This window comes from Oncorhynchus tshawytscha, linkage group LG16 (genome assembly GCF_018296145.1).
Source record: "Oncorhynchus tshawytscha isolate Ot180627B linkage group LG16, Otsh_v2.0, whole genome shotgun sequence".
In the NCBI taxonomy this organism is placed as follows: Eukaryota; Metazoa; Chordata; class Actinopteri; order Salmoniformes; family Salmonidae; genus Oncorhynchus; species Oncorhynchus tshawytscha.
In genome coordinates this window covers 3963822-4035910 of record NC_056444.1, presented here as the reverse complement: position 1 = coordinate 4035910, position 72089 = coordinate 3963822, and the positions used below count along the sequence as shown (strand labels likewise).

At 45.6% G+C, this 72089-nt stretch overlaps 2 protein-coding genes across 4 annotated transcripts in view; both read right to left on the bottom strand.

The window, feature by feature from the left end:
• The window catches only part of stau2 (staufen double-stranded RNA binding protein 2), a 307502-nt gene extending 283159 nt beyond the window's left edge, over positions 1 to 24343 (bottom strand). The window contains exons 1-5 of one of the 2 annotated variants that reach the window (XM_042298686.1): positions 24197 to 24343; positions 19648 to 19852; positions 18806 to 18936; positions 16845 to 17015; positions 15074 to 15207 (exon numbers count right to left, since the gene is read on the bottom strand). In XM_042298686.1, coding sequence (XP_042154620.1) covers positions 15074 to 15207; positions 16845 to 17015; positions 18806 to 18936; positions 19648 to 19843 — 632 coding nt within the window. In that variant the 5' untranslated portion in view covers positions 19844 to 19852; positions 24197 to 24343. Of the gene's footprint in view, positions 1 to 15073; positions 15208 to 16844; positions 17016 to 18805; positions 18937 to 19647; positions 19853 to 24196 lie in introns of those variants that run through there. The other variant, XM_042298685.1, reaches the window with a different exon arrangement.
• Positions 24344 to 32739: 8396 nt separating this feature from the next.
• ube2wb (ubiquitin conjugating enzyme E2 Wb) lies at positions 32740 to 63879 on the bottom strand. 2 transcript variants are annotated; one of them, XR_006079016.1, is made up of 7 exons: positions 63775 to 63879; positions 57156 to 57247; positions 45916 to 46018; positions 38555 to 38710; positions 35835 to 35910; positions 33966 to 35535; positions 32740 to 33929 (listed from the first exon to the last, which is right to left on the bottom strand). XR_006079016.1 is itself a non-coding variant. In XM_024404969.2 (6 exons), exons 1-6 carry the CDS (start codon positions 63787 to 63789, stop codon positions 35522 to 35524), a joined length of 456 nt encoding a protein of 151 aa, XP_024260737.1. In that variant the 5' UTR covers positions 63790 to 63879; the 3' UTR covers positions 32740 to 35521. The 2 variants fall into 2 exon arrangements, 1 of the variants encoding a protein (XP_024260737.1); XM_024404969.2 differs by having other exon boundaries at positions 32740 to 35535.
• Between the last annotated feature and the right edge of the window lie 8210 nt (positions 63880 to 72089).

The window sequence follows — 72089 nt, the reverse complement described above, 5'->3', positions numbered from 1 at the left end:
GACGATAATGAAGTTAATGATAGATCATGTCTTACAGAAAAGTGGAGAGGCGTCTCACATGAATTTATATTCTATGACGTCTGACAGTCGACCAACGAGAGGGCTAAGCAGACTAATAACATGACACAGGAAAGGTATTTTAAGAGGAATTAGTTGCTCTGATTCTGACAAAGACAGCTCCAAGGACACTATAGAGACAGCTGGACACACAAACCCATACTCAGAGACACACACGATAGGCCAAGATGTGGTAGGATGGAACATTCATCTCTTTCACTGTTCCTTAACCATAACCCCCATTGGCACTGCTCTAAAGTAGAGACTGTACCTAGACCATCCTCCTATTGGCTACACTAAACCTAGACCATCCTCCTATTGGCTACACTTTACCTAGACCCTCCTCCTATTGGCTACACTAAACCTAGACCATCCTCCTATTGGCTACACTATACCTAGACCATCCTCCTATTGGCTACACTAAACCTAGACTATAACTAGACCCTCCTCCTATTGGCTACACTATACCTAGACCATCCTCCTATTGGCTACACTATACCAAGACCATCCTCCTATTGGCTACACTATACCTAGACCATCCTCCTATTGGCTACACTAAACCTAGACCCTCCTCCTATTGGCTACACTAAACCTAGACCCTCCTCCTATTGGCTACACTATACCTAGACCCTCTTCCTATTGGCTACACTATACCTAGACCCTCTTCCTATTGGCTACACTATACCTAGACCCTCTTCCCATTGGCTACACTATACCTAGACCCTCTTCCCATTGGCTACACTATACCTAGACCCTCATCCTATTGGCTACACTATACCTAGACCCTCCTCCTATTGGCTACACTATACCTAGACTAAACCTAGACCCTCCTCCTAATGGCTACACTATACCTAGACTAAACCTAGACCCTCCTCCTATTGGCTACACTATACCTAGACCCTCCTCCTATTGGCTACACTATACCTAGACCCTCCTCTTATTGGCTACACTATACCTAGACCCTCCTCATATTGGCTACACTATACCTAGACTAAACCAATACCCTCCTCCAATTGGCTACACTAAACCTAGAACCTCCTCCTATTGGCTACACTAAACCTTGACCCATCACCTATTGGCTACACTATACCTAGACCCTCCTCCTATTGGCTACACTATACCTAGACCCTCCTCCAATTGGCTACACTATCCCGAGACTAAACCTAGACCCTCCTCCTAATGGCTACACTATACCTAGACTAAACCTAGACCCTCCTCCTATTGGCTACACTACACCTAGTCTAAACCTAGACCCTCCTCCTATTGGCTACACTATAACTAGACCCTCTTCCTATTGGCTACACTATACCTAGACCCTCCTCCTATTGGCTACACTATACCTAGACCCTCTTCCTATTGGCTACACTATACCTAGACCCTCCTCCTATTGGTTACACTAAACCTAGACCCTCCTCCAATTGGTTACACTAAACCTAGACCCTCCTCCTATTGGTTACACTAAACCTAGACCCTCCTCCTATTGGCTACACTAGATCTAGACCCTCTTCCTATTGGCTACACTACACCTAGACTAAACCTCGACCCTCCTCCAATTGGCTACACTATACCTAGACCCTCCTCCTATTGGCTACACTATACGCAGACTAAACCTAGACCCTCATCCTATTGGCTACACTAAACCTAGAGCCTCCTCCTATTGGCTACACTATACCTAGACTAAACCTAGACCCTCCTCCTATTGGCTACACTATATCTAGACTAAACCTAGACCCTCCTTCTATTGGCTACACTATACCTAGACCCTCCTCCTATTGGCTACACTAAACCTAGACCCTCCTCCTATTGGCTACACTATACCTAGACCCTCCTCCTATTGGCTACACTATACCTAGACCCTCCTCCTATTGGCTACACTATACCTAGACCCTCCTCTTATTGGCTACACTATACCTAGACCCTCCTCCGATTGGCTACACTATACCTAGACCGTCCAACGTATAGGTCCAGAGTCAGACCCAACCATAGGCCTGTACACCAACCAGGACAGAAAACACCCTTACCAGAGGAGAGTGCTGAGCGATTCATCAGATTTCAAAAACAACTCATTGACCAACATCTGTTACTTGAGTTCCAATTAGTTATTGTTTTCTTTCTGATAGCTCACTGCTCAGTTCCTCTAGAGATACATCAGATCCAGACTGAACTGTGTGACGTGGTAGGGAGTTGTAGTTCCTCTAGAGATAAATCAGATCCAGACTGAACTGTGTGACGTGGTAGGGAGTTGTAGTTCCTCTAGAGATACATCAGATCCAGACTGAACTGTGTGACGTGGTAGGGAGTTGTAGTTCCTCTAGAGATAAATCAGATCCAGACTGAACTGTGTGACGTGGTAGGGAGTTGTAGTTCCTCTAGAGATAAATCAGATCCAGACTGAACTGTGTGACGTGGTAGGGAGTTGTAGTTCCTCTAGAGATACATCAGATCCAGACTGAACTGTGTGACGTGGTAGGGAGTTGTAGTTCCTCTAGAGATACATCAGATCCAGACTGAACTGTGTGACGTGGTAGGGAGTTGTAGTTCCTCTAGAGATACATCAGATCCAGACTGAACTGTGTGACGTGGTAGGGAGTTGTAGTTCCTCTAGAGATAAATCAGATCCAGACTGAACTGTGTGACGTGGTAGGGAGTTGTAGTTCCTCTAGAGATACATCAGATCCAGACTGAACTGTGTGACGTGGTAGGGAGTTGTAGTTCCTCTAGAGATAAATCAGATCCAGACTGAACTGTGTGACGTGGTAGGGAGTTGTAGTTCCTCTAGAGATAAATCAGATCCAGACTGAACTGTGTGACGTGGTAGGGAGTTGTAGTTCCTCTAGAGATACATCAGATCCAGACTGAACTGTGTGACGTGGTAGGGAGTTGTAGTTCCTCTAGATGTAAATCAGATCCAGACTGAACTGATTGATGTAGTAGGGAGTTGTAGTTTCCAACAGACCAATATTCAACATAGTTTACTGCAGAAAATGTGGTAATTAACTACAATGACCATAATTAACTGTACCGACTTCTGGTCGGTGTGTTTCTATAGACCAGCTATGGTAGCATTGTGTGGGGAACACACAGAGAGTAGGGGAAACTGAGGGAAACACACAGAGAGTAGGGGAAACTGAGGAGGGAAACACACAGAGAGTAGGGGAAACTGAGGGAAACACACAGAGAGTAGGGGAAACTGAGGAGGGAAACACACAGAGAGTAGGGGAAACTGAGGAGGGAAACACACAGAGAGTAAGGGAAACTGAGGAGGGAAACACACAGAGAGTAGGGGAAACTGAGGAGGGAAACACACAGAGAGTAGGGGAAACTGAGGAGGGAAACACACAGAGAGTAGGGGAAACTGAGAGGGAAACACACAGAGAGTATGGGAAACTGAGGAGGGAAACACACAGAGAGTAGGGGAAACTGAGGAGGGAAACACACAGAGAGTAGATATCTAATATCCATGATGACACAATCAGGGGAGGGGACTCTGATTCTCTTCTCATTGGTCAAGATGAGATGACGCTTAATACAATGCAACCTTTAATAAAGTATAAAGGTTTATGAAGGATTAATCTACAAGGCTTTTTCCCTTAGAGAAGGGCTTCAGTGGTCATGTGACCTGCTGGGTAAACTTCATTACAGAGGGACGAGGAATCATTTCTGGCGATCTCAAGCGGCTGAGCGAAAGATTACAGTAAATAAAAACATTGTTGTCGAGTCAAAAGTTGAAGAAAGGAACTAAACTAAAACAGCCAGGTGGCTGGAAACTACTTTTATGTCTTTCATATCAACAACCATCTCCAGGCACAAAGACAACAACATCATGCTCATTTTACCTGCAACAGAATAAATCAAACACAGAGATTATTTACATTTAGTTTAACATGTCTGTTATCTGTCTGAAACAATACCGTCTCCGCCACGTGGAAATGGAAAGGTCAGCAACGTTAAAATAAACATCCAACATGATGAATAGTGGAATACCATAACGGAACTGTCTGTGAGACCGGGGCCATTTAGATCCCACTATCTGGGCCCGTGTTCTCCTCAGTTCCTCTGTGATCACTGAGATCTAATGACGCACGCGGTCCGGGCGGCGTCACGGGTCCTCCGTAGAGGAGGCTATCCCTATTCCTCCACCGTTACGCTACGTTTTTCACCGGAAAAGACGGAATAACCCGCGCGCCGCAACGACAGTCCCAAAATGGCACCCTATTCCCTATACAGTGCACTACTTTTAACCATGGTCTATAGGGAATAGGATGGACTACTTTTAACCATGGTCTATAGGGAATAGGGTACACTACCTTTAACCAAGGTCTATAGGGAATAGGGTACACTACCTTTAACCAGAGCCTCTAGGGAATAGGGTACACTACCTTTAACCAGGGTCTATAGGGAATAGGGTGCACTACCTTTAACCAGAGCCGATAGGGAATAGGGTGCACTACCTTTAACCAGGGTCTATAGGGAATAGGGTACACTACTTTAAACCAGGGTCTATAGGGAATAGGGTGCACTACTTTAGACCAGGGTCTAAAGGGAATAGGGTGCACTACCTTTAACCAGAGCCTACAGGGAATAGGGTGCACTACTTTAGACCAGGGTCTAAAGGGAATAGGGTGCACTACCTTTAACCAGAGTCTATAGGGAATAGGGTGCACTACTTTTAACCAGGGTCTATAGGGAATAGGGTGCACTACCTTTAACCAGGGTCTATAGGGAATAGGGTACACTACCTTTAACCAGGGTCTATAGGGAATAGTGTACACTACCTTTAACCAGAGCCTATAGGGAATAGGGTGCACTACCTTTAACCAGAGCCTATAGGGAATAGGTTGCACTACTTTAAACCAGGGTCTATAGGGAATAGGGTGCACTACCTTTAACCAGAGCCTATAGGGAATAGGGTGCACTACTTTAGACCAGGGTCTAAAGGGAATAGGGTGCACTACCTTTAACCAGAGCCTATAGGGAATAGGGTGCACTACCTTTAACCAGAGTCTATAGGGAATAGGGTGCACTACTTTTGACCAGAGCCCATAGGGAATAGGGTGCACTACTTTTGACCAGAGCCCATAGGGAATAGGGTGTCAATTTGGAAGCAGTCCCAGTTTGTATCAGAAGGATCAGCCTCAGTTTGTATCAGAAGGATCAGCCTCAGTTTGTATCAGAAGGATCAGCCTCAGTTTGTATCAGAAGGATCAGCCTCAGTTTGTATCAGAAGGATCAGCCTCAGTTTGTATCAGAAGGATCAGCCTCAGTTTGTATCAGAAGGATCAGCCTCAGTTTGTATCAGAAGGATCAGCCTCAGTTTGTATCAGAAGGATCAGCCTCAGTTTGTATCAGAAGGATCAGATATGAGCAGGAAATGTCATGGGACTGGAGAGAGCACCTGTAGGACCATTACACAGGATGTTATTCCAGCTGACATAATGTTACGGTCATAACCAAATCACGGAGGGGTGGAGGGATGGAGGGGTGGAGAGATAGAGGGGTAGAGGGATGGAAGGATGGAGGGATGGAAGGAGGGGTAGAGGGGTGGAGAGATTGAGGGGTGGAGGGATGGAGAGATAGAGGGGTAGAGCGATGGAAGGATGGAGGGATGGAAGGAGGGGTAGAGGGGTGGAGGGATTGAGGGGTGGAGGGATGGAGAGATAGAGGGGTAGAGGGATGGAAGGATGGAGGGATGGAAGGAGGGGTAGAGGGGTGGAGGGATTGAGGGGTGGAGGGATGGAGAGATAGAGGGGTAGAGAGATGGAAGGAGGGGTGGAGGGATTGAGGGGTGGAGGGATGAAGGGGTGGAAGGAAGGATGGAGGGATGGAGAGATAGAGAGGTAGAGGGATGGAGAGATAGAGGGGTAGAGAGATAGAGTGATAGAGGGATGGAGAGATAGAGGGGTAGAGGGATAGAGAGATGGATTTGCTCCACTCTACTGCGTTCCACCAGGGAAAAGACATACAAATTCTGACCCAGATGGAATGCAGGAAGCAGGTGTGGTGGCTCCCAGAGGGGGAGAGGAACGCTGGAAACACCAGAGGGAACGCTGGTGGGTGGGGGTTGGGGGCGGGGGCGGGGGGTGCTGTGGAAGTTCCGGAATAACTCATCAGAATCAGTTGACAGAGGAGACACCGGGATAGGATGACACGACAGTACAACAATAAAACAATGTTTCTTTATGATGTCATCGCAGGCGGCTGTAATAGAGATATTAAATACCCAGCCTGCTACTACTGACAGCTGAAGAGGGAAAACCTTCTGAATTAACATGATCATTTCCCACGTGGATCACAACATTTTTCTTTATCCAACAAAGTCCTATTATATTTGATCAATAAATCATGTTTCTGCATCTGGTCTCGATACGCTTGGGAACCATGAATACTCTCTCTGAGTGTTAGGACTTGACCCGTTGATTAAGAGGGTGAAAATAGCAGATGAGAAATGATGCCCATTCGCAGCTACATTAAGCATATAGAAGATTCATTACGACCACTGTGAATTACCAGCTTCACTTAATTAGTACCCCCCCCAACCCCCCACCAGGGTCCTTTCTGTATTAATCAATACTGTTCTCTATGGTGTTGATGAACATGATGGATCAGGGTATGACTGGTCTCTCAATGATACCGTGTTCCATCAACAAGCTCTTACCCTCTGCCGACCTTACCCTCCACCCTCCGCCGACGCGGCTCTTACCCTCCACCCTCCGTCGACACGGCTCTTACCCTCCACCCTCCGACGACACGGCTCTTACCCTCCTCCGCCCTCCGTCGACACGGCTCTTACCCTCCACCCTCCGTCGACACGGCTCTTACCCTCCACCCTCCGTCGACACGGCTCTTACCCTCCACCCTCCACCGACGCGGCTCTTACCCTCCACCCTCCGTCAACACGGCTCTTACCCTCCACCCTCCGCCGACGCGGCTCTTACCCTCCACCCTCCGACGACACGGCTCTTACCCTCCTCCGCCCTCCGTCGACACGGCTCTTACCCCCCGCCCTCCGTCGACACGGCTCTTACCCCCCCGCCCTCCGTCGACACGGCTCTTACCCATCACGTTAGAATATGACTGTAGGATTTACAGAACATCACCCCCTGTCTGACATCACCCCCTCCCTGTCTGACATCACCCCCCTCTCCCCTGTCTGACATCACCCCCCCCCCACCTCCCCCTGTCTGCATCAGTGACCTGTGATGCATCTGACCGTCACGTTAGTGTGTCGTCCATTAAAGGGAACTAAGTGATTCAGTGGGGGTCACTCTCGCTCTCTGTTTCTCTAACCGTCCCCCTCTCCTTCTCCTTCTCCTTCTCCATTCAATCCAATTTATTGGCATGGGAAACACGTGTTAACATTGCCAAAGCAAGTGAAGTAGATAATATACAAAAGTGAAATAAATAATACAAATTAACAGTAAACAACTCCAAAATAATAAAGACATTTTAAATGTCAAACGTCATATTAAAGGTTAAAGGTCAAATAACAAAGGTTAAAAAAATACTATAAAAATGTGCAAATAGTTAAAGTACAAAAGGGAAGATTAATAAACATAAATATGGGTTGTATTTACAATGGTGTTTGTTCTTCACTGGTTGCCCTTTTCTCGTGGCAACAGGTCACACATCTTGCTGCTGTGATGGAACACTGTGGTATTTCACCCAATAGATATGGGAGTTTATCAAAATTGGGTTTGTCTCCTCTCCCTGTATCCCCTCTCCTCCTCTCCCTGTATCCCCTCTCCTCCTCTCCCTGTATCCCCTCTCCTCCTCTCCCTGTATCCCCTCTCCTCCTCTCCCTGTATCCCCTCTCCCTCCTCTCCCTGTATCCTCTCTCCTCCTCTCCCTGTATCCCCTCTCCTCCTCTCCCTGTATCCCCTCTCCTCCTCTCCCTGTATCCCCTCTCCTCCTCTCCCTGTATCCCCTCTCCTCCTCTCCCTGTATCCCCTCTCCCTGTATCCCCTCTCCTCCTCTCCCTGTATCCCCTCTCCTCCTCTCCCTGTATCCTCTCTCCTCCTCTCCCTGTATCCCCTCTCCTCCTCTCCCTGTATCCCCTCTCCTCCTCTCCCTGTATCCCCTCTCCCCCTCTCCCTGTATCCCCTCTCCTCCTCTCCGTGTATCCCCTCTCCTCCTCTCCCTGTATCCCCTCTCCTCCTCTCCCTGTATCCCCTCTCCTCCTCTCCCTGTATCCCCTCTCCCCCTCTCCTTGTATCCCCTCTCCTCCTCTCCCTGTATCCCCTCTCCTCCTCTCACTGTATCCCCTATCCCACTCTCCCTGTATCCCCTCTCCTCCTCTCCCTGTATCCCCTCTCCTCCTCTCCCTGTATCCCCTCTCCCCCTCTCCCTGTATCCCCTCTCCTCCTCTCCCTGTATCCCCTCTCCTCCTCTCCCTGTATCCCCTCTCCCTGTATCCCCTCTCCTCCTCTCCCTGTATCCCCTCTCCTCCTCTCCCTGTATCCCCTCTCCTCCTCCTCTCCCTGTATCCCCTCTCCCTGTATCCCCTCTCCTCCTCTCCCTGTATCCCCTCTCCTCCTCTCCCTGTATCCCCTCTCCTCCTCTCCCTGTATCCTCTCTCCTCCTCTCCCTGTATCCCCTCTCCTCCTCTCCCTGTATCCCCTCTCCTCCTCTCCCTGTATCCCCTCTCCTCCTCTCCCTGTATCCCCTCTCCTCCTCTCCCTGTATCCCCTCTCCCTGTATCCCCTCTCCTCCTCTCCCTGTATCCCCTCTCCTCCTCTCCCTGTATCCTCTCTCCTCCTCTCCCTGTATCCCCTCTCCTCCTCTCCCTGTATCCCCTCTCCTCCTCTCCCTGTATCCCCTCTCCCCCTCTCCCTGTATCCCCTCTCCTCCTCTCCGTGTATCCCCTCTCCTCCTCTCCCTGTATCCCCTCTCCTCCTCTCCCTGTATCCCCTCTCCTCCTCTCCCTGTATCCCCTCTCCCCCTCCTTGTATCCCCTCTCCTCCTCTCCCTGTATCCCCTCTCCCTCCTCACTGTATCCCCTATCCCACTCTCCCTGTATCCCCTCTCCTCCTCTCCCTGTATCCCCTCTCCTCCTCTCCCTGTATCCCCTCTCCCCCTCTCCCTGTATCCCCTCTCCTCCTCTCCCTGTATCCCCTCTCCTCCTCTCCCTGTATCCCCTCTCCCTGTATCCCCTCTCCTCCTCTCCCTGTATCCCCTCTCCTCCTCTCCCTGTATCCCTCTCCTCCTCCTCTCCCTGTATCCCCTCTCCCTGTATCCCCTCTCCTCCTCTCCCTGTATCCCTCTCCTCCTCTCCCTGTATCCCCTCTCCTCCTCTCCCTGTATCCCCTCTCCTCCTCTCCCTGTATCCTCTCTCCTCCTCTCCCTGTATCTCCTCTCCTTCTCTCCCCCTCTCCTCTCCTCCTCTCTCCTCCTCTCCCCCCTCTCCCTGTATCCCCTCCTTCTCTCCCCCTCTCCCTCTCCTCCTCTCCCCCCTCTCCCTGTATCCCCTCTCCTTCTCTCCCCCTCTCCCTCTCCTCCTCTCTCCTCCTCTCCCCCCTCTCCCTGTATCCCCTCTCCTTCTCTCCCCCTCTCCCTCTCCTCCTCTCTCCTTCTCTCCCCCTCTCCCTGTATCCCCTCTCCTTCTCTCCCCCTCTCCTCCTCTCTCTCTCTCTCTCTCTCTCTCTCTCTCTCTCTCTCTCTCTCTCTAAAGCAGTATAACCAGGATAAGCAGTATCAGCAGTATAACCAGGATAAGCAGTATCAGCAGTATAACCAGGATAAGCAGTATAACAATGACAACCAGGATAACCAGGATAAGCAGGATAAGCAGTATAACAATGACAACCAGGATAACCAGGATAACCAGGATAAGCAGGATAAGCAGGATAAGCAGTATAACAATGACAACCAGGATAAGCAGTATCAGCAGGATAAGCAGTATAACAATGACAACCAGGATAACCAGTATCAGCAGGATAAGCAGTATAACCATGACAACCAGGATAAGCAGTATAACAATGACAACCAGGATAAGCAGTATCAGCAGGATAAGCAGTATAACCATGACAACCAGGATAAGCAGTATCAGCAGTATAACCAGGATAAGCAGTATCCAGTGTCAGTGGTTGTTCGTGTTGCGAGTTAGTTACTTTCAGTGGTTGTTCGTGTTGCGCGTTAGTTACTCACAACTGTAGGGACCAATACTTTACACGCAGTCAGACAGAAGACAATCTGTAGCCGACCACCTGTATCACTATTCATTACAAAATGGCCGCCCAATCCCCTTCCTTACACAAGCACCTTGAATGGTTTCACATTAGGCAGCAGTGCCATCTAGTGTTAACATTATTGTTTCTGGGGAACAATTGTTACCACACAAGGGGTGATGAGAACGTCTCAACAACAATGATTGTTAGATACGTTACTTTTAAAACAATGAACAAATATGACCCAGAAATACTGAAAAAGGACTTCAACTTCCTGTTGATTCTCATTAAGATGATCGCTTCAACATGTCAAAAGAGAATTTCATCCTCGTATCACATTCCTCCCACACTTCCTCCAGTCCTCCCACACTTCCTACATTCCTCCCACTCCTCCCACTCTTCCTCCACTCCTCCCACACTTCCTCCACTCCTCCCACACTTCCTCCACTCCTCCCACTCTTCCTCCACTCCTCCCACACTTCCTCCACTCCTCCCACACTTCCTCCACTCCTCCCATTCCTCCCACACTTCCTCCACTCCTCCTCCACTCCTCCCACACTTCCTCCACTCCTCCCACACTTCCTCCACTCCTCCCACACTTCCTCCACTCCTCCCACTCCTCCCACACTTCCTCCACTCCTCCCACACTTCCTCCACTCCTCCCACTCCTCCCACACTTCCTCCACTCCTCCCACTCCTCCCACACTTCATCCACTCCTCCCACACTTCCTCCCACTCCTCCCACACTTCCTCCACTCCTCCCACACTTCATCCACTCCTCCCACACTTCCTCCCACTCCTCCCACACTTCCTCCACTCCTCCCACACTTCATCCACTCAGATAAAAGACGAGAAAATATAAGAGGAACGATAAAAACAGAAAGACCTCCAGAGAGACAGAGACAGGACAGAGAGACAGACTATCTACCTGGAAGTGACCAGGGCAGAGGAGCAGAAACATATCATCTGTGTCTGAACTAAATAAGGTAAGACGGACTCTCTACCCTCTCTGCATTCCAGCACGGGGAGGGGGACCATTAATCCACAACCTCTGACGCTTTTATGGTGGTTTGGAAATACTGGAGAAGAACTCTGCTGAAGGAGAAGGGGAGTTGACAGAGACAGAGAGCAAGGCTTTAATCTGTTTAGAAGAACAACAGCTAACGTCCTGAAGATAAGAATACCCCGGACCTAAACACATCTGGGTCACAAGGATGAAAAGGAGAATCCTGGTTTACTACCCATCAGACACACAGCAACATGGGCCTGAACAGGGACACTATAGTTACACGCTTGTTGGAAGTGGAAGAAAGTAATAACAACATAAAAGATTCAGCACCATGTTGGACAGTAAGGAGGGTAGCCTAGTGGTTAGAGTGTAGAGGAGGTAGGGTATCCTAGTGGTTAGAGTGTAGAGGAGGTAGGGTAGCCTAGTGGTTAGAGTGTAGAGGAGGTAGGTACACTAGTGGTTAGAGTGTAGAGGAGGCAGGTAGCCTAGTGGTTAGAGTGTAGAGGTGGTAGGTAGCCTAGTGGTTAGAGTGTAGAGGTGGTAGGTACACTAGTGGTTAGAGTGTAGAGGTGGCAGGTAGCCTAGTGGTTAGAGTGTAGAGGTGGTAGGTAGCCTAGTGGTTAGAGTGTAGAGGTGGTAGGTAGCCTAGTGGTTAGAGTGTAGAGGTGGCAGGTAGCCTAGTGGTTAGAGTGTAGAGGAGGTAGGTAGCCTAGTGGTTAGAGTGTAGAGGAGGCAGGTAGCCTAGTGGTTAGAGTGTAGAGGTGGTAGGTAGCCTAGTGGTTAGAGTGTAGAGGTGGTAGGTAGCCTAGTGGTTAGAGTGTAGAGGTGGCAGGTAGCCTAGTGGTTAGAGTGTAGAGGTGGCAGGTAGTCTAGTGGTTAGAGCATTGGTACTAGTAACCGGAAGGTTGCAAGTTCAAACCCCTGAGCTGACATGGTACAAAATCTGTTGTTCTGCCTCTGAACAAGCCACTGTTCCCAGGCCGTCATTGAAAATAATAATTTGTTCTTAACTGACTTGCCTAGTAAAATAAAAAGGATGAGGATTGTTCCTTCGAAGGTCAAACCCACAGGTGGGTTTGAATGAACCTGCAGGTAGCTAACCAACCAATGTTATATAGCTAACATTAGGCTATAGCTAGCTAACATTAGGCTATAGCTAGCTAACATTAGGCTATAGCTAGCTAACATTAGGCTATAGCTAGCTAACATTAGGCTATAGCTAGCTAACATTAGGCTATAGCTAGCTAACATTAGGCTATAACTAGCAATGCAAATGAGATGTGAATAATATTACTACACAGATCATACACGTAACACTTTAACATCAGCTAGGAAACAGCACACTTTAACTTGAAATGACCTGCCAGCTAGCTAACATTAGCTAGCTAGGAAACAGCACGCTTTAACTTGAAATGACCTGCCAGCTAGCTAACATTAGCTAGCTAGGAAACAGCACACTTTAACTTGAAATGACCTGCCAGCTAGCTAACATTAGCTAGCTAGGAAACAGCACGCTTTAACTTGAAATGACCTGCCAGCTAGCTAACATTAGCTAGCTAGGTAACAGTACACAGTAATCGGGGCGGCAGAGTAGCCTAGTGGTTAGAGCGTTGGACTAGTAACCGGAAGGACTAGTAACGTTCTGCCCCTGAACAGGCAGTTAACCCACTGTTCCCAGGCCGTCATTGTAAATAAGAATTTGTTCTTAACTGACTTGCCTGGTTAAATAAAGGTAAAATATAATCCTAATAATAAACTTGAAATGACCTGCCGAGGCAGTATGCTTTGACGAAGAACAATAAATGTAATAAAAATGGCACTTGTCTTTTCCTACTTACTCTTCTCTTTGCTGGTTTGAGGTCAAATGTACTGCTGTGGTCGCCTCATCTAGTCATCTAAAGACACTAACTATTAAGTCGCTCTGGCATCTGCTAAATGACTCAAATATAATTAATGAATGCATCCCCAGCCGCGCCCTCAGAGCATGCGCAGACCAGCTGGCCGGTGTGTTTACGGACATATTCAATCAATCCCTATACCAGTCTGCTGTTCCCACCTGCTTCAAGAGGGCCACCATTGTTCCTGTTCCCAAGAAAGCTAAGGTAACTGAGCTAAACGACTACCGCCCCGTAGCACTGACATCCGTCATCATGAAGTGCTTTGAGAGACTAGTCAAGGACCATATCACCTCCACCCTACCTGACACCCTTGACCCACTCCAATTTGCTTACCGCCCAAATAGGTCCACAGACGATGCAATCTCAACCACACTGCACACTGCCCTAACCCATCTGGACAAGAGGAATACCTATGTGAGAATGCTGTTCATCGACTACAGCTCGGCATTCAACACCATAGTACCCTCCAAGCTCGTCATCAAGCTCGAGACCCTGGGTCTCGACCCCGCCCTGTGCAACTGGGTACTGGACTTCCTGACGGGCCGCCCCAGGTGGTGAGGGTAGGCAACAACATCTCCTCCCCGCTGATCCTCAACACTGGGGCCCCACAAGGGTGCGTTCTGAGCCCTCTCCTGTACTCCCTGTTCACCCACGACTGCGTGGCCACGCACGCCTCCAACTCAATCATCAAGTTTGCGGACGACACAACAGTGGTAGGCTTGATTACCAACAACGACGAGACGGCCTACAGGGAGGAGGTGAGGGCCCTCGGAGTGTGGTGTCAGGAAAATAACCTCACACTCAACGTCAACAAAACTAAGGAGATGATTGTGGACTTCAGGAAACAGCAGAACACCCCCATCCACATCGATGGAACAGTAGTGGAGAGGGTAGCAAGTTTTAAGTTCCTCGGCATACACATCACAGACAAACTGAATTGGTCCACTCACACAGACAGCATCGTGAGGAAGGCGCAGCAGCGCCTCTTCAACCTCAGGAGGCTGAAGAAATTCGGCTTGTCACCAAAAGCACTCACAAACTTCTACAGATGCACAATCGAGAGCATCCTGGCGGACTGTATCACCGCCTGGTACGGCAACTGCTCCGCCCTCAACCGTAAGGCTCTCCAGAGGGTAGTGAGGTCTAGACAACGCATCACCGGGGGCAAACTACCTGCCCTCCAGGACACCTACACCACCCGATGTTACAGGAAGGCCATAAAGATCATCAAGGACATCAACCACCCGAGCCACTGCCTGTTCACCCCGCTATCATCCAGAAGGCGAGGTCAGTGCAGGTGCATCAAAGCTGGGACCGAGAGACTGAAAACAGCTTCTATCTCAAGGCCATCAGACTGTTAAACAGCCACCACTAACATTGAGTGGCTACTGCCAACACACTGACACTGACACTGACTCAACTCCAGCCACTTTAATAATGGGAATTGATGGGAAATGATGTAAATATATCACTAGCCACTTTAAACAATGCTACCTTATATAATGTTACTTACCCTACATTATTCATCTCATATGCATACGTAGATACTGTACTCTATATCATCGACTGCATCCTTATGTAATACATGTATCACTAGCCACTTTAACTATGCCACTTGGTTTACATACTCATCTCATATGTATATACTGTACTCGATACCATCTACTGTATCTTGCCTATGCTGCTCTGTACCATCACTCATTCATATATCCTTATGTACATATTCTTTATCCCCTTACACTGTGTATAAGACAGTAGTTTTGGAATTGTTAGCTAGATTACTTGTTGGTTATTACTGCATTGTCGGAACTAGAAGCACAAGCATTTTGCTACACTCGCATTAACATCTGCTAACCATGTGTATGTGACAAATAAAATTTGATTTGATTTGATTTGATTTGTAGAAACAAACAAATGGTTTGGTTGTGCGAGGTGGTCGGACTCACCTTTGGTTGAACATGCCTCTGAAGTTATAGTTGGCTCTGTAGTTGGGCATGGGCTTGGGGTCCAGGGGACGGTAGATGGCTGGCTCACCTCTCTTCATAGCCAGACCATTCAGCTCCACCGTAGGTGATACTACCTACAGGAGGAGAGAGGGAGGCAGAGTGGGGGGGGGTAGACAGAGAGTTAGAGAGAGAGGGAGAGAGAGAGAGGTAGAGAGAGGGGGTAGAGAGAGGTAGAGAGAGGGAGAGAGAGAGAGAGGTAGAGAGAGAGAGGGGTAGAGAGAGGTAGAGAGAGAGGGGGTAGAGAGAGAGGGGTAGAGAGAGGTAGAGAGAGGGAGAGAGAGAGGGGTAGAGAGAGAGAGGTAGAGAGAGAGAGGTAGAGGGAGAGGGGTAGAGAGAGGTGTAGAGAGAGGTAGAGAGAGAGAGAGAGGTAGAGAGAGAGAGGTAGAGAGAGAGGGGTAGAGAGAGAGGTAGAGGGAGAGGGGTAGAGAGAGGTAGAGAGAGAGGGGTAGAGAGAGAGGGGTAGAGAGAGGTAGAGAGAGGGGTAGAGAGAGGTAGAGAGAGAGAGGTAGGTAGAGAGAGAGAGGTAGAGAGAGAGGGGGTAGAGAGAGAGGTAGAGGGGTAGAGAGAGGTAGAGGGAGAGGGGTACAGAGAAGTAGAGAGAGAGGGGTAGAGAGAGAGGGGTAGAGAGAGGTAGAGAGAGAGGGGTAGAGAGAGGTAGAGAGAGAGAGGGGGTAGAGAGAGGTAGAGAGAGAGAGGTAGAGGGAGAGGGGTAGAGAGAGGTAGAGGGAGAGGGGTAGAGAGGGGAGAGAGAGAGAGGTAGAGAGAGAGGGGTAGAGAGAGGTAGAGAGAGGGGTAGAGAGAGGTAGAGAGAGAGAGGTAGAGGGAGAGGGGTAGAGAGAGGTAGAGAGAGAGGGGTAGAGAGAGAGGGGTAGAGAGAGGTAGAGAGAGAGGTAGAGAGAGGTAGAGGGAGAGAGAGAGGTAGAGAGAGAGGTAGAGAGAGGTAGAGAGAGAGAGAGGAAGAGAGAGGGGTAGAGAGAGAGAGAGAGAGAGGTAGAGAGAGAGAGAGGAAGAGAGGTAGAGAGAGAGAGAGGTAGAGAGGTAGAGAGAGAGAGGTAGAGAGAGAGAGAGGAAGAGAGAGGGGTAGAGAGGTAGAGAGAGAGAGGTAGAGAGAGAGGTAGAGAGAGAGAGGTAGAGAGAGAGGTAGAGAGAGAGAGAGAGAGAGAGAGAGGTAGAGAGAGGTAGAGAGAGAGAGAGAGAGAGAGAGGTAGAGAGAGAGAGAGAGAGAGAGGTAGAGAGAGAGAGGGAGAGAGAGAGAGAGCGAGAGAGAGAGCGAGAGAGATAGAGAGAGGTAGAGAGAGAGCGAGAGAGGTAGAGAGAGGTAGAGAGAGAGAGAGAGGTAGAGAGAGGTAGAGAGAGAGAGAGAGGTAGAGAGAGAGAGAGAGAGAGGTAGAGAGAGGTAGAGAGAGGGGTAGAGAGGTAGAGAGAGACCAGAGTGATTGTACTGTAAAATATAGAGAGTGATTGTACTGTAAAATATAGAGTGTAAAATATAGAGAGTGATTGTACTGTCAAATGTTTTGGAACACAGTTATTGAACTTTCGTTTTAGTTTTCTCTCTCAAAATGTTTTCTCTCATGTGTTGCCATTGACCAGGACCCTGGTGTTGAGAGCCTTCCATCTGCAGATCAACTGGAGGTTAAATCTGTTGCAACGCAGAATTTCTCAGTACAACATCCCTATAAAAATACAAAAAAACCATCACAAATAAGACATCTAAATGACCTGGGTTGCTGTTGACGTCCATTGTAGGAGAGCGAGGAGCGGGCCTGGGCAGAAGGCTCTCAGTGAGGGCAAGGCAGGCGGTGGAGTGCTGAGCCTTCTTGATGCTGGTGCCCTCCGCCTCCCACACCTGCTCCTCCAGACACAGCTGCACTGTAAAGATCTGTCCACAGCGCCACCCAGTGGACAGGAGGGAAAACACCACATTTAACATTACATCAAGTCATTTAGCTGAGCAGACACGAAGCCAGACAATTAACTGTGACAGGGATCCATGGCATACAAATCTGATTTTGCAATCACACGTGTCTTACGTCAACGAAAGACATTGGGTCGGCTGTGTCTTTAGGAGAAGACAGACCAACACAGGGTCGGCTGTGTCTTTAGGAGAAGACAGACCAACACAGAGTTGGCTGTGTCTTTAGGAGAAGACAGACCAACACAGGGTCGGCTGTGTCTTTAGGAGAAGACAGACCAACACAGAGTTGGCTGTGTCTTTAGGAGAAGACAGACCAACACAGAGTTGGCTGTGTCTTTAGGAGAAGACAGTCCAACACAGAGTTGGCTGTGTCTTTAGGAGAAGACAGACCAACACAGAGTTGGCTGTGTCTTTAGGAGAAGACAGTCCAACACAGAGTTGGCTGTGTCTTTAGGAGAAGACAGTCCAACACAGAGTTGGCTGTGTCTTTAGGAGAAGACAGTCCAACACAGAGTTGGCTGTGTCTTTAGGAGAAGACAGACCAACACAGAGTTGGCTGTGTCTTTAGGAGAAGACAGACCAACACAGAGTTGGCTGTGTCTTTAGGAGAAGACAGACCAACACAGGGTCGGCTGTGTCTTTAGGAGAAGACAGACCAACACAGGGTCGGCTGTGTCTTTAGGAGAAGACAGACCAACACAGGGTCGGCTGTGTCTTTAGGAGAAGACAGTCCAACACAGAGTTGGCTGTGTCTTTAGGAGAAGACAGTCCAACACAGAGTTGGCTGTGTCTTTAGGAGAAGACAGTCCAACACAGAGTTGGCTGTGTCTTTAGGAGAAGACAGTCCAACACAGAGTTGGCTGTGTCTTTAGGAGAAGACAGACCAACACAGAGTTGGCTGTGTCTTTAGGAGAAGACAGACCAACACAGGGTCGGCTGTGTCGTTAGGAGAAGACAGTCCAACACAGCTGTGCGTAGTTGATGTAAATCAGTGATGGTGTAAATCAGTGATGTGTAAATCAGTGATGGTGTAAATCAGTGATGGTGTAAATCAGTGTCAGTGTAAATCAGTGATGGTGTAAATCAGTGATGGTGTAAATCAGTGATGGTGGTAAATCAGTGATGGTGTAAATCAGTGTCAGTGTAAATCAGTGATGGTGTAAATCAGTGATGGTGTAAATCAGTGATGGTGTAAATCAGTGTCAGTGTAAATCTGTGATGTGTAAATCAGTGATGGTGTAAATCAGTGTCAGTGTAAATCAGTGATGTGTAAATCAGTGATGGTGTAAATCAGTGATGGTGTAAATCAGTGTCAGTGTAAATCTGTGATGTGTAAATCAGTGATGGTGTAAATCAGTGATGGTGTAAATCAGTGATGGTGTAAATCAGTGATGTGTAAATCAGTGATGGTGTAAATCAGTGATGGTGTAAATCAGTGATGGTGAAAATCAGTGATGTGTAAATCAGTGATGGTGTAAATCAGTGATGGTGTAAATCAGTGATGTGTAAATCAGTGATGGTGTAAATCAGTGATGGTGTAAATCAGTGATGTGTAAATCAGTGATGTGTAAATCAGTGATGGTGTAAATCAGTGATGGTGTAAATCAGTGATGGTGTAAATCAGTGATGGTGTAAATCAGTGATGGTGTAAATCAGTGATGGTGTAAATCAGTGATGGTGTAAATCGGTGACGGTGTAAACCCAGTAGTCGTGTCACTTTGAGCAGGGAAGTCGTGCTCCGTGAGGCTGTGTACCTTAGCGTGTGCAGGGCCTCTCTCGTTGAGCAGCTTGTACTGCGGTTGGATCCTGTTGAAACGGGCTAACTCATTCACCAGACACATGGGAGTTTTCTCTTTAGGGTTTGCCATGTTCTCCTGGGGTGGGCCTGGACCAGAGGCGTTATTACATCGTTATGAGAAGACAAAAGAAAAACAATAACATGTTAATCACCAACAATCATCAATAATAGTCATTATTGTCATTGACGATACGAAAACTGATTTTGGGCTGAGATGAGATGTCTGTTTATTTCAACTCCTGGTCTGTGTGTTAGAACCGTACCACGACGCTAATAACTAGTACTAAACTATACCATAGAAGAGGTACAGGTCACTTCTCTTTTCCCACTGACACTTTCCTTGATAGCTACTTTAGCTGAGAGAAGATTTACTCAATACGACTGTGACGTGTTGTCGTCTCCTCTAGCTATCTTCGGATGAATTGTAAGTCGCTATGGACAAGAACAAAAATATAAATGCCGTACCGTGTTGCGTGTCAGGTTAGGTTGTGACAGCAACAACAACAACAGAAGGATTACTGGACCAATAAAACACGTATTGTATAGGTCTATATAGGCAGACACAGGGGCAGTAACTAGTACTAGCCTATAGACAAGGGTTATTCAAATCTGACCCTACGAGGTCACGAGTGCTGCTGGTTTTGTTCTACCTGATCTTTAACTGCACCCAGGTATAAACCAGTCCCTGATTAGAGGGGAATCACCCACCTGGTGTCCCAGGTCTAAACCAGTCCCTGATTAGAGGGGAATCCCCCACCTGGTGTCCCAGGTCTAAATCAGAATTAGAATTTGACCTACCTGGTGAGTTGGCAGACACAGGGGTGTCGGGCCCATACCCGGCTGAGGGAGCGGGGCAGCCGGGGGTGGGCCCAGGGCCATTGACTGAGGGCTGTAGACCCAAGGGTCCTGGACTGGGCATGGCCCCGAGGGGAGACAGGGGGGAGAAGCCAGGGCCAGCCAGGGGCGTTGAGGTCTGCACTTTCACTTGAGCCATGCTCTATACCTGGCAGAGGAGCAAATATATATTAAACACACAAAACGAATGACGTGTGTGAGCTGTGACACAGTAGCATGTATCCTCTAGCCAAATAATGTATGGCTATATAACAAGAGTATAGTACAGAAGTCCCCATGAAAGCCCTGTTCATTGTTTGTCCAGCGACCTTCCTCGCATCCCAAACAACACCCTATTCCCCACATAATAGTGCACTACTTTTCAAGAGAAGTGCACTACACGAGGAATAGGGGAGGAGCCATTTGGGACGCAGTCCTTTCGGCCTATGACGGCACTGGACTGAGGTAAGTCGGCCAGGAGATGACATCACCAGAACCCAAACAGAGTAGCCTAGCTCACATTCTGATCCATTGGTGGTTAGTTAATGCGACCACACAATGATCCTTTATGCTCATGTCCCTGCTGCTAAGCTCAACATCGAGGAAGCAAGTGGTACCCTATTCCATATTAGTGGTACCCTATTCCATATTAGTGGTACCCTATTCCATATTAGTGGTACCCTATTCCATATTAGTGGTACCCTATTCCATATTAGTGGTACCCTATTCCATATTAGTGGTACCCTATTCCATATTAGTGGTACCCTATTCCATATTAGTGGTACCCTATTCCATATTAGTGGTACCCTATTCCATATTAGTGGTACCCTATTCCATATTAGTGGTACCCTATTCCATATTAGTGGTACCCTATTCCATATTAGTGGTACCCTATTCCATATTAGTGGTACCCTATTCCATATTATAAATCTCACTACTTTGGATGCCATTTTGGAAGAACACAGAGTCATTGCAGCCAGAGAGAGACAACACAGGGACATTCAACACAGGGACATTCAACACAGGGACATTCAACACAGGGATATTCAACACAGGGCCATTCAACACAGGGCCATTCAACACAGGGCCATTCAACACAGGGACATTCAACACAGGGACATTCAACACAGGGCCATTCAACACAGGGACATTCAACACAGGGCCATTCAACACAGGGACATTCAACACAGGGATATTCAACACAGGGACATTCAACACAGGGACATTCAACACAGGGATATTCAACACAGGGACATTCAACACAGGGATATTCAACACAGGGACATTCAACACAGGGCCATTCAACACAGGGCCATTCAACACAGGGACATTCAACACAGGGACATTCAACACAGGGACATTCAACACAGGGACATTCAACACAGGGCCATTCAACACAGGGACATTCAACACAGGGATATTCAACACAGGGACATTCAACACAGGGACATTCAACACAGGGATATTCAACACAGGGACATTCAACACAGGGCCATTCAACACAGGGCCATTCAACACAGGGACATTCAACACAGGGCCATTCAACACAGGGCCATTCAACACAGGGCCATTCAACACAGGGACATTCAACACAGGGACATTCAACACAGGGACATTCAACACAGGGCCATTCAACACAGGGACATTCAACACAGGGACATTCAACACAGGGACATTCAACACAGGGACATTCAACACAGGGCCATTGGTGGACATGTTAGCTAGCAAAACACAGTACTTATGGGTCTCTCCCAATAGGTTTGAACATTTATGGAATAGGTAGTATTGTGCTAGCTGTGACGGCCCTGTAACTGCAGGAAGAGTCATAGACTGTTCTCTCTGCGACCGCATGGCAAGCAGAACCGGAGAGCCAAGTCTCGGTCCAAAAGTCTCCTTAACTGCTTCTACCCCCAAGCCATAAGACTGCTGAAGAATTAATCAAAATGGCTACCCAGACTATTTACATTGCCCCCCCCCCTTTTCACAATGCTGCTACTCGCTGTTTATCATCTATGCATAATCACTTCACCCCTACCTACATGTACAAATTATCTCGACTAACCTGTATCCCCGCACACTGACTCTGTACTGATACCCCTTATATTTAGCCTCATTAATGTTATTTTATGAATTGTTACTTTTTATTAAATTGTTTACTTTATTTAGTAAATATTTTCTTAAACTCTATTTCTTGAACTACATTGTTGGCTATGGGCTTGTAAAGTAAGCATTTCACCTGTCATAGTCAGCGCATGTGACAACAACAAAAATGTATTTAATTACCCAATATAGTGGCCCTTATCCTTGTGCAGCCTACAGGATGAGGCCCTGGAGGTCCCTGAGGGCCACAGAGTCTTCGCAGTAGAATCAGCTTTGTGGATCTATATTACAGTACTTCTATGTGTGTTTGATGCTATGACCTTAAGTGTAAATGAAACCCTTTATCAAATGAGACCTGGGTAGAAACCTTCAAATGAGACCTGGTTATATATAAACCTTCAAATGAGACCTGGTTATATATAAACCTTCAAATGAGACCTGGTTATATATAAACCTTCAAATGAGACCTGGTTATAAACCTTCAAATGAGACCTGGTTATAAACCTTCAGATGAGACCGGGTTATAAACCTTCAACTGAGACCTGGTTATAAACCTTCAAATGAGACCTGGTTATATATAAACCTTCAAATGAGACCTGGTTATAAACCTTCAAATGAGACCGGGTTATAAACCTTCAAATGAGACCTGGTTATATATAAACCTTCAAATGAGACCTGGTTATAAACCTTCAAATGAGACCTGGTTATAAACCTTCAAATGAGACCTGGTTATAAACCTTCAGATGAGACCTGGTTATAAACCTTCAGATGAGACCTGGTTATAAACCTTCAAATGAGACCTGGTTATAAACCTTCAGATGAGACCTGGTTATAAACCTTCAGATGAGACCTGGTTATAAACCTTCAGATGAGACCTGGTTATAAACCTTCAGATGAGACCTGGTTATAAACCTTCAGATGAGACCTGGTTATATATAAACCTTCAGATGAGACCTGGTTATAAACCTTCAGATGAGACCTGGTTATAAACCTTCAAATGAGACCTGGTTATAAACCTTCAAATGAGACCTGGTTATAAACCTTCAAATGAGACCTGGTTATAAACCTTCAAATGAGACCTGGTTATAAACCTTCAAATGAGACCTGGTTATAAACCTTCCAATGAGACCTGGTTATAAACCTTCAGATGAGACCTGGTTATAAACCTTCAGATGAGACCTGGTTATAAACCTTCAAATGAGACCTGGTTATAAACCTTCAGATGAGACCTGGTTATAAACCTTCAGATGAGACCTGGTTATAAACCTTCAAATGAGACCTGGTTATAAACCTTCAAATGAGACCTGGTTATAAACCTTCAAATGAGACCTGGTTATAAACCTTCAAATGAGACCTGGTTATAAACCTTCAGATGAGACCTGGTTATATATAAACCTTCAGATGAGACCTGGTTATAAACCTTCAGATGAGACCGGGTTATAAACCTTCAGATGAGACCTGGTTATAAACCTTCAGATGAGACCGGGTTATAAACCTTCAGATGAGACCTGGTTATAAACCTTCAGATGAGACCTGGTTATATATAAACCTTCAGATGAGCCCTGGGTAGAAACCATCAGATAATCTTTGGATGGGAATAACACGTTTTCAAAGTGAGTTGTAATAAGCAGAATAACCAATGCATCAGTAGTTGGGCCTACCACATGATCCAGTAATTAGTTTTATCAGAACAAATGGTTTATTTTGGCTGACCTATATTGAGCATAACATGTCACATTACAATATAACTTCTTTTCTCCATGCATGGCTAGTAGTTAGCTGTCCGGACAAGAGGCGAAAAGATACAAGTAGTAAGTTAGCATGTGTGTTATTATTAGCCAGTTGAAGTAACTAGCGAGCTATAATAACAGAGCCAGCTGCCAACCACAACCAGTAGCCAGCTGGCCCGCTGTCTAAAATCATCGGGAATTATATTCTATCAATATACTCTTGATATTATTGCATGACATGACATGCTAACCAGCTAAACTAACTGTAGCTGCTCCTGCTGTGCTAACAGCAATAACCATCCCATGAAAAATGGATACCAAAATGTGCCGTAAACGTTTAGCTATATATATATATATATATATATATATAAAAGACACGTTGCAGATGTAACCGTGCATGGGTTAAATGAATGCATATTTGTTCTGCATTAGGTTAAATGAATGCATATTTGTTCTGCATTAGGTTAGATAATTAGCCAGCTAGCTAACCGGTTGTGAACTCTTCCAGTGCGCTCGGGAACATCATGGCCGAACAGCCCTTTAGTTTGCATTTCGCTGCAGAAACCAGCCCGGTATAATTCACCAAGACAACACACACGTATTCAGAGGTGACACAGGTCGAACAACAACCCCAAGGGCTATCTGAACACGAATACGTCGCTAATAAATAGACTATTCTTTACCTTTGTCCAGGGCCAGACCCCAGTTACACCTCCAACATTGGCAAACACTAAAGAGAACTGATGGATTTAGGAACAGACCACATCACAATTCCAGGAAAAAAAAAACGGATTATATTCGACACCGAAAATGTGATTTATGCACACAGTAAGTACACCTGCAGATTGCAAGTTTAGTTGTCGCCATTGCAATAGGTCGTACGGGCTACATAGGCAGTGCTACAAGTGTTGTGATATTTTGATGACACCCGTTTCTCCGGTGAGAATGGTTCAGTCTTTCCTCCAGAGGGGAACACTGCCGAGCTGAGACCACCACAATCAATGTAGTCATCAAGTTCATTTAGCCGTGAATGTTATGGAATTATCATGTTTATAGCAATGGCAGCTGAATAATTCGAATTGAATTGTGTTGTGATTTATTAATGATTGGACAAATGTTATTCATTTTAAAGTTAGACATTTTCAACTTTGAGTGACTAGTGATTTAGCAAGAAAGCAATGTTTCGGTTTTCATGAAACTCGTATACCCAGTAGAAAGCATACTTGGAAATGTCAAATTTGGTGATTTGGAATATGTCACAATAACCTGATGCAGTCTGTTGTTGTGCATAATGATTACTAAGAAATGGGATAAGCTTCCTCCTTGGAAATTGAAGACTAGAGGAGAAGGTAAACTCTTCATTGGAGCCTGTGCTTGTAAAGGCTATATGGAGCCTATATATATATATATATATATATATATATATATATATATATATATATATATAAAAAAAGTATATATATACATTTAAAAAAAATATATATATATATATATATATATATATATATATATATATATATATATACACAAATTTGTGGATTCTGCCATTTCAGTAACACTCGTTGCTGACACGAGCACACAGCCATGCAATCTCCATAGACCCACCTTTTCAACAAGTCAGTTCGTCAAATTTCTGCCCGGCTTGAGCTGCCCCACTCAACTGTAAGTGATGTTATTTTGAAGTGGAAACGCCTTGGAGCAACAACGGCTTAGCCACTAAGTGGTAGCCACACAATCTCCCAGAAAAGGATTGGCAAGCGCTGAAGCGCGTAAAAATCATCTGTCCTTGACTGCAACTCACTACCGAGTTCCAAACTGCCTCTGGAAACAACGTCAGCACAAGAACTGTTTGTCGGGAGCTTCATGAAATGGTTTTCCCATGGCCGAGCAGCCTCGCACAAGCCTAAGATCACCATGTGCAATGCCAAGCGTCAGCTGGAGTGAGGTAAAGTTCACCGCCATTGGACTCTGGAGCAGTGGAACCGTGTTCTCTGGAGTGATGAATCACGCTTCACTATCTGGCAGTCAGAGTGTAGAATCTGGGTTTGGCGGATGCCAGGAGAACTCTACCTGTCACAATGCATAGTGACAACTGTAAAGTTTGGTGGAGGAGGAATAATGGTTTGGGGCTGTTTTTCATGGTTCGGGGTAGGCCCCTTAGTTCCAGTGAAGGGAAATCTTAACGCTACAGCATACAATGACATTCTAGACAATTCGGTGCTTCCATCTTTGTGGCAACATTTTGGGGAAGGCCCTTTCCTGTTTCCGCATGACAATGCCCCCATGCACAAAGCGAGGTTCATACAGAAATGGTTTGTCGAGATCGGTGTGGAAGAACTTGACTGGCCTGCACAGAGCCCTGACCTCAACCCCATTGAACATCTTTGGGATGAATTGGAATGCCTACTGCGAGCCAGGCCTAATCTCACAACATCAGTACCCGACCTCACTAATGCTCTTCTGGCTGAATGGAAGCACATCCCTGCAGCATCGTTCCAACATCTAGTGGAAATCCTTCCCAGAAGAGTGGAGGCTGTTATAGCAGCAATGTTCCAACATCTAATGGAAATCCTTCCCAGAAGAGTGGAGGCTGTTATAGCAGCAATGTTCCAACATCTAATGGAAATCCTTCCCAGAAGAGTGGAGGCTGTTATAGCAGCAATGTTCCATCATCTAGTGGAAGGCCTTCCCAGAAGAGTGGAGGCTGTTATAGCAGCAATGTTCCAACATCTAATGGAAATCCTTCCCAGAAGAGTGGAGGCTGTTATAGCAGCAATGTTCCATCATCTAGTGGAAGGCCTTCCCAGAAGAGTGGAGGCTGTTATAGCAGCAATGTTCCAACATCTAATGGAAATCCTTCCCAGAAGAGTGGAGGCTGTTATAGCAGCAATGTTCCATCATCTAGTGGAAGGCCTTCCCAGAAGAGTGGAGGCTGTTATAGCAGCAATGTTCCAACATCTAGTGGAAAGCCTTCCCAGAAGAGTGGAGGCTGTTATAGCAGCAATGTTCCAACATCTAGTGGAAAGCCTTCCCAGAAGAGTGGAGGCTGTTATAGCAGCAATGTTCCAACATCTAGTGGAAAGCCTTCCCAGAAGAGTGGAGGATGTAATATCAGCAAAGGGGGGACCAACTCCATATTAATGCCCATGACTTTGGTCATGTAGCGTATTTAAAGAAACTTGTTTTTTATACAGTATCAGTCAAAAGTTTGGAAACACCTACTCATTTCAGGGTTTTTCTTTATTTTTACGATTTTACTCATGATAGAATAATAGTGTAGACATCACAACTATGAAATAACATATAGAATAATGTAGTAACCAAAAAAGCGTTAGAAAATATATTTTGATTTGTTTATTTGCAATTCTTCAAAATAGCCACACTTTTCCTTGATGACAGCTTTGCATACTCTTGGCATTTTCACAAACAACTTCACCTGGAATGCTTTTCCAACAGTCTTGAAGGAGTTCCCACATATGCTGAGCACTTGTTGGCTGCTTTTCCTGCACTCTGCCATTCAACTCATCCCAAACCATCTCAATTGGGTTGAGGTCAGGTGATTGTGTAGACCAGGTCATCTGATGCAGCACTCCATCACTCTCCTTCTTAGTCAAATAGCCCTTACACAGCCTGGAGTTGTTTGGTAATTTTCCTGTTGAAAAGCAAATGATAGTGTAACTAAGCTCAAACCTGATGGGATAGCGTATCGCTGCAGAATGCTGTGGTAGCCATGCTGGTTAAGTGTGCCTTGAATTCTAAGTAAATCAGTGTCACCAGCAAAGCACCCCCTCACCATAACACCACCTCCTCCATGCTTCACGGTGGGAACCACACATGCAGAGATCATCCGTTCACCTACTATGCCTCTCACAAAGACACGGAGGTTGGAAAAAAAATCTCACGTTTGGACTCATCAGACCAAAGCACAGATTTCCACCGGTCTAAAGTCCATTGCTCGTGTTTCTTGACCAAAGCAAGTCTCTTCTTATTGGTGTCCTTTGGTTGTGGTTTCTTTGCAGCATTTCGACCATGAAGGTCTGATTCACAGAGTCTCCTCTGAACAGTTGATGTTGAGATGTGTCTGTTACTTGAACTCTGTGAAGCATTTATTTGGGCTGCAATCTGAGGTACGGTTAACTCTAATGAACTGATCCTCCACAGCAGAGGTAACTCTGGGTCTTCCTTTCCTGTGGCGGTCCTCATGATAGCCAGTTTCATCATAGGACTTGCTGGTTTTTGCGACTGCACTAAGAAACTTTCAAAGTTCTTGACATTTTTCGTATTGACTCACCTTCATGTCTTAAAGTAATGACTGTCATTTCTCTTTGCTTATTTGAGCTGTTCTTGCCATGATATGGACATGGTCTTTTACCAAGTAGGGCTATCTTCTGTGTCACAACACAACTAATTAACTCAAATATATTAGGAAATAAATACATTCTACAAATTAACAAGTGACACCTGTTAATTAAAATGCATTCCAGGTGACTACCTCATGAAGCTGGTTGAGAGAATGCCAAGAGTGTGCAAAGCTGTCATCAAGGTAAAGGGTGGCTACTTTGAAGAATCTCAAATATAAAATATATTTGGATTTGTTTAACACTTTTACTACGTGATTCCATATGTGTTATTTCATAGTTTTGATGTCTTCACTATTATTTCCCAATGTAGAAAATTGTAAAAAATAAATAAATAAATTCAGACAAATCCTTGAATGTGTAGGTGGTCTAAAACATTTGACCGGTAGTGTAAGTTTAAAAGGAAAATGGATCAATAAAATATTTTATTCAAAACACACTGCAGAATATTTCAATTAAAAATTATGTAAGTATCTGGACGGATGGGTGAAAAAAATGGATGAAAAACAGCTGACAATAATGTCATGATAATGAACTGAATGGTGGGACTTTCTAAACATGACCAGCAGATGGTGCCAAAGCGTTTCCTTCATCGGGCCTCTAGCGCCTTTAGTCACACCACTAAACATCGTTATAGCCTGAATTTTAAATGGATTAAATGGAGAGTTTCTGTCACTGGCTACACAATATTCCATAATGTCAAAGTAGAATTATGTTTTTCAAAATGTTACAAATGATTTTATGCTGAAGTGTCTTGAGTCAATAAGTATTCAACCCCTTTGTTAAGGCAAAGCCTAAATACGGTCAGCAGTGTGGATGTGCTTTACAAGTTACACAATAAGTTGCATGGACTCGCTGTGTGCATTAGTCTTTAACATCGTTTTTGAATGACCACCTCGGGGAGGCAGGAAGCCTAGTGGTTAGAGTGTAGAGGAGGTAGGGTAGTCTAGTGGTTAGAGTGTAGAGGAGGCAGGGTAGCCTAGTGGTTAGAGTGTAGAGGAGGCAGGTAGCCTAGTGGTTAGAGTGTAGAGGTGGCAGGTAGCCTAGTGGTTAGAGTGTAGAGGTGGCAGGTAGCCTAGTGGTTAGAGTGTAGAGGTGGCAGGTAGCCTAGTGGTTAGAGTGTAGAGGAGGCAGGAAGCCTAGTGGTTAGAGTGTAGAGGTGGCAGGTAGCCTAGTGGTTAGAGTGTAGAGGTGGCAGGTAGCCTAGTGGTTAGAGTGTAGAGGTGGCAGGTAGCCTAGTGGTTAGAGTGTAGAGGAGGTAGGTAGTCTAGTGGTTAGAGTGTAGAGGAGGCAGGAAGCCTAGTGGTTAGAGTGTAGAGGTGGCAGGTAGCCTAGTGGTTAGAGTGTAGAGGAGGCAGGTAGCCTAGTGGTTAGAGTGTAGAGGAGGTAGGTAGCCTAGTGGTTAGAGTGTAGAGGAGGTAGGTAGCCTAGTGGTTAGAGTGTAGAGGAGGTAGGTAGCCTAGTGGTTAGAGTGTAGAGGAGGTAGGTAGCCTAGTGGTTAGAGTGTAGAGGTGGCAGGTAGCCTAGTGGTTAGAGGAGGCAGGAAGCCTAGTGGTTAGAGTATAGAGGTGGCAGGTAGCCTAGTGGTTAGAGTGTAGAGGTGGCAGGTAGCCTAGTGGTTAGAGTGTAGAGGTGACAGGTAGCCTAGTGGTTAGAGTGTAGAGGTGACAGGTAGCCTAGTGGTTAGAGTGTAGAGGTGGCAGGTAGCCTAGTGGTTAGAGTGTAGAGGTGGCAGGTAGCCTAGTGGTTAGAGTGTAGAGGTGGCAGGTAGCCTAGTGGTTAGAGTGTAGAGGTGGCAGGTAGCCTAGTGGTTAGAGTGTAGAGGTGACAGGTAGCCTAGTGGTTAGAGTGTAGAGGTGACAGGTAGCCTAGTGGTTAGAGTGTAGAGGTGGCAGGTAGCCTAGTGGTTAGAGTGTAGAGGTGACAGGTAGCCTAGTGGTTAGAGTGTAGAGGTGACAGGTAGCCTAGTGGTTAGAGTGTAGAGGTGGCAGGTAGCCTAGTGGTTAGAGTGTAGAGGTGACAGGTAGCCTAGTGGTTAGAGTGTAGAGGTGGCAGGTAGCCTAGTGGTTAGAGTGTAGAGGTGGCAGGTAGCCTAGTGGTTAGAGTGTAGAGGTGGCAGGTAGCCTAGTGGTTAGAGTGTAGAGGAGGTAGGTAGTCTAGTGGTTAGAGTGTAGAGGAGGCAGGTAGCCTAGTGGTTAGATTGTAGAGGTGGGAGGTAAACCTGGTTCAGTCTGCTTACCACCAGACACTGGGAGATGAATTCACCTTTCAGCAGGACAACAATCTAAAACACAACGCCAAATGTACACTGGAGTTGCTTACCAAGATGACGTTGAATGTTCCTGAGTGGCCGAGTTACAGTTTTGACCTAAAATCGGCTTGAGAATCTTACGTCAAGACTTGAAAATCGCAGTCTAGCAATGATCAACAACCAACTTGAGAGGTTGAAGAACTTAAAAAAAAAAGAATAATTTATAATCCAGGTGTGCAATATTGTACAATCCAGGTGTGCAAAAGCTCTTAAGAGAGACTCACAGCTGTAAACACTGCCTAAGGTGATTCTAACATGTATCAGGAGGTTGAATACTTATCTAATCAAGATATTATTTTTGTATCTATTTACAAAAACAAACAAAAATTATTCTACTTTTGAGTATGTGGCCTGCATGGCTTCCACAACATTCTGTACCATAATAACTAAACAAAAGAATGTCTCCTCTTATTCCCTAACGGAATCAAATCAGATCAGCAAAGTGTGTGTGAGACGAGGATGAATTAAAAGAATGTCTCCTCTTATTCCCTAACGGAATCAAATCAGATCAGCAAAGTGTGTGTGAGACGAGGATGAAATAAAAGAATGTCTCCTCTTATTCCCTAACGGAATCAAATCAGATCAGCAAAGTGTGTGTGAGACGAGGATGAATTAAAAGAATGTCTCCTCTTATTCCCTAACGGAATCAAATCAGATCAGCAAAGTGTGTGTGAGACGAGGATGAATTAAAATAATGTCTCCTCTTATTCCCTAACGGAATCAAATCAGATCAGCAAAGTGTGTGTGAGACGAGGATGAATTAAAAGAATGTCTCCTCTTATTCCCTAACGGAATCAAATCAGATCAGCAAAGTGTGTGTGAGACGAGGATGAAATAAAAGAGAACCTCCACATTTTTATTCTTGGTTATTAAAATGAACAGGCATCTCTGACATGGAGCTTGTATATCTCAAAATATATTAGAAATATAACAATATTACCAATAATCAATATTGATCAATCACAACAATCTGCAGGCCAAGAATCCAAACCACATTAAAATGGGAAAATATATATATAACTAAATAAAAATCAGGAAAATTAAAGTAGAAAACAAAAAGAGAGCCATCCGAATCCTGTTGACAGATCCACTCCTGGTTTTAACATGTCTGCTGGTCTGTGGATGAAGGCTTTTTTGTCCCTGCACCAAATGTCATAATGTGACAGACTGTGGTTTACTTTCCCAAATAGAACCCTATTCCCTATATAGTGCACTACTTTGACCAGAGCCCTATGGAACCCTATTCCCTATGTAGTGCACTACTTTAGACCAGGACCCATATTCTGGTTTAAAGTAGTGCACTATGTAGGAAGATAGGGTTTTGTCAACACCAGGCAGCAGATAACCCTTCTACAGTGTCATACAAAATCATTTGTTTTAAATAGACAGACTCCTTTATATAGTCATAAATACGCTTCCTAGACACCAGTGTGCCACGGTCATATCTATAACAAACACATTCACTGAGTCAAGAGGGTTAATATTGTGACAGAAATACATCTTCTCTTATAGAGAACCAGATTACAATACAAAAAAACAACCCCAATGATGGAAATAAATATTTCTGAATGGAAGGAGACAACTATAGGAATGGAGTGAGAGCTGCTGCAAGACACTGGCTGGGCGCATCCCAAGACGGATCCCTATTCTCTTTATAGTGCACTGTTTTTGACCACCGTACATAGGGCCTCTGGTCTAATGTAGTGCACTATATAGGGAATAGGGTTCCATAGGGCCTCTGGTCTAAAGTAGTGCACTATATAGGGAATAGGGTTCCATAGGGCCTCTGGTCTAAAGTAGTGCACTATATAGGGAATAGGGTTCCATAGGGCTCTGGTCTAAAGTAGTGCACTATATAGGGAATAGGGTTCCATAGGGCCTCTGGTCAAAGTAGTGCACTATATAGGGAATTGGGTTCCATAGGGCTCTGGTCAAAGTAGTGCACTATATAGGGAATAGGGTGCCATCGGGCTCTGGTCTAAAGTAGTGCACTATATAGGGAATAGGGTGGAACCCTACAGCCTTGGGAGTCACAGTTGAGGGCTGCTGATTCAATCTCACAGTAAAGTTGTAGTAGATACAGAAATAACAAGTTTAAATTTACAGAGTTCATTTTGTGCCATTAATATCAAGCAAAACTTCTGAAGTCGGAGAACCAAATCGAAAACAAAATAAACCCAAAAGTATTGAGTGCAATAATATTCAAGGAAATCATTTTGAAATGCGTGAACAAATGAATTTAAATAAAAAAAGAAGTTTTCAGTGAAACACTGTGTTCAAACGCCTCCCTCTTTGCCTGCTGCCCCCCGACTAACCCTCCATCACCACCTCCAGCTGGTCTCCCATCCAGGGACGAACCAGGACCCTGCTTAGCTTCAGAGGAAAACACGCAGGGTGCTTTGTTGCTGGAATGAAGGTGCCAAAACCTGCACTTATTATTTTGTATTATAATAATGCAAGCAAAGGAGAAGGCGTTTAATCACTATAGTTATAATTGAAAATAATAATTCTTAATTAAGTGATTCACACACACTTTAAAAAATATATATACTGCAAGGAAATAATTTCTCTCAATACTTTTGGGTTTTTGTTTTTTTTTGTGGCAAAACTAAAGACATTTATTTTAGACTTCATTAGTTTCGCTTGATAATATAAAATGGCACAAAAGTCCATATAAACTCAGCAAGCATATATACCAACCTCGTCAGACCAACAGTAGAGGCGTTGTTGAAAACTATGTAGCTGTACACATCCTATTGACCAGAAACATTGCAGAGAAACTCAAAAACACTCCTATTAATCACTCTAATTAGAAAAAGAAAAAAAAATGAACGCACCCATATCCAACTTCCGTAATACCGTCATTTCTACAATTTAAGACTTATATATATAATAGTTTCATACGCTGTAATTTCACAACATAAGTCTCTTTTTTTGGTGAAAATATAGTTAAAATGCAAAATATCTGACAGGAGGATATCTTTTTCAAAGGTGAGCTCGTATTGAAAAAAAAAGTACCTGAGCCAATCTCTGACCAGGGAATCAGTCGAGCCAATCTCTGACCAGGGAATCAGTCGAGCCAATCTCTGACCAGGGAATCAGTCGAGCCAATCTCTGACCAGGGAATCAGTCGAGCCAATCTCTGACCAGGGAATCAGTCGAGCCAATCTCTGACCAGGGAATCAGTCGAGCCAATCTCTGACCAGGGAATCAGTCGAGCCAATCTCTGACCAGGGAATCAGTCGAGCCAATCTCTGACCAGGGAATCAGTCGAGCCAATCTCTGACCAGGGAATCAGTCGAGCCAATCTCTGACCAGGGAATCAGTCGAGCCAATCTCTGACCAGGGAATCAGTCGAGCCAATCTCTGACCAGGGAATCAGTCGAGCCAATCTCTGACCAGGGAATCAGTCGAGCCAATCTCTGACCAGGGAATCAGTCGAGCCAATCTCTGACCAGGGAATCAGTCTAAACAACAGTTCTGATTCCTTTCACTGTTACTACCACTCTGGAGATCAAATAAAACATGTTCGTTAAATACACAACTCCCCCTTTAAAAAAAAAGTGTCAGCTAGCTGAAAAACAGTACAAAAAACCAACAAGACAAACATCGTAAAATATGTTTTTAGGAGATTAAAGCATTCATCTCATCAAAAACAAACCAAACCAACGTATCATACAAATGGATCACAACAACAGTTTTCACACAACTCTGGGCTTTACACGGAGGTGATGTTTTCACACACAACTCTGGGCTTTACACAGAGGTGATGTTTTCACACACCACTGGGCTTTACCGAATGGACTAGCAAACACCACTATGTGTGCAGCCTATATTATTCTAGAGAGGTACGTAACAGTCTCAGCAAATTAAAGAGTTCCAACTGTCGTTCTTGTCTCAACCTGGTCAGTACCAACATTCTAGCCAACACATAGACCAGACAAATTTACAACTTCTGAAATCAAGTCTGTCCTTGGAAGATGGAAGGCAGAAAGGAAGTACTGCACTTGATTAAATGGTTAAAAGTAAAGCAATGTAAAACCGTATCATCCCTGAAAACAGGAAGTGGTGATGTTTGTGTTTTTACAGTAGAAGTTAACTGCATGTCTGGAATAACTAAACATTGAGTTAGTTGTACCCCTAGATTTTTTTTTTCACAGTGCATTTAATTTCAGTAAAAGCAAAAATATTTTAGTTTTTTGGGGTTAAGATGCTCAGATCCTCTTCCTGGTATAAGATGCTCAGATCCTCTTCCTGGTATAAGATGCTCAGATCCTCTTCCTGGTATAAGATGCTCAGATCCTCTTCCTGGTATAAGATGCTCAGACGCTCTTCCTGGTATAAGATGCTCAGACGCTCTTCCTGGTATAAGATGCTCAGATCCTCTTCCTGGTATAAGATGCTCAGACGCTCTTCCTGGTATAAGATGCTCAGACGCTCTTCCTGGTATAAGATGCTCAGATCCTCTTCCTGGTATAAGATGCTCAGACGCTCTTCCTGGTATAAGATGCTCAGATCCTCTTCCTGGTATAAGATGCTCAGATCCTCTTCCTGGTATTAGATGTTCAGATCCTCTTCCTGGTATAAGATGCTCTGATCCTCTTCCTGGTATAAGATGTTCAGATCCTCTTCCTGGTATAAGATGCTCAGATCCTCTTCCTGGTATAAGATGCTCAAATCCTCTTCCTGGTATAAGATGCTCAGATCCTCTTCCTGGTATAAGATGCTCTGATCCTCTTCCTGGTATAAGATGTTCAGATCCTCTTCCTGGTATAAGATGCTCAGATCCTCTTCCTGGTATAAGATGCTCAAATCCTCTTCCCGGTATAAGATGCTCAGATCCTCTTCCTGGTATAAGATGCTCAGATCCTCTTCCTGGTATTAGATGCTCAGATCCTCTTCCTGGTATTAGATGCTCAGATCCTCTTCCTGGTATGCATCCACTGTTGTTATTGTTATTATTATTACACAACACATGATGACGACCTTTTAAATGTACTCAAACAAACACAAAAGGAAACAAGAATCATCTTAAAACAATAATAATATAATAATCTTCACTTCAAAATCATTTCTTTTTGCTGGCTGCATAACGACCTTTTGGCCAAAACAATCCATTGTTGGGACATATAACTTTCCTTTATTTTCTCATTTAGTATATCACAACCGGCAAAAACATGCACCCAACTGCCCTCTGGGAAATGCAGTTAAAAAAAAATAAAAAAGAAAGAGTCTCCGGCGCATCACGGTGTCCATTGTTCCAGTCAAAAGGTCAGAGTTCAGTGACTGTATGATTCAAAAGTGCTTTATGTGGGACAGTAGGACTTTTAGAAAGTGAATTAGCATGTATCATCTGGGAAAGAAAAACAAGCACGTACGTGAGTGCACACACACACACACACACACACACACACACACACACACACAATTTCACCATTAAAACACACCGATGTGATGATATGAACGCTAACGTCCATAAATACTGATTCTTCCTAATCTAATCTGTAGTCAAGTGTTGGACTTCTGTTCACATTCCCATTAACTAGAGCAGATGACCGTTCCGGTAGGTGAACGTAACATCTGTGTGAGGATGGAAAGGTTTAACCCTTTACGTATTCACATCGTCACATCTCAGAGGACGTAACCACTCACCGTGATACCACCATTTTGTCTTCTTCGGATTCTTGTTACACGTTTTTACGTAAAAGGAGTTATCAGGGGGCCGTCTCTGCAGAGAGAGACAACCGTCATGATCAGAGAAGTGCTGGTATAAATATGGCATGTAGAGGCAACCTCGCTCAGAGTGGAGGTGAAGTTACCTCTAGACAGTCATTTAGATTGAGGTCCAATAGTGTAGAGGCAATCTCACTCAGAGTGGAGGTGAAGTTACCTCTAGACAGTCATTTAGATTGAGGTTCAATAGTGTAGAGACAACCTCACTCAGAGTGGAGGTGAAGTTACCTCTAGACAGTCATTTAGATTGAGGTTCAATAGTGTAGAGACAACCTCACTCAGAGTGGAGGTGAAGTTACCTCTAGACAGTCATTTAGATTGAGGTTCAATAGCAACCTCACTCAGAGTGGAGGTGAAGTTACCTCTAGACAGTCATTTAGATTGAGGTTCAATAGCAACCTCATTCAGAGTGGAGGTGAAGTTACCTCTAGACAGTCATTTAGAATGAGGTTCAATAGCAACCTCATTCAGAGTGGAGGTGAAGTTACCTCTAGACAGTCATTTAGATTGAGGTTCAATAGTGTAGAGGCAACCTCGCTCAGAGTGGAGGTGAAGTTACCTCTAGACAGTCATTTAGATTGAGGTTCAATAGCAACCTCATTCAGAGTGGAGGTGAAGTTACCTCAAGACAGTCATTTAGAATGAGGTTCAATAGCAACCTCATTCAGAGTGGAGGTGAAGTTACCTCTAGACAGTCATTTAGATTGAGGTTCAATAGTGTAGAGGCAACCTCGCTCAGAGTGGAGGTGAAGTTACCTCTAGACAGTCATTTAGATTGAGGTTCAATAGTGTAGAGGCAACCTCGCTCAGAGTGGAGGTGAAGTTACCTCTAGACAGTCATTTAGATTGAGGTCCAATAGTGCAAAGAGCTTTATTCTGATTCCCCCTCTACCTCACGTGTCAAAGTCATTCCAGAGGGCCATGTGTCTGCAGGTTCTCTCTCATCCCTTGTACATGATTGATGAACTAAAGGTCATTGAGTAGTTAAGACCTCCCCTCACCTGGTTCTAAAGGTCATTAGGTGGTTAGGACCTCCCCTCACCTGGTTCTAAAGGTCATTGAGTAGTTAGGACCTCCCCTCACCTGGTTCTAAAGGTCATTAGGTGGTTAGGACCTCCCCTCACCTGGTTCTAAAGGTCATTGAGTAGTTAGGACCTCCCCTCACCTGGTTCTACAGGTCATTGAGTAGTTAGGACCTCCCCTCACCTGGTTCTAAAGGTCATTAGGTGGTTAGGACATCCCCTCACCTGGTTCTAAAGGTCAAAAACTACCGATTGAAAGGCGAAATCTAAAACCAGCAGACACGGGATCCTCCATGGCGTGACAGTGACAAGTCTTCTGTATTATAGTGTCAATGGGGCGTGTTTAAAATGCTGTCTACTGAACAAAAATATAAAACGCAACATGCAAAAATTAAAGATTTTGACTGAGTTTACATTTCATAAGGAAATCAGTCAATTGAAATAAATTCATTAGGTCCCCTCATCTATGGATTTCACATGACTGGGAATACAGATATGCAGGTGTATCTGTTGGTCTGTCACATACACTGGCGAAAAAGGAAAGTAGGGGAGTGGATCAGAAAACCAGTCAGCATCTGGTGGGACCATTTGCCTCATGCAGCGCGACACATCTCCTTCACATAGAGTTGATCAGGCTTGTTAATTGTGGCCTGTGGAATGTTGTCCCACTCCTCTTCAATGGCTGTGAGAAGTTGCTGGATATTGGCGGGAACTGGAACACACTGTCATATACGTCGATCCAGAGCATCCCAAACATGCTCAATGGGTGACATGTCTAGTGAATATGCAGGCCATGGAAGAACTGGGACCTTTTCAGCTTCCAGGAATTGTGTACAGATCCTTGTGACATGTTGCTGTGCATTATCATGCTGAAACATGAGGTGATGAAGGCGGATGAATGGCACGACAATGGGCCTCAGGATCTCCTCACGTTATCTCGGTGCATTCAAATTGCCATCGATAAAATGCAATTATGTTTGTTGTCCGTAGCTTATGCCTGCCCATACCATAACCCCACTGCCACCATGGGGCATGGTGTTTACGTCAGGTTTGCGGTGGTGAGGCCGGTTGGACGTACTGCCAAAATCTCTAAAACGATGTTGGAGGTGGCTTATGGTAGATAAATTAACATTCAATTCTATGGCAACAGCTCTGGTGGACATTCCTGCAGTCAGCATGCCAATTACACGCTCCCTCAAAACTTGAGACATCTGTGGCATTGTGTTGTGTGACAAAACTACACATTTTAGAGTGGCCTTTTATTGTCCCCAGCACAAGGTGCACCTGTGTAATGATCATGCTGTTTAAATCAGCTTCTTGATATGCCACAAGTGTCACGTGGATGGATTATCTTGGAAAAGGAGAAATGCTCACTAACAGGGACGTAAACAAATGTGTGCACAACATTTTTAAGAAATATGTTTTTTGTTCGTATGGAACATTTCTGGGATCTTTTTATTTCAGCTCATGAAACACGGGACCAACACTTTACATGTTGCGTTTATATTTTTTGTTCAGTGTATAATGTACTAACCCCTGTACTGGTAACATTATGCCAGGCATTTAGCATTTTATTCGAATTTGGCGTTCCCCAAGGGTCTGTTGTCGCCCACTTACCTTTTCTTTGCAGCTGGACAGCATACTGATAATGCTGAGACAGACTGACTGCACTGAGAGGGCTGGCGACCAGTCTTCTGTTAGTATTGAAAGACAGATGTGACCGTTGCTATAAACGTGAGGATGTACAGGTATATTCTCTCCCATGAACATTACCTGAAATGGAAAACCAACAACGTGATCAGACACATCTCTCAATAATTAATTAAATAGAATACATTTTCCTTGTTTGTGTTCCATCTACTATATACAGTGCATTTTCCACATTTTGTTACGTTAAAGCCTTATTCTAAAAATTGATTAAATAAATAAAAATACTCATCAACCAACACACAATACCCCATAATGCAAAACTTTTCCATTGAACGGAGCAAAGTACAGAGAGATCTTTGATGAAAATCTGCTCCAGAGCACTCAGGACCTCGGACTGGTGCGGAGGTTCACCTTCCAACAGGACAACAACCCTAAGTACACAGCCAAAACAACGCAGGAGTGGCCCAGCCAGACATGAACCAAATCGAACATCTTTGGAGAGACCTGAAAATAGCTGTGCAGTGACTCTCCCCATCCAACCTGACAGAGCTTGAGAGGATCTGCAGAGAAGAATGGGAGAAACTCCCCAAATACAGGTGTGCCAAGCTTGTAGCGTCATACCCAAGAAGACTCGAGGCTGTAATCACTGCCAAAGGTGCTTCAACAAAGTACTGAGCAAAGGGTCTGAATACTTATGTAAATGTGATATTTCCGTTTTTTTTTTATTTTAATACATTTGCAAAAATTTCTAAAAACCCATTTTTGCTTTGTCATTATGTGCTATTGTGATGTCATTATGGGCTATTGTGATGTCATTATGGGCTATTGTGATGTCATTATGGGCTATTGTATGTAGATCGATGAGGGGAAAATAACAACGTATTCCATTTTTAGAATAAGTCTAAAATGTTTTTAAAAATGTGGAAAAAGTCCAGGGGTCTAAATACTTTCCGAATGTATTTGTCTTAAGGTCATCTCCGTCACTTTTCAACCTCATATTCATTATCTCCAGCCAGTGTCTAAAAATGTGAAAACAGTGCGTTTCTTGATCTGTTTTTAAAAAGATCAGGTCCTAAAAAATGTCAGAGTAGGATTAAAATAAATTTTCCAAACGACTTTCTAGCCAGAAGGAGGGGATTCTCTTGTTCCCCGCAACACGTTTTTTTCTTTTGATGATGTCATCGGGTAGAACTTTATTTAAAATGTAGAAATGTGCAATTGTCACATATGTAGACATATGTAGACACTGGTATTGTTCTTGAGATAATGGAAAATTAGGTTGAAAAGTGGTGAAATTGCCCATTAAATTTGGACTCCGATTGGATTAAAATACAGTTTTCCTGCGTTTTACATGTGAGGTGGCAGATTAGGAGAGGGGTGCCAGGAAGGGGGGAGAAAGGGGAGTAGTACATAGAGGGGAGGATAGAAAAGAGGGGGAGAGAAGGAGCAGGAAGAAGAGAAGAGAGAGGAAGAGGAGCAGGAACAAGAGGGAGGGAGGAGGAAGAAGATAGGGGGAGCAGGGAGAAGAGAGTAGGCAGGGGATGGCTGTAGGGATGGGGAAAGAAGAGGAGGGGGAAGAGAGATGAGGGTAAGAGGTCAAATGGTAGGAGAGAGAGAGCTGCACACTTAATTAGGGAGGATAACGTGACCTCACAGCTCTCTCTCTAAACTCAACAGCCACCAGAGACCTCTCTCTGGTGAATAAATTCGATGACCTTCGCGTAAGATTAAACTACCAACGGGACAATCAAAATTGTAATATTGCAAGCCACATACATACACACAGCCAACCACACACACACACAGCCATCCACACACACACACAGCCATCCACACACACACACAGCCATCCACACACACACACAGCCAACCACACACACACACACAGCCAACCGCACACACACACACAGCCAACCGCACACACACACAGCCAGCCAACCGCGCACACACACACAGCCAGCCAACCGCGCACACACACACAGCCAGCCAACCGCGCACACACACACAGCCAGCCAACCGCGCACACACACACAGCCAGCCAACCGCGCACACACACACAGCCAGCCAACCGCGCACACACACACAGCCAGCCAACCGCGCACACACAGCCAGCCAACCGCACACACACACAGCCAGCCAACCGCACACACACACAGCCAGCCAGCCAACCGCACACACACACAGCCAGCCAGCCAACCGCACACACACACACAGCCAACCACACACACAGCCAACCACACACACACACACACACACAGCCAACCACACACACACACACACACACAGCCAACCACACACACACACACAGCCAACCACACACACACACACAGCCAACCACACACACACACACACACAGATAGCCAACCGCGCACACACACAGACAGCCAACCGCGCGCACACACACAGACAGCCAACCGCGCACACACACAGCCAGCCAACCGCGCACACACACACAGCCAGCCAACCGCGCACACACACACAGCCAGCCAACCGCGCACACACACACAGCCAGCCAACCGCGCACACACACACAGCCAGCCAACCGCGCACACACACACAGCCAGCCAACCGCACACACACACAGCCAGCCAACCGCACACACACACACAGCCAGCCAACCGCACACACACACACACAGCCAACCACACACACACACACACACACACACACACACAGCCAACACACACACACAGCCAACCACACACACACACACACACACACACACACAGCCAACCACACACACACACACACACACAGCCAACCACACACACACACACACACACAGCCAACCACACACACACACAGCCAACCACACACACACACACACACACACACACAGCCAACCACACACACACACACAGCCAACCACACACACACACACAGCCAACCACACACACACACACAGCCAACCACACACACACACAGCCAACCAGGTTAGCAGGCAATAGGTGAAATTGTGTCATTTCTCTTGCGTTCATTGCACGCAGAGTCGGGGTATATGCAAAGGTTTGGGCAGCTTGGCTCATTGCGAACTAATTTGCCAGAATTTTACGTAATTAGGACATAACATTGAAGGTTGTGCAATGTAACAGGAATATTTAGACTTATGGATGCCACCCGTTAGATAAAATACAGAACGGTTCCGTATTTCACTGAAATAAACGTTTTGTTTTCGACCATATTAATGACCAAAGGCTCGTATTTCTGTGTGTTATTATGTTATAATTAAGTCTATGATTTGATAGAGCAGTCTGACTGAGCAGTGGTAGGCAGCAGCAGGCTCGTAAGCATAATGGCTGGTGTAACCAATGTGAAATGGCTAGCTAGTTAGCTGGGTGTGCTCTAATAGAGGTTTCAAACGTCACTCGTTCTAAGACTTGGAGTAGTTATTCCCCTTGCTCTGCAAGGGCCGCGGCTTTTGTGGAGCGATGGGTAATGATGCTTCGATGGTGGCTGTTGTCGACGTGTTCCTGGTTCGAGCCCAGGTAGGGGCGAGGAGAGGGACGGAAGCTACACTGTTACACTGGCAATACTAAAGCGCCTATAAGAACATCCAATAGTCAAAGGTATATGAAATACAAATGGTATAGAGAGAAATAGTCCTATAAATACTATATTAACTACAACCTAAAACTTCTTACCTGGGAAAATTGAAGACTCATGCTAAAAGGAACCACCAGCTTTCATATGTTCTCATGTTCTGAGCAAGGAACTGAAACGTTAGCTTTCTTACATGGCACATATTGCACTTTTACTTCTCCAACACTTTGTTTTTGCATTATTTAAACCAAATTGAACATGTTTCATTATTTATTTGAGGTTAAATTCATTTTATTGATGTTATTATATTAGGTTAAAATAAGTGTTCATTCAGTATTGTTGTAACTGTCATTATTACAAACAAAAAAAAATAATTAAATCGGCATCGGTTGTTTTTGTCCTCCAATAATCAGTATCGGCGTTGAAAAATCATAATCGGTCGACCTCTAGTCCAGACACAGCCGGCGAGGTCAGGCGGTCCAGACACAGCCGGCGAGGTCAGGCGGTCCAGACACAGCCGGCGAGGTCAGGCGGTCCAGACACAGCCGGCGAGGTCAGGCGGTCCAGACACAGCCGGCGAGGTCAGGCGGTCCAGACACAGCCGGCGAGGTCAGGCGGTCCAGACACAGCCGGCGAGGTCAGGCGGTCCAGACACAGCCGGCGAGGTCAGGCGGTCCAGACACAGCCGGCGAGGTCAGGCGGTCCAGACACAGCCGGCGAGGTCAGGCGGTCCAGACACAGCCGGCGAGGTCAGGCGGTCCAGACACAGCCGGCGAGGTCAGGCGGTCCAGACACAGCCGGCGAGGTCAGGCGGTCCAGACACAGCCGGCGAGGTCAGGCGGTCCAGACACAGCCGGCGAGGTCAGGCGGTCCAGACACAGCCGGCGAGGTCAGGCGGTCCAGACACAGCCGGCGAGGTCAGGCGGTCCAGACACAGCCGGCGAGGTCAGGCGGTCCAGACACAGCCGGCGAGGTCAGGCGGTCCAGACAGAGCCGGCGAGGTCAGGCGGTCCAGACAGAGCCGGCGAGGTCAGGCGGTCCAGACAGAGCCGGCGAGGTCAGGCGGTCCAGACAGAGCCGGCGAGGTCAGGCGGACAGAGCAAGGTAGTTCCACCCCTTTATGTTAATATATTTATTTTAGGGTTGGCCGGTAGGTATACAGATTATCATACCGTTTCTGAACCATATTACCAAAAGTGCAGACAAGGGAGAGCTATTTCGCAAAATAATTTAGGCAACAGAGACCTTCATCCAGGAGTGGATATAATGTCTTCCGCCTGGGTACCAGTCTTCCGCCTGGGTACCAGTCTTCCGCCTGGGTACCAGTCTTCCGCCTGGGTACCAGTCTTCCGCCTGGGTACCAGTCTCTGTAGCTAACATTCCACTCCATGTCATTGTCAAAGAGACTTGCCTTTCGTCAATCTCAACATTCAATATGCAGATGGAATTTATGGTGGAGTTGCTCATTGGTTGCTGGAAATAACATGAATATTTTCCATGACAACATGTGGAGCCTCAAATAGAATTAGATTTATAACAAAGTAAAAAACAAAAACATTTAGCTGTTGGCTTGGCAAGTTGTTGTATTTTGAGGCTTAAAAATGTATTTAGTTTGAGAACTAGCAACTTTTGACAGACTTGGTTTGGACTGGACAAACCAAAAATGGTTGCTTAGCAACCGGTCACCAACGTGTTTTGTGGAGAAGAAAAAGTAATAGTTCCAATATTTGGATAATCATTGTGATTGGAGGATAGCTGTGAGGGTTATCGAATCAGGATCCAAGTCTTCTGTTCTCCTCGAGCTCATTTAAATGATAGAATGTTCATATTTGAAGATGGCAGAAAGACCAGTCTCTTTGCCAATGACAAGGAGAATGTTAGTTTAAGAGACTGGTTACTCAGACTGGAATATCTCTGCTGTCACCGTCAAGCTTGATCTTGACATCTAGCCACTTAGCGAGCAAGTTAGCCAACCAAAATGCAAAGCTGGAGCCCTGAGCCCTGGACATAGTTTATTCGACACATCTTAGATTTCTTATTGTTTTCTTAACGTCTAGTTAGAAGCAGTTGGATAACACAAAGCTCCAGGTCCTTTCCAACCACTCTACTAAAAATTACCACTGCTCCACATTTACCCAACGCCCAGCTAAAACCGCCATTGACCCAACGCCCAGCTAAAACCGCCATTGACCCAACGCCCAGCTAAAACCGCCATTGACCCAACGCCCAGCTAAAACCGCCATTGACCCAACGCCCAGCTAAAACCGCCATTGACCCAACGCCCAGCTAAAACCGCCATTGACCCAACGCCCAGCTAAAACCGCCATTGACCCAACGCCCAGCTAAAACCGCCATTGACCCAACGCCCAGCTAAAACCGCCATTGACCCAACGCCCAGCTAAAACCGCCATTGACCCAACGCCCAGCTAAAACCGCCATTGACCCAACGCCCAGCTAAAACCGCCATTGACCCAACGCCCAGCTAAAACCGCCATTGACCCAACGCCCAGCTAAAACCGCCATTGACCCAACGCCCAGCTAAAACCGCCATTGACCCAACGCCCAGCTAAAACCGCCATTGACCCAACGCCCAGCTAAAACCGCCATTGACCCAACGCCCAGCTAAAACCGCCATTGACCCAACGCCCAGCTAAAACCGCCATTGACCCAACGCCCAGCTAAAACCGCCATTGACCCAACGCCCAGCTAAAACCGCCATTGACCCAACGCCCAGCTAAAACAGCCATTTACCCAACGCCCAGCTAAAACCGCCACTGACCCAACGCCCAGCTAAAACCGCCACTGACCCAACGCCCAGCTAAAACCGCCATTGACCCAACGCCCAGCTAAAACCGCCATTGACCCAACGCCCAGCTAAAACCGCCATTGACCCAACGCCCAGCTAAAACCGCCATTGACCCAACGCCCAGCTAAAACCGCCATTGACCCAACGCCCAACTAAAACCGCCATTGACCCAACGCCCAGCTAAAACCGCCATTGACCCAACGCCCAGCTAAAACCGCCATTGACCCAACGCCCAGCTAAAACCGCCATTGACCCAACGCCCAGCTAAAACCGCCATTGACCCAACGCCCAGCTAAAACAGCCATTTACCCAACACCCAGCTAAAACAGCCATTTACCCAACACCCAGCTAAAACAGCCATTTTATTGTTTTGTTATTATTATTAGAAGCAATTATTGTCTTCAAAAAAAATGTTGAAGAAGATATGCTGTGTGTTTAAAATAACGCAGTAGACTGGAACCATCTCTACCTTACAGAATGATATCCACCCTCTTCATTCAGTTTGATGAATGGCCCGTTACTAAGCAACATGCCCACTCAGCGTACTCACAGAGCATGGATGGATCTTGACAGTGTCCTGGCTTGCTGATTCAATAGTTACTAAGCTATACAGTACTATTCATCAATGAGGAGCCGCTAGGCTAGCTAGTAGCTATAGTACTCAATGAGGCGGCGCTAGGCAAGTCCGTAGCACCAGTACTCAATGAGGTGGCGCTAGGCTAGTCCGTAGCACCAGTACTCAATGAGGTGGTGCTAGGCTAGCTCGTAGCACCAGTACTCATCAATGAGGAGGCGCTAGGCTAGCTCGTAGCACCAGTACTCATCAATGAGGAGCCGCTAGGCTAGCTCGTAGCACCAGGACTCAATGAGGCAGCGCTAGGCTAGCTAGTAGCAACAGTATTCATCAACGAGGAGGTGCTAGGCTAGCTAGCGAGCTACTAGCTACAGTACTCAATTTAGAGGCGCTAGGCAAGCTACTTACCTGAGGTGAATCGAAAGGATACCGACTACTGAATTTGAAAAGCAGCTGAAATTTCTCTCCTTCATAGAGTGTGCCCGTGGCTCCTTCCATATCTACAATCCATCTGGAAGACAAGACACAACAGATACCATATTAAATTATTATATATTACTGTATATTTGATTCTCCAATATAAACAAACAAGTGTGTGTGTGTTCATGTATGGTCTGAGTCGTAGGTCAATCAGAGATGGAGAGGATGGGATCGGTCCCTGGTCTGGTCAACATGCTTGAGGATAATCCATTTACTTAGTGCTCATTCTGACAGAAAGAGCCAATGATAAATCCCTGTCAAGATGCGTCGTTATAGAAGACCCAGTAGGAGTAAAGACACCTGACCAGTCGGGTACAACAGATCATTCAGATGACCTCTGATGATCAGGTCATGTCTGTCCAATACAGCAGATCATTCAGATGACCTCTGAGGATCAGGTCATGTCTGTCCCCTCCTCACTGTTTGTTGACTCTCCATCAGGAGAGAGAGACACACTTAGACAGAAACACGGGTTTTGAACTCCCCCAGTCCTTAGCGGTCCTCCCCAGTCAAACCAGATGATTTGTGGGACCAGGGCAGGCACTAGGCAGCAAACAGTGGACATTCTCTAGCTGCTCCCCCTCCCCCAACTCCTGTTGTATGTCAGTGTCAGTCTGGATGTGTGTAAAACACTATTTTCAGTGTGAACTCTGAATCAATACATTTTCAACAGGCATAACTTAAAAGACGACTTGGTTTATCATAGATCTGGGATGAAAAAAATGAACTGAACATCTGTTTTTTTAAATAAAAATGTGTAATAATTAATTAAAAATGAAAAGCTGAAATGTCTTGAGTCAATAAGTACTCAACCTCTGTTATTTCAAGCCTAAATACGTTCAGGAGTAAACATGTGCTGAACAAGTCACATAAAAAGTTGCATGGACTGTGTGCAATAAGTGTTTAATAACATATATATTTTTATGACTACCTCATTAGGGGTGGCAGGTAGCCGATAGTGGTGAGAGTGTAGAGGAGGTAGGTAGCCTAGTGGTTAGAGTGTAGAGGAGGCAGGAAGCCTAGTGGTTAGAGTGTAGAGGAGGTAGGTAGTAGCCTAGTGGTTAGAGTGTAGAGGAGGTAGGTAGTAGCCTAGTGGTTAGAGTGTAGAGGAGGTAGGGTAGTCTAGTGGTTAGAGTGTAGAGGAGGCAGGTAGCCTAGTGGTTAGAGTGTAGAGGTGGCAGGTAGCCTAGTGGTTAGAGTGTAGAGGAGGCAGGTAGTCTAGTGGTTAGAGTGTAGAGGGGGCAGGGTAGCCTAGTGGTTAGAGTGTAGAGGAGGTAGGTAGCCTAGTGGTTAGAGTGTAGAGGTGGCAGGTAGCCTAGTGGTTAGAGTGTAGAGGTGGTAGGTAGCCTAGTGGTTAGAGTGTAGAGGAGGCAGGTAGCCTAGTGGTTAGAGTGTAGAGGTGGCAGGTAGCCTAGTGGTTAGAGTGTAGAGGAGGTAGGTAGCCTAGTGGTTAGAGTGTAGAGGTGGCAGGTAAGCCTAGTGGTTAGAGTGTAGAGGAGGCAGGGTAGCCTAGTGGTTAGAGTGTAGAGGCGGCAGGTAGCCTAGTGGTTAGAGTGTAGAGGAGGTAGGTAGCCTAGTGGTTAGAGTGTAGAGGTGGCAGGTAGCCTAGTGGTTAGAGTGTAGAGGAGGTAGGTAGCCTAGTGGTTAGAGTGTAGAGGAGGCAGGTAGCCTAGTAGTTAGAGTGTAGAGGTGGTAGGGTAGCCTAGTGGTTAGAGTGTAGAGGTGGAAGGTAGCCTAGTGGTTAGAGTGTAGAGGTGGAAGGTAGCCTAGTGGTTAGAGTGTAGAGGCGGCAGGGTAGCCTAGTGGTTAGAGTGTAGGGGGGGCAGGTAGACTAGTGGTTAGAGCGTTGGGCCAGTAACCGAAAGGTTGTTAGATCGAATCCCCGAGCTGACAAGGTAAAAATCTGTCGTTCTGCCCCTGAACAAGGCATTTAACCCACTGTTCCCCGGTAGGCCGTCATTGTAAATAAGAATTTGTTCTTAACCTCTTAGGGCTTAACTGACTTGCCTAGTTAAATATTACATTACTGAGTACCACTTTACATAATTTTCAAGAATAGTGGCGTCTGCATCATGTTATGGGTATGCTTGTAATCGCTAAGGACTGGGGAGTTTTTCAGGATAAAAAAAATCAATCCTAGAGTAAAACCTGGTTATCTGCTTTCCACACAGAGATTAATTCACCTTTCAGCAGGACAATAATCTAAAACGCGTTTCCAAGAGTCCAATGGTGCCAAGCTTTACACAACTCCAGCCGACGCTTGGCATTGGTGATTTTAGGCTTGTGTGAGGCTGCTCGGTCATGGAAACCCAGTTCATGAAGCTCCCGAAAAATAATGATTGTGCTGACGTTGCTTCCAGAGGCAGTTTGGAACTCGGTAGTGAGTTGCAGTCAAGGACAGACAATGTTTACACGCAACAAGCTGAAGGGGTGTCCACATAGTTTTGTATATATATAGAATACATTACTTAATCTGTTGTTAAATGTGTGAAATTAGTTTAGATGTAGTTTAGGTTCCGTTTTGAGGCAATTATCGGGGTGATTATCAACTGGGCTCCGCATATTCCACTGTCGGGAGGCTGATCAGAGCAGGCCCCGCAGTCGGGAGGCTGATCAGAGCAGGCCCCGCAGTCGGGAGGCTGATCAGAGCAGGCCCCGCAGTCGGGAGGCTGATCAGAGCAGGCCCCGCAGTCGGGAGGCTGATCAGAGCAGGCCCCGCAGTCGGGAGGCTGATCAGAGCAGGCCCCGCAGTCGGGAGGCTGATCAGAGCAGGCCCCGCAGTCGGGAGGCTGATCAGAGCAGGCCCCGCAGTCGGGAGGCTGATCAGAGCAGGCCCCGCAGTCGGGAGGCTGATGAGAGCAGGCCCCGCAGTCGGGAGGCTGATCAGAGCAGGCCCCGCAGTCGGGAGGCTGATCAGAGCAGGCCCCGCAGTCGGGAGGCTGATCAGAGCAGGCCCCGCAGTCGGGAGGCTGATCAGAGCAGGCCCCGCAGTCGGGAGGCTGATCAGAGCAGGCCCCGCAGTCGGGAGGCTGATCAGAGCAGGCCCCGCAGTCGGGAGGCTGATCAGAGCAGGCCCCGCAGTCGGGAGGCTGATCAGAGCAGGCCCCGCAGTCGGGAGGCTGATCAGAGCAGGCCCCGCAGTCGGGAGGCTGATCAGAGCAGGCCCCGCAGTCGGGAGGCTGATCAGAGCAGGCCCCGCAGTCGGGAGGCTGATCAGAGCAGGCCCCGCAGTCGGGAGGCTGATCAGAGCAGGCCCCGCAGTCGGGAGGCTGATCAGAGCAGGCCCCGCAGTCGGGAGGCTGATCAGAGCAGGCCCCGCAGTCGGGAGGCTGATCAGAGCAGGCCCCGCAGTAAGGAGTAGGGAAAATCATAAATCATAAAACTGGTATTAAGTCCAGTTCTCTGTGATATTAAGGTTTATAACAATATGTTATAGATTTATTTAGAAAAAGTCAAGAACGGAGAGGGGGGGGGGGGCTTGACAAAAGAAAAGGCAGAGTAATAAAATGAATGAGCAGAAAATGACAACTTAAGCAGTTCCTTCCAATATTTGATCGATGTTTTGGTTGTTATCGAGCAAAATTGTTACGGTATGACAGCTCTTCCATCAACCACAGATACTCAACCCTAACACGCACGCTGAGACCACGAGTATGACACGGGCCTGATATTCCACTCTATCACATGGAATGAATTGATTTGTTTTGGGGCTGTTTCATTGAGAAACACACTCAAAATGTTATAATCTTACGTATCAGACAAGAAGGGCTGGCTGTTACACAATCCTAAAAAAATATTTTAAAAAAAGGACATCATGTGGAACCAAACAAAAAAATATGCTGCTATAGTGTCTTTCAGTCAAGTCTGTGAATAAATCAAAATCAAATCGTCATAGTTACCATTACATAACAGAGACAGGCTTCGGCCAGGCACACGGAGTATTGCCAAGCTGAAGATCTCATAGCAAAGCCACACCCCGGGCCGTACCGCCCTAAAACAAGGATAAGATCCAGCTCAACAGGTTCTGGAAGGTTCTCATTCCAGTGACTCATACCATTCTTGACAGACAGAGATCTGGAGTGTATTCATTGTTGCAATATGTTTCGCAATGAACAGAAAGAGTTTCATATTGGACACATTCAGGTAGGTAGGAAAGAAGACTGTTTCCTTATGCAATGCAGAACAGCTGAAACTACTACTGAGCTTGTTCTGCTCAGCAGCATTCAGTCTATCCACTTCTACATGTGAGTCATTTAACAGACTCTCTGATCCAGAGACTACAGTAGTGAGTCATTTAACAGACTCTCTGATCCAGCGACACTACAGTAGTGAGTCATTTAACAGACTCTCTGATCCAGAGACTACAGTAGTGAGTCATTTAACAGACTCTCTGATCCAGAGACTACAGTAGTGAGTCATTTAACAGACTCTCTGATCCAGAGACTACAGTAGTGAGTCATTTAACAGACTCTCTGATCCAGAGACACTACAGTAGTGAGTCATTTAACAGACTCTCTGATCCAGAGACTACAGTAGTGAGTCATTTAACAGACTCTCTGATCCAGAGACTACAGTAGTGAGTCATTTAACAGACTCTCTGATCCAGAGACACTCCAGTAGTGAGTCATTTAACAGACTCTCTGATCCAGAGACACTACAGTAGTGAGTCATTTAACAGACTCTCTGATCCAGACACTACAATAGTGAGTCATTTAACAGACTCTCTGATCCAGACACTACAATAGTGAGTCATTTAACAGACTTTCTGATCCAGACCCTACAGTAGTGAGTCATTTAGCAGACTCTCTGATCCAGAGACACAACAGTAGTGAGTCATTTAACAGACTCTCTGATCCAGAGTCACTACAGTAGTGAGTCATTTATCAGACTCTCTGATCCAGAGACATTTTCTTACAAGTCCCCCATGGGAATCGAACCCACAACTGTTCATGGCTAAATCACGAGACTGCCCGACGAAAACACCGTCACCACGCGTCTGCATTACACCGTCACCACGCGTCTGCATTACACCGTCACCACGCGTCTGCATTACACCGTCACCACGCGTCTGCATTACACCGTCACCACGCGTCTGCATTACACCGTCACCACGCGTCTGCATTACACCGTCACCACGCGTCTGCATTACACCGTCACCACGCGTCTGCATTACACCGTCACCACGCGTCTGCATTACACCGTCACCACGCGTCTCCATTACACCGTCACCACGCGTCTGCATTACACCGTCACCACGCGTCTGCATTACACCGTCACCACGCGTCTGCATTACACCGTCACCACGCGTCTCCATTACACCGTCACCACGCGTCTCCATTACACAGTCACCACGCGTCTGCATTACACCGTCACCACGCGTCTGCATTACACCGTCACCACGCGTCTGCATTACACCGTCACCACGCGTCTGCATTACACCGTCACCACGCGTCTGCATTACACCGTCACCACGCGTCTCCATTACACCGTCACCACGCGTCTGCATTACACCGTCACCACGCGTCTGCATTACACCGTCACCACGCGTCTCCATTACACCGTCACCACGCGTCTGCATTACACCGTCACCACGCGTCTCCATTACACCGTCACCACGCGTCTCCATTACACCGTCACCACGCGTCTCCATTACACCGTCACCACGCGTCTCCATTACACCGTCACCACGCGTCTGCATTACACCGTCACCACGCGTCTCCATTACACCGTCACCACGCGTCTGCATTACACCGTCACCACGCGTCTGCATTACACCGTCACCACGCGTCTGCATTACACCGTCACCACGCGTCTGCATTACACCGTCACCACGCGTCTGCATTACACCGTCACCACGCGTCTCCATTACACCGTCACCACGCGTCTGCATTACACCGTCACCACGCGTCTGCATTACACCGTCACCACGCGTCTCCATTACACCGTCACCACGCGTCTCCATTACACCGTCACCACGCGTCTGCACTGCACCGTCACCACGCGTCTGCACTGCACCGTCACCACGCGTCTGACATTATTTTGCACAGTCCAAAGGTCTACCCTTACTACACTGTTACACTACCCTTACACTACCCTGACACACTGTTACACTACCCTGACACACTGTTACACTACCCTGACACACTGTTACACTACCCTGACACACTGTTACACTACCCTGACACACTGTTACACTAACCTGACACACTACCCTACCCTGACACACTGTTACAGCCCCCTACCCTGACACACCACCCTCACACTGTCACACCTCCCTACCCTACACTGTCACACTACCCTACACTGTCACACTACCCTACACTGTCACACTACCCTACACTGTCACACTACACTACCCTAACACACTACACTACCCTCACACTATCACACTACCCTGTCACACTACCCTGTCACACTACCCTGTCACACTACCCTGTCACACTAACCTGTCACACTAACCTGTCACACTAACCTGTCACACTACCCTGTCACACTACCCTGTCACACTACCCTGTCACACTAACCTGTCACACTAACCTGTCACACTAACCTGTCACACTAACCTGTCACACTACTATATTTTATGAGGATGAACAGTGACCCTGTGCATTAAGGGATGCTCGACTGATGGGCTTTATGTCCTGTTCATGTGCTAGTCGGAAATAGGAAATGTCCAACCAGCTAACTGGTTGAACGCGGTACGTGTATCACTACAACCAGTAAGCAAGTCTGACATTTCCCGAGTTTCCTAGTTCCGACTTGCACGTGAATGCGACAATAGCTACCAGTCAGGGGGTCTGGGATGACCTTGTTTGATCCACAGCAACGTGGCCGTGGCTAGAGAGGCAGTCTCTTATCTCTGGGTGTCTCTGAAGAGAACATTAGACTTTGTCACTATTAAAAAACACTTTAATGAGCAAGCCTTCCTTCATGAACTGGCCTCTGTAAATTGGTATAGAAATCAGCTTGATCCCCTCTGTCGAAGACGCATGGACCTTATTTTTTGATATTTTCAGTGGTATTGTTAAACACACAGGCATAAAGAAAATGAGAATTAAAAACAGGTTCAGCCCGTGGTTCGACCGTGATCTGGCAGAGTTACTCCACCTCAAGAATCACATTTGGCGAAAGACTCGGCACACGCATACTCAGGATGACTGGCTCTCGTTCAGGCACATGAGAAATAAGTGCACTCAGGCTATCTGGAAGGCTAAAGTTAGTTAGTTTAAGGAGTAGTTGTCTCTCTGTGGGTCTAACCCCAAGAAGATCTGGAAAACGGTTAAAGACCTGGAGAATAAACCCTCCTCACAGCTGCCCATGTCCCTTAATGATGATGATGTGGTTGTTACTGACAAGGAGCCCATGTCCCTTAATGTTGATGATGTGGTTGTTATTGACAAGGAGCCCATGTCCCTTCATGTTGATGCGGTTGTTACTGACAAGGAGCCCATGTCCCTTAATGATGATGATGCGGTTGTTACTGACAAGGAGCCCATGACCCTTAATGATGATGATGTGGTTGTTACTGACAAGGAGCCCATGTCCCTTAATGATGATGATGTGGTTGTTACTGACAAGGAGCCCATGTCCCTTAATGATGATGATGCGGTTGTTACTGACAAGGAGCCCATGTCCCTTAATGATGATGATGTGGTTGTTACTGACAAGGAGCCCATGTCCCTTAATGTTGATGATGTGGTTGTTACTGACAAGGAGCCCATGTCCCTTAATGATGATGATGTGGTTGTTACTGACAAGGAGCACATGGCTGAGCTCTTTAATCATCACTCCATTAAGTCAGGATTCCTCTTTGACTCAGCCATGCCTCCTTGCTGTCCAACATTTCCTCATCTCCCACCCCTTCTAATGCAACTATCCCCGATGCTCCTCCCTCTTTTCTCCTGCCCCGCTACAAAGTTTCTCCCTGCAGGCGGTCACTGAGTCCGAGGTGCTAAAGGAGCTCCTTAAACTTAACAAAACATCTGGGTCAGATGGTTTAGACCCTTTCTTCTTTAAAACCTGTTAAGCCTCCCCCCTACTTTTTCGGAAATTCTGTTAAAAATCGCGCAACATTTTGGCATCCTGCTACTCAGGCCAGGAATATAGTATATGCATATGATTAGTATGTGTGGATAGAAAACACTCAGACGTTTCCAAAACTGTTTAAATCACGGCTGTGACTATAACAGAACATCTGTTTCATCGAAAAGCGCAGGAAAATCTGATCACTGGAGATGGAAAAAAATATCCATGCGCCACTCCCAGGAATTGTTAAAGGTGAACCGTATTAAATGAGGCCGAGCTTGCAGTACCTACAGCTTCCACAGGATGTATAGAGTCTCCTCATTTGATTCTGATTTGATTCTTGGTAGATCCGACCAAAGGGAACCGATTCCCTCCGACCACCAACCTGAGGCATTGTCTCTGTGTTTTTCCGGACATTTTTCCACACGACCAACTATCGAATTTACATCGCCTCCTGATGATTTTTATAGCTTATTAACGTGTAGTTATACCTAAAGTTGCATTAGAAAGGTATTTCAAGTGTTTTGTGAAAGTTTATCGTCGAATTTTTAACTTTTAAAAATGACGTTACGTTATGAAACGCTATTTTTTTCCGCTTATCACACAGTCTTCATAGATCGATATCTAGGCTATATATGGACCGATTTAATCCAAAAAAAGACCCAGTATTGATTATGGGACATCAAGGTGTGCCAAGAAAGAAGATGGTCAAAGGTAATTAATGTTTTATATTTTATTGTGCGGTTTGTGTAGCGCCGACTATGCTAATTCTTTTGTTTACATCCCCTACGGTTCTTTTGGGGTGTTGCATGCTATCAGATAATAGCTTCTCATGCTTTCGCCGAAAAGCATTTTAAAAATCTGACTCGGTGGCTAGATTCACAATGACTGTAGCTTTATTTCAATACCAAGCATGTGTATTTTAATGAACGTTTGCGTTTTAACTAATACTATTAGCGTGTAGCGTAGCGCATTTGCATTTCCAGAGCTCTAGGTGGGACATCTGCGTCTCAAGAGGTTAAGGTTACTGCCAATATCATCACCAAGCCTATCTCTGACCTTTTTAACCTGTCTCTCCTCTCTGGGGAGGTTCCCATTGCTTGGAAGGCAGCCACGGTTCATATTTAATTTAAAGAGGGAGATCAAGCTGATCCTAACTGTTATAGGCCAATTTCTATTTTGCCCTGTTTATCAAAAGTGTTGGGAAAACTTGGCAATAATCAACTGACTGGCTTTCTTGATGTCTGTGGTATTCTCTCTGGTATGCAATCTGGTTTCTGCTCAGGTTATGGATGTGTCACTGCAACCTTAAAGGTCCTCAATGATGTCACCATTACCCTTGATTCTAAGCAATGTTGTGCTGCTATTTTTAATGACTTGCCAAAGCTTTTGATACGGTAGACCATTCCATTCTTGTGGGCCGGCTAAGGAGTATTGGTGTCTCTGAGGGGTCATTGGCCTGGTTTGCTAACTACCTCTCTCAAGGAGTGCAGTGTACAAAGTCAGAACATCTGCTGTCTCAGCCACTGCCTGTCACCAAGGGAGTACCCCAAGGCTCGATCCTAGGCCCCACTCTCTACTCATTTTACATTTTAAAAAATAGCTCAACCAGTAGGAATCTCTCTCATCCATTCATATGCAGATGATGCAGTCTTATACCCAGCTGGCCCCTCCTCAGATGTTGTGTTAAACACTCGACAACAAAGCTTTCTTAGTGTCCAACAAGCTTTCTCTGCCCTTAACCTTGTTCTGAGTGTGGTTTGGTAAGATGAATGCCCCTCTCCCCAAAGGTGTGATTACTACCTCTGAGGGTTTAGAGCTTGAGGTAGTCACCTCATACAAGTCCTTGGGAGTTTGGCTAGATGGTACACTGTCCTTCTCTCAGCACATATCATAGCTGCACGCTAAAGTCAAATCTAGACTTGGTTTCCTCTATCGTAATCGCTCCTATTTCTCCTCAGCTGCCAAACTAACCCTGATTCAGATGACCATCCTATCCATGCAGATTACGGAGACATAATTTATAGATCAGCAGGTAAGGGTGGTCTCAAGCGGCTAGATGTTCTTTACCGTTCGGCCATCAGATTTGCCAGCAATGCTCCTTATAGGACACATCACTGCACTCTATACTCCTCTGTAAACTGCTCATCTCTGTATACCCGTCGCAAGACCCACTGGTTGATGCTTATTTATAAAACCCTCTTAGGCCTCACTCCCCCTATCTGAGATATCTACTGCAGCCCTCATCCTCCACATACAACACCCGTTCTGCCAGTCACATTCTGTTAAAGGTCCCCAAAGCACACACATCCCTGGGTCGCTCCTCTTTTCAGTTCACTGCAGCTAGCGACTGGAACGAGCTGCAACAAACACTCAAACTGGACAGTTTCATCTCCATCTCTTCATTCAAAGACTCAATCATGGACACTCTTAATGACAGTTGTGGCTGCTTCACGTGATGTATTGTTCCCAAGAGGTGCAGATGTCTAAGGCACTGCATCTCAGTGCAAGAAGCGTCACTACAGTCCCTTGTTCGAATCCAGGCTGTATCACATCCGGCCGTGATTGGGAGTCCCACAGGGGCTCACAATTAGCCCAGCGTCGTCCGGGTTTGTAAATAAGAATTTGTTCTTAACTGACTTACCTAGTTAAACAAAAAAATGTGTGTGGTTGTCTGTGCCCAATAATGTTTGTTCCATGTTTTGTGCTACTACCATGTTGTGCTGCTGCCATGTTGTTGTCTTAGGTCTCTATGTCGTGTTTATGTAGTTGTCTCTCTTGTCGTGATGTCTGTTTGACCTATATTTTATTTTTAATCCCAGCCCCCGTCCCCGCAGGAGGCCTTTTGCCTTTTAGTAGGCCGTCATTGTAAATAAGAATTTGTGCTTAACTGTCCTCCCTTGTTAAATACATTTTAAAAAGCTACCTAATCACCTGTACCTGGGATTTGTGTACTGTGTTTTTCTTTTATACATGATGGATAGATCCACACTGACGCCCCCGAGTACAGAGCAGGTTCTTGGTGTTTATCTTCTTTCACAATGAAATGAGCCAGTGGGAAATGTTATAGATCTGTGCAACAAAGCAAGACATGCATATCCACACTAGGACACATAAGAGTCAACATGCTGATGTACACTCACTGTGTGATGGTGTTCTGGACACTTTTCTCATTGAGTGTCATTCCAGGGGGTGGATCATTTTGCAAAGCCATTAGTTCCTTTTGTAGCCTTTTCTGTAAGAGAAGAACAAAGATGTTTAAACGGTAGCCAGATTAGAATATTTGGAGGTACAATGTGGAGAACAAAAACAAAGAAAGAAGTGTAAACAGACGAGATTAAACAAATCCCCAGTGTGCAGAGACTAGATACAAATCAAGCCAGCTGGATGTGTCGTAAGATCCTCTAGCTTGGAGAGTATTGCTAAATAAAAGCCTGTTGCTTCCCAGTTCATGCATATGACGACATTTTGTGGTGTTCCTGGTTTTAAATTTGTGGGGGGTTTTTTTCTTTCCTAGTTCAATTTTTTTTTTTTTAAAGGAGCATGCATGCTTATTTAAGATCGTGAGGAAATCACTTTTAAAAGAATAACCAGGCATCCTCTACTGATGGAATGAGGTAGAAATCCTTCCAGGATACCAGGGCCAGATCGATTAGAAAGGCCTGCTCGCTGAAGTGTTTTAGGGAGCGTTTGACAGTGATGAGGGGTGGTCGTTTGACCGTGGACCCATTACGGATGCAGGCAATGAGGCAGTGATCGCTGAGATCCTGATTGAAGACAGCAGAGGTTTATTTGGAGGGCAGGTTGGTCAGGATGATATGAGGGTGCCCATGTTTACGGATTAAGGGTTGTACCTGGTAGGTTCCTTGATCATTTGTGTGAGATTGAGGGCATCTAGCTAAGATTGTAGGACGGCCGGGATGTTAAGCATATCCCAATTTAGGTCACCTAGCAGAACTAACTCTGAAGATAGATGGGGGGCAATCAATTCACATATGGTGTCCAGGACACAGCTGGGGACTGAGCGGAGTCTGTAACAAGCGGCAACAGTGAGAGACTTATTTCTGGAAAGGTGGATTTTTAAAAATAGAAGCTTGAAATGTTTTGGTACAGACCTGGATAGTATGACAGAACTCTGCAGGATATCTCTGCAGTAGATTGCAACTCCACCCGCTATGGCAGTTCTATCGTGGTGGACAATGTTGTAGTTGGAAATGTCAGAATATTTGGTGGCCTTCCTAAGCCAAGATTCAGACATGGCTAGGATATCAGGGTTAGCGGAGTGTGCTAAAGCAGTGAATAAAACAAACTTAGGGAGGAGGCTTCTGATGTCAACATGCATGAAACCAAGGCTTTTACGGTTACCAAAGTCAACAAAATGAGAGCACCTGGGGAATAGGAGTGGAACTGGGGGCTCCAGGGCCTGGGTTAACCTCTACGTCAGAGGAGGAGCAGGATAAGGGTACGGCTAAAAGCTATAAGAGCTGGTCGTCTAGTGCGTTGGGGACAGAGAATAAAAGGAGCAGATTTCTGGGCGTGGTAGAATAGATTCATAATGTACAGACAAGGGTATGGTAGGATGTGAGTACAGTGGAGGTAAACCTAGGCGTTGAGTGATGATGAGAGATCTTGTCTCTGGAGGCACCAGTTAAGCCAGATGAGGTCTCCGCATGTGTGTGGGGTGGGACGAAAGAGCTATCTATCTAAGGCATTTTGAACGGGACTGAGGGCTCTACAGTGAAATAAAACATTAAGAACTAGCCAAGACAGCAGTAGAGAATGCATACTGACAGAGAGAGGCATAAATCAATTATAGGTGTTGATCAGGAGAGCTAAGACAACAACGGGTAAATGACAGGACCTGAGTACGAGGCTGGGGCCGACAGGTAGACAAAATTATGTTTATTGAAACAGTCCAGGGGGCATCAGCTGTGTAGCCGAATGATCATAGGGTCAAAAGAGCAGCAATAGGTGAGTCAGGGTGCTGTTCGGTAGTCACTACTACACTGGGTGAGTCAGGGTGCTGTTCGGTAGTCACTACTACACTGGGTGAGTCAGGGTGCTGTTCGGTAGTCACTGCTACACTGGGTGAGTCAGGGTGCTGTTCGGTAGTCACTGCTACACTGGGTGAGTCAGGGTGCTGTTCGGTAGTCACTGCTACACTGGGTGAGTCAGGGTGCTGTTCGGTAGTCACTGCTACACTGGGTGAGTCAGGGTGCTGTTCGGTAGTCACTGCTACACTGGGTGAGTCAGGGTGCTGTTCGGTAGTCACTGCTACACTGGGTGAGTCAGGGTGCTGTTCGGTAGTCACTGCTACACTGGGTGAGTCAGGGTGCTGTTCGGTAGTCACTGCTACACTGGGTGAGTCAGGGTGCTGTTCGGTAGTCACTGCTACACTGGGTGAGTCAGGGTGCTGTTCGGTAGTCACTGCTACACTGGGTGAGTCAGGGTGCTGTTCGGTAGTCACTGCTACGCTAGCCGAGCAGGGGACACAGCGTTCAGAAAAGCTAGCGGCCGGGGCTAGTAGATGGTTCTTTGGCGCGACATTGTAACAGAATAGCCTGTTGAGACAACATTGAGCGATCACGTCAGCAGACCAGTCGTGATGGATCGGCGAGGCTCCGTGTCGACAATAAAGGGTCCAGGCCAATTGTCAAAGGGGTTATTGTAGCCCTAGAATTAGCTGGGTCTAGCTCGAGGCTAGCTGGTGCTTGCTTCGGGACAGAGGCGTTAGCTAACATTAGCCACTCGTTTGCAGCCAGCTAGCTGCGATGATCCGGTGTAATGATCCAGAGCGGCAGGCATCCGGTGATGTGGTAGAGAGAAGCAGTCCGATATGCTCTGGGTTGATATCGCACCTGTGCAGACTGGCAGGTGTTGTCCGAGTTAAGGCTGGCTGGTGACCGAGACAAACGTGAAGACCGCTAGCCGTGGCTAACAAAGGCTAGTAGCTAGTTAACTGGCTAGCTCCTGATGGAAGTTCCAGTAATATGGAATAGAAATAGCAGACCCGTACCACATTGGGTGAGGCGGGTTGCTGGAAAGTATAATTAGTTCGTAGATAGAAAGTATGATTAATATATATACGTAAAAGCCTGGCTATTTACACGGGATAAGACAAAGACAAAACACACACATCCTACTGCTAGGCCATCTTGCATTGTTATACTCAGCCTGGTCTCAGGGTAGTAGGTTGGTAGTTGAAGATATCCTTCTAGTGGTGTGGGGGCTGTGCCTTGGCAAAGTGGGTGGGGTTATATCCTGCCTGTTTGGCCCTGTCCGGTGGTATCGTCGGACAGGGCCAGTGTCTTCCGACCCCTCCTGTCTCAGCCTCCAGTATTTGCGCTGCAATAGTTTGTGTCGGGGTGCTAGGGTCAGTCTGTTATATCTGCAGTATTTCTCAGGTCTTAACCAGTGTCCTGTGTGAATTTAAGTATGCTCCCTCAGAGAGAGAATTAGAGGACCTGAGCCCTGGGACCATGCCTCAGGACTACCTGGCCTGATGACTCCTTGCTGTCCCCATTCCACCTGGTCATGCTGCTGCTCCAGTTTCAACTTTTCTGCCTGCGGCTATGGAACCCTGACCTGTTCACTGTCTCGAAACTCTGAATGATCGGCAATGAAAAGTCAGCTAACATTTACTCCTGAGGTGCTGACCTGTTGCAACCTCTACAACCACTGTGATGATTATGATTATTATTTGACCCTGCTGGTCATCTATGAACGTTTGAACATCCTGGCCATGTTCTGTTATAATGGCCACCCCTCAGAGCCTGGTTCCTCTCTAGGTTTCAGTCGGGGCACCACGGAAAATGTTCAGGTTACAAAGTTATCGTTTTCCGACTAGAACTCTTCAGATACTTTAATATCTGATCAATTAGTCTTCCGATATGACGGGGCGGCAGGGTAGCCTAGTGGTTAGAGCGTTGGACTAGTAACCGGAAGGTTGCAAGTTCAAACCCCCGAGCTGACAAGGTACAAAATCTGTCGTTCTGCCCCTGAACAGGCAGTTAACCCACTGTTCCTAGGCCGTCATTGAAAATAAGAATTTGTTCTAAGCTGACTTGCCTAGTAAAATAAAGGTTAAAAAATAAAATGTAAAAAATGACAGCTTGGTATGGAAAGAAAAGGGGGTGTGGACCGGTAAATGAGCGGGAAAGGCTATATGGATCACTACACACAGCGGGTCATTTTTCCATTGAAATGCTAATCCTTTGCACATAAACGCTCGCTCATTCGGGAATAATTGCGATCAATATATTTACGCCCATTTGTCATTGTTGTCTTCTCTGTTGGAATCGTCGGTCCGTCTGCGGGAGAATCAGTTCATCAGAGAGTCTCTGGTTACTCATGGTGGTTGCTCTAATCGGCAGCTCCTGACTGTGTCTGTTGTATTGGATACGTCAGGTGTCCATTGTTCTTAGAGTAGATGTTTTCGGCGGTTGTCAGTATTCGTATTGCAGGTTTACATCATTTCTAGCTGCAGACTAGTAATTAGTATCTAAGATTTGCTCTTATTCTGTAGGGATCGATAGTCTTAACCATTTCCAGATGTGTAGCCAATACGCCACGTGGTTTTCTACTCTTGGTACTCAACCATTTCAACCACTGGGGGGTTTGCTTTGTCTGAAGAGGATTTCCTCAGGAGGGGGTTTTATCAGTAACAATAGAAAAGGGTGGTTCCATGACGCCAGATCATGTCTGTGCTCACAGGGGAGTGGCCGCTGACTAGTTAACCTTTACAGGGAATACAATTCTCTCATTCTAAAAAGGTTAAAATCACATTACATAATTTCACAAATACTTTAATCTTTACTCATTCATTTATACAATAATTAGATGGAAATCCCATAATTGAGAAATGTACACAGAGATAGGAAACGCGTAACTGTCTTCCATGAGGTCACCAAATGAAACACACTCGTCATACCAGTCTCCTACGTGTCAACGGACCCTTCCCACATTCTTACAAGTGGACATACAGTTTAATTCTCCCATTTTGGGGATTTAGGAGTTCGGTCAAGTGAAATCCCTTGTTCTCTTTCCACACTCTCTTTCTGCATGGCCTGGGGGAGTCTCTGCCAGGAAATTACAACCTGAGATAACAGAACCTGGGTGTAGGAGAAAATGAGAGAGGGGGAAACCACAATCTAAAACCAGAAAGGTCCACGTCATGACACTAGGTTCTGGCTTTTCTAGGGAGTTTTTCCTAGCCACCGTGCTTCTACATCTGCATTGCTTGCCGTTTGGGGTTTTAGGCTGGGTTTCTGTTCAGCACTTTGTGACATCGACTGATGTAAAAAGGACTTTATAAATACATTTGATTGAAAGTTGGAAGCACAGAATCGTCTAGAATGTCATTGTATGCTGTAGCGATAAGATTTTGCTTCACTGGAACTAAGGGACCTGCCCGAATCATGAAAAACAGCCCCAGACCATTATTCCTCCTCCACCAAACTTTACAGTTGGCACAATGAAGTCGGGCAGTAGCGTTCTCTTGGCGTCCGCCAAACCCAGATTCGTCCGTCTGACTGCCAGATGGTGAAGCATGATTCAGAGAAAGTGTTTCCACTGCTCCAATAGCGGTGAGCTTTACACCACTCCAGCCAATGCTTGGCATTGCGCATGTGTGCGGCTGCTCGGCCAAGGAAACCCATATCCTGAAATTATTGTGCCGACATTGCTTCCAGAGGTAGTTTGGAACTTGGTAGTGAGTGTTACCACCGAGGACAGACCATTTTTACGCGCTACGGGCTTCAGCACTCGGCAGTTCCTTTCTGTGAGCTTGTGTGGCCTACCACTTCATGGCTGCGCCGTTGTTGCTCCTTAATGTTTCCACTTCACAATAATAACAACACTGGGGGCAGCTCTAGCAGTGCAGAAATTTGATGAACTGACTTGTTGGAAAGGTGGCATCCTATGACAGTGCCACGTTGAAAGTCACTGAGCTCTTCAGTAAGGCCATTCTACTGTCAATGTTAGGCTATGGAGATTGCATGGCGGTGTGCTCGATTTCATACCTGTCAGCAATGTTTGTGGCTGAAATAGCCAAATCCACTCATTTGTAAGGGTGTCCATATACTTTTGAATATATAGTGTGTGTATACGGACGCCTTAACCTTGCGTCTGCTACTCGCATTAACTAACAGTAATATAACTAACGTTGCACAGCTATTAGCTTAGAAGTGTTTACAATCATAACAGGTAGCTAAAATTTCGACAGCCAGTTGCCTGGATAAGGTGTCAGCTAGATAGGGTTTCAGAACACAAAGCTAGCTAATCCACTTCATGAATTCAGACAAGCTGACCCAGTCAGCCACCTGACATAGCGAACAACTTTAGCTAGCTAACGTTAGCATGCTAGCTAGCTGTTTATGTTGCTCGCCGCCATGTCACTGACCTCATAAACCACCGGTAACTATGTTTGTTAGTTCAGTTTGCTAGCTAGCTAGCTATTTAAAACGTGAAACTGAGAGTCCAACAGGGGGATGGGGAAGTCGTATCTAACTAGCTAACGTTAGCTTGCTAACGTCGTTAGCATCTCTGTTCTTTCTAGCTGTTCATAACTAGATGCAGGCGTTGAAACCCGAGGTAACTTGTAAAATAACAGTTAAAACGTCAAAATAATTTTAAAAAAACCTCGCATCTTAAAACAGACCCGTGTTATTTAGAAACATACAAATACTGATTTATTTTTTAAAATGTGTTGAAATATCAGATGAAAAGATAATAGAAGGTGATGACTGTCTGTAGAGATCCTACCTGCATCGACGCCATGATGGAAACCCCCTGCGTCAGAACGACGCAAAACGTGACGCTGCGTCAGGATATCACATGGGATGGGGGGGAAGCGTTGTGAAAATGGAGTGAGACAATTCTTTCCCAGGATGTGCTGTGCAAGGCAACAGAAAAGCCAACCAAAGACTCTTGTATTGAATCCTCGAGCGGCGCAATTTAATCGGGAAAAACGTGAATTCAATTGAGATGTCACTTTGGTGGACTAGAAACTGTACTGAAAAAAATGGTCAATGACCTCTAGTAGTTGCATCAAGATAAAAGGGCCCGTTGCAAACTGTTTCTCATATTCCACAGATTTTTTTCCTGTAGATAATCATAACCACTTTAAGGTGTGGAAAAGTGAATCACATTGATCCTTGTATTACGGGCTGTTGAATACCAGCCCAACAACACACTCATTGTCACACTGTACCTCAAGTCAGTACACACTGAGACATTTTTTGTAAGTACAATTTCCACAACAAAAATCCGTTTTGGGTTACATTCACACATACCGTGTATCATATTGTTTCATTTTGAACAGAATGATTGGATGAACCAGTGTGTTTAGATATTAGTCCACCTATTCATGTCCCCGTGAGCAAAATGGATCCATGTCAGCAGTGTTATTGCAGAGCGCCTGGTAATCTGACTCCCAAATGACCTTTTTAGGTCCTAGACACAGCCTCTCCACTGTCGGGAGGGAGCCAGGAGAGCTGGCCAGATGCCTGAGAGGCTTCAGTGAAATTGGTGCAGGGATAAAACACTCTTCGAGCACTTCAACAATGAATTGCATGTTCTTCCTCTCACATAAAAGGAATTATCATGATCCATTTGACATTTTCATTGTCATCATGATATTATTTTGGCCATTGCCTCATGAATTCATAAAGGCACCTGCCATGTGAGCTATCTTATTGCAGTCGCCTGGTAACAATAAGATAAAGCACACACTGCTTCTGCTATCACTTCAGTTATATATATACAGTGCCTTGCGAAAGTATTCGGCCCCCTTGAACTTTGCGACCTTTTGCCACATTTCAGGCTTCAAACATAAAGATATAAAATGGTATTTGTTTGTGAAGAATCAACAACAAGTGGGACACAATCATGAAGTGGAACGACATTTATTGGATATTTCAAACTTTTGTAACAAATCAAAAACTGAAAAATTGGGCGTGCAAAATTATTCAGCCCCCTTAAGTTAATACTTTGTAGCGCCACCTTTTGCTGCGATTACAGCTGTAAGTCGCTTGGGGTATGTCTCTATCCGTTTTGCACATCGAGAGACTGAAATTTTTTCCCATTCCTCCTTGCAAAACAGCTCGAGCTCAGTGAGGTTGGATGGAGAGCATTTGTGAACAGCAGTTTTCAGTTCTTTCCACAGATTCTCGATTGGATTCAGGTCTGGACTTTGACTTGGCCATTCTAACACCTGGATATGTTTAGTTTTGAACCATTCCATTGTAGATTTTGCTTTATGTTTTGGATCATTGTCTTGTTGGAAGACAAATCTCCGTTCCAGTCTCAGGTCTTTTGCAGACTCCATCAGGTTTTCTTCCAGAATGGTCCTGTATTTGGCTCCATCCATCTTCCCATCAATTTTAACCATCTTCCCTGTCCCTGCTGAAGAAAAGCAGGCCCAAACCATGATGCTGCCACCACCATGTTTGACAGTGGGGATGGTAGGTTCAGGGTGATGAGCTGTGTTGCTTTTACACCAAACATAATGTTTTGCATTCTTGCCAAAAAGTTCAATTTTGGTTTCATCTGACCAGAGCACCTTCTTCCACATGTTTGGTGTGTCTCCCAGGTGGCTTGTGGCAAACTTTAAATGACACTTTTTATGGATATCTTTAAGAAATGGCTTTCTTCTTGCCACTCTTCCATAAAGGCCAGATTTGTGCAATATACGACTGATTGTTGTCCTATGGACAGAGTCTCCCATCTCAGCTGTAGATCTCTGCAGTTCATCCAGAGTGATCATGGGCCTCTTGGCTGCATCTCTGATCAGTCTTCTCCTTGTATGAGCTGAAAGTTTAGAGGGACGGCCAGGTCTTGGTAGATTTGCAGTGGTCTGATACTCCTTCCATTTCAATATTATCGCTTGCACAGTGCTCCTTGGGATGTTTAAAGCTTGGGAAATCTTTTTGTATCCAAATTCGGCTTTAAACTTCTTCACAACAGTATCTCGGACCTGCCTGGTGTGTTCCTTGTTCTTCATGATGCTCTCTGTGCTTTTAACGGACCTCTGAGACTATCACAGTGCAGGTGCATTTATACGGAGACTTGATTACACACAGGTGGATTGTATTTATCCTCATTAGTCATTTAGGTCAACATTGGATCATTCAGAGATCCTCACTGAACTTCTGGAGAGAGTTTGCTGCACTGAAAGTAAAGGGGCTGAATAAATTTGCACGCCCAATTTTTCCGTTTTTGATTTGTTACAAAAGTTTGAAATATCCAATAAATGTCGTTCCACTTCATGATTGTGTCCCACTTGTTGTTGATTCTTCACAAAAAAATACCATTTTATATCTTTATGTTTGAAGCCTGAAATGTGGCAAAAGGTCGCAAAGTTCAAGGGGGCCGAATACTTTCGCAAGGCACTGTATGTGTATTGCCAATGTTGTACGGATCACATTCAGTAAATGTACTTTTTGTGTTATGTTCTATCACTTCTATTTAGCCTGATGAATATGAGCATCTCCGAAGAGACCATTGAAGGAAAGGAGGATGAGGTCAATGACCTAATGAAAAGTGTGGACTATTTTTATTCGTGTTTGTGATGTGCTAGCGTGCTTACTTTTGTTGTTTATATTTACAAAATGACCATTATATTACTATTCTGTCTTATTTGTGTTGGTGTAACCGATGTGAAATGGCTGGCTACTTAGCGGCGGTGCGCGCTAATAGCGTTTCAATCGCTGACGTCACTCGCTCTGAGACCTTGAAGTAGTGGTTCCCTCTTTGCTCTGCAAGGGCTGCGTCTTTTGTTGCACGATGGGTAACGATGCTTTGTGAGTGGCTGTTGTTGATGTGTGCAGAGGGTCCCTGGTTCGAGCCCAGGTAGGGGCGAGGAGAGGGACGGAAGCTATACTGTTACAACAACATCGATTGGGATGATGGCCTGGAGTCCCTCATAGGAATCACAGGTGAATGTGAAGATACTGATGAAGAGGAGTCTGAAGATTCTGGGGACAGCAGCTTGGACAAAGAATATATTCCTTCCCTTTGTGTGCGGTATGTTTATCATTCCATGCCTTTAGCCATGTTTCCATTTTGAAATGTGCATCTTATGCTTCAGCTGTACCGTTTTGGGGCAAATGATTTATTATCCACATTATTTTCTGTGTTTAAACAGAACAGATGGATCTCTCCATCCACAGCTGCACACTGACAGACTACCGGTCGTCACTGTGGAAGAGACAGTGCATGACTCCATCCTTTTAGAAGACTCTCCATCCACAGACACGCCTTCATCCACAGACACGCCTTCATCCACAGACACGCCTTCATCCACAGACACGCATCCATCCACAGACACGCCTCCATCCACAGACACGCCTCCATCCACAGACACGCCTTCATCCACAGACACGCCTTCATCCACAGACACGCATCCATCCACAGACACGCCTTCATCCACAGACACGCCTCCATCCACAGACACGCCTCCATCCACAGACACACCTCCATCCACAGAAACGCCTCCATCCACAGACACACCTTCATCCACAGACACGCCTCCATCCACAGACACGCCTCCATCCACAGACACGCCTCCATCCACAGAAACGCCTCCATCCACAGACACACCTTCATCCACAGACACGCCTTCATCCACAGACACGCCTTCATCCATAGACACGCCTCCATCCATAGACACGCCTTCATCCACAGACACGCCTTCATCCACAGACACTTCTCCATCCACAGACACGCCTTCATCCACAGACACACATGTAAAGATACCCATGTCCTTCCACCCTTTGAGGTCCAAATCAGTTTGAGAGGCACAGCAAGCATCATTGAATGGGTAAATTAATCCAATTCTAATATGGGTTTGTTTTATTTCTCTACATGCAATGAAGGATGTCACATCTTTGAACTTGCTATGTTATTTAGACATCGGTTGGTATCTACTATAGTACGTATGCTTACGCAAATGTATTTGTTCAAAAAAAAGCTGTAATTTGGTAATAGTCTTTTTTTAACATCCAGGTTCATCCTCTGGACGAAGGAGGTTGTCACCCACAGATTAAGGTCCATGCATAACTTGTCCTCTGGAGGAAGGAGGTTGTCACCCACAGATTAAGGTCCATGCATAACTTGTCCTCTGGACGAAGGAGGTTGTCAACCACAGATTAAGGTCCATGCATAATTTGTCCTCTGGACGAAGGAGGTTGTCACCCACAGATTAAGGTCCATGCATAACTTGTCCTCTGGACGAAGGAGGTTGTCACCCACAGATTAAGGTCCATGCATAACTTGTCCTCTGGACGAAGGAGTTTGTCAACCACAGATTAAGGTCCATGCTTAACTTGTCCTCTGGACGAAGGAGGTTGTCAACCACAGATTAAGGTCCATGCATAAATTGTCCTCTGGACTAAGGAGGTTTTCAACCACAGATTAAAGGCAGAAGTCATTCTGTGGACTAAGGAGGTTTTCCACCACAGATTAAAGGCAGAAGTCATTCTGTGGATGAAGGAGATTGTCAACCACAGATTAAAGGCAGAAGTCATTCTGTGGACTAAATGAGGTTTTCAACCACAGATTAAAGGCAGAAGTCATTCTGTGGACTAAGGAGGTTTTCAACCACAGATTAAAGGCAGAAGTCATTCTGTGGACTAAGGAGGTTTTCAACCACAGATTAAAGGCAGAAGTCATTCTGTGGACTAAAGGAGGTTTTCAACCACAGATTAAAGGCAGAAGTCATTCTGTGGACTAAGGAGGTTTTCAACCACAGATTAAAGGCAGAAGTCATTCTGTGGATGAAGGAGGTTGTCAACCACTTGTGGTGGTGCTGTACGAGGAGTTTATTTATTTATTATCAGTCATATTTATCTTGTCTTATTTATTACTCTTGTATTATGCTTAGCTGTGAGCTAGCACTCATCCCTGAGTTGCTGAAATACTTTCTGCAATAGGCAAAGTGGGGAATGCATGCATTGCGATTGTATGTGTCAGGACCTGTGGAGGGGTGTTACTCACCATGTGGGGAATGAACACACATGGACAACTGGGACATTGTGATCTTCCTGGGGGACAAACACACCAAGGAATGGATCACAAAGGGCTCTCACAGACATCGTCCTCAACACACGGTGCCTGACACAGACATCGTCCTCAACACACGGTGCCGGAAGAAGCTTCGTAAATACCTCAACTTCAGGAGGGTTACGTATTTTCTCAAGAATCCTTCCCCCTATTTAGCATTTAGAATCCTTCCCCCTATTTAGCATTTAGAATCCTTCCCCCTATTTAGCATTTAGAATCCTTCCCCCTATTTACAATTAGAATCCTTCCCCCTATTCAAATCAAATGTATTTATATAGCCCTTCGTACATCAGCTGATATCTCAAAGTGCTGTACAGAAACCCAGCCTAAAACCCCAAACAGCAAGCAATGCAGGTGTAGAAGCACGGTGGCTAGGAAAAACTCCCTAGAAAGGCCAAAACCTAGGAAGAAACCTAGAGAGGAACCAGGCTATGTGGGGTGGCCAGTCCTCTTCTGGCTGTGCCGGGTGGAGATTATAACAGAACATGACCAAGATGTTCAAATGTTCATAAATGACCAGCATGGTCGTATAATAATAAGGCAGAACAGTTGAAACTGGAGCAGCAGCACGGTCAGGTGGACTGCGGACAGCAAGGAGTCATCATGTCAGATAGTCCTGGGGCATGGTCCTAGGGCTCAGGTCAGTTGAAACTGGAGCAGCAGCACGGTCAGGTGGACTGGGGACAGCAAGGAGTCATCATGTCCGGTAGTCCTGGGGCATGGTCCTATGGCTCAGGTCCTCCGAGAGAGAGAAAGAAAGAGATAATTAGAGAGAGCATATGTGGGGTGGCCAGTCCTCCTCTGGCTGTGCCGGGTGGAGATTATAACAGAACATGACCAAGATGTTCAAATGTTCATAAATGACCAGCATGGTCGTATAATAATAAGGCAGAACAGTTGAAACTGGAGCAGCAGCACGGTCAGGTGGACTGGGGACAGCAAGGAGTCATCATGTCAGATAGTCCTGGGGCATGGTCCTAGGGCTCAGGTCAGTTGAAACTGGAGCAGCAGCATGGCCAGGTGGACTGGGGACAGCAAGGAGTCATCATGTCAGATAGTCCTGGGGCATGGTCCTAGGGCTCAGGTCAGTTGAAACTGGAGCAGCAGCATGGCCAGGTGGACTGGGGACAGCAAGGAGTCATCATGTCAGATAGTCCTGGGGCACGGTCCTATGGCTCAGGTCCTCTGAGAGAGAGAGAGAGAAAGAGAGAATTTACATTTACAATTAGAATCCTTCCCCCTATTTAGCAATTAGAATCCTTCCCCCTATTTAGCATTTAGAATCCTTCCCCCTATTTAGCATTTAGAATCCTTCCCCCTATTTAGCAATTAGAATCCTTCCCCTATTTAGCATTTAGAATCCTTGCCCCTATTTAGCATTTAGAATCCTTGCCCCTATTTAGCATTTAGAATCCTTGCCCCTATTTAGCATTTAGAATCCTTGCCCCTATTTAGCATTTAGAATCCTTCCCCCTATTTAGCATTTAGAATCCTTGCCCCTATTTAGCATTTAGAATCCTTGCCCCTATTTAGCATTTAGAATCCTTCCCCCTATTTAGCAATTAGAATCCTTGCCCCTATTTAGCATTTAGAATCCTTGCCCCTATTTAGCATTTAGAATCCTTCCCCCTATTTATCAATTAGAATCCTTCCCCCTATTTAGCATTTAGAATCATTCCCCCTATTTAGAGTTTAGAATCCTTCCCCCTATTTAGCATTTAGAATCCTTCCCCCTATTTAGCATTTAGAATCCTTGCCCCTATTTAGCATTTAGAATCCTTGCCCCTATTTAGCATTTAGAATCCTTCCCCCTATTTAGCATTTAGAATCCTTCCCCCTATTTAGCAATTAGAATCCTTCCCCCTATTTAGCATTTAGAATCCTTCCCCCTATTTAGCATTTAGAATTCTTCCCCCTATTTAGCAATTAGAATCCTTCCCCCTATTTAGCATTTAGAATCCTTCCCCCTATTTAGTAATTGGTTACAGATATTGGTCCATTATATATTACTCCAGTACTGTCCTCAGAGACCACCAGAAAAATTTAGACAACTATTGGTCTATTGGTCACAGAGGAAACCCTGCTTTAGGGGGTTTGTTTGACATGCAGACAGCAGACAGCAGACAACCAAATGAGGATTACAATTTAGTTGATTTCATGATGCTCATTATGACTTGATTTCATGATGCTCATTACGACTTGTCTGTCAACTGTGGGACCTTATATAGACAGGTGTGTGCCTTTCCAAATCATGTCCAAATCAATTGAATTTATCACAGGTGGACTCCAATCAAGTTGTAGAAACATCTCAGGGATGATCAATGGAAACAGGATGCACCTGATCTCAATTTTGAGTCTCATAGCAAAGGGTCTGAATACTTATGTAAATAAGGCATTTCTGGTTTTCTATATTTAATACATTTGCAAACAATTCTAAACACCTGTTTTCGCTTTGTCATGATGGGATATTGGGGGTAGGCCAGTGACATAAAAACTCAATTTATTCCATTTTGAATTCAGACTGTAACACAAAAAAAAAATGGGGGGAAAGTCAAGGGGTGTGAATACTTTCTGAAGGCACTGTAGATATATATAGTGTAGATATATATAGTGTAGATATAGATAGTGTAGATATAGATAGTATAGATATAGATAGTATAGATATAGATAGTGTAGACATAGATAGTATAGATATAGATAGTATAGATATAGATAGTGTGGATATAGATAGTATAGATATAGATAGTATAGATATAGATAGTATAGATATAGATAGTGTGGATATAGATATAGATAGTATAGATATAGATAGTGTGGATAGTATAGATATAGATAGTGTGGATATAGATATAGATAGCATAGATATAGATAGTATAGATTTGATAGTATAGATATAGATAGTATAGATATAGATAGTATAGATATAGATAGTGTGGATATATAGATAGTATAGATATAGATAGTGTAGACATAGATAGTATAGATATAGATAGTATAGATATATATAGTGTGGATAT

Coding starts and splice junctions, on each gene's coding strand:
- ube2wb (XM_024404969.2), bottom strand. Junction 38,711..45,915: donor ATCCTTTCGATTCACCTCAG/GTAAGTAGCTTG, acceptor TTTCCATTTCAG/GTAATGTTCATGGGAGAGAA. Junction 35,911..38,554: donor TGTCCAGCTGCAAAGAAAAG/GTAAGTGGGCGA, acceptor CTCTCTCTGCAG/AGACGGCCCCCTGATAACTC.